Source organism: Conger conger, chromosome 6 (genome assembly GCF_963514075.1).
Source record: "Conger conger chromosome 6, fConCon1.1, whole genome shotgun sequence".
In the NCBI taxonomy this organism is placed as follows: Eukaryota; Metazoa; Chordata; class Actinopteri; order Anguilliformes; family Congridae; genus Conger; species Conger conger.
The window spans coordinates 30,187,865-30,259,953 of record NC_083765.1 but is presented as its reverse complement, the minus strand read 5'-3'; the positions used below and the strand labels follow the sequence as shown (position 1 = coordinate 30,259,953).

The window sequence follows — 72,089 nt, the reverse complement described above, 5'->3', positions numbered from 1 at the left end:
AGCATATGTTATGTTCCTTGTTATGAGCTCAGTGAAACATGACCAAGGTGAAATCCTTTTCTCTGTATGGCCCACAAGGCTGCTTGAGCAGGGTGTAGCACAAATGTGGTCTTCCTCTGAGCTCTTCTGTGTGCTTCCTCTTGCTCTCACACTGTTTTGATGACTAACAGCTCACAGACTACAGATGGTCGCTCTATTCTTGGGCCTGTGTTAAATACTATGTTCTCAGAGCAGGTCAGATGAGGTACAAAATCATATATTATTCAAATTCCACCTTGAAGCGATGTTTCATTGTTAAATATGCTACTGTGCTCATAAAACAGTGGGGGTGTTGGGGAGGGGACCTGGGCAGCAGTAGGCCATGCATTGTTTTGACACAGGAGAAGGGTATGAGGGGGGACGGGGCAGATCTGGTCTCACTTTCCTGTGAAGCTTAAACACACTTGTGTGATTGTGACGGTTTTGATGACCATTTGAACACGTGCAACTGTTTCCTTCTACTTCACTGAGATATTAATCTGGCATCAATTTTCGCTTTAAGGGCTTCAGCTCCCATCTGAAAACACCATGAGAAATGAACACACGGCAGGGAAACTGAAGCGGTTTTCATAATAGGAGCAGCATGTTGCTCGTCCTTGGATCAAAGAAAGGAAGGACAAGTTTCTTTTTTCCCTTAGGATCATCCTGGGCATGAGCTCTGTAGTAACTACATGCATAGCTTCTGTGATAATAATAGTCCAGTTGCATAAGTGAAATGTGTTGTCTTCACACGAGGCGTACAGTGCCGTGTCATTCCCCAATCACGGCCTTCCCTGCATCTGTCCCAAGATAACAAAGGTCACAACACCCATGTAGAGAACAGACTCTGAGATCCCCATCTTTGTTTGAAGCACCCAGACTCAATCTTTCGCTGCATCTGTTTGAAGCTCGCAGATTTCATTTTGATTTGCTACTTAGGATATGCTTGCGAAGCTGCCTTAACAAAGAAAGGATCAATGTGATGTGCTGGGCCCAGAGCTTTTGAGAGAGAGAGGATCCCTGCCAAAGAAAATAGATTTTGAAGAGTCATCTGCAATAACTCACTTATCTTATTAATCAAGGCAATCCTGTACATTTATCAAGATTTACATATTTGGTACATTGAGTAAGCAAAGTCATTTTCCAAGGGGCTGAAGCAGATTATCTATCACTTGGTATGAGGGTTTTTAGAGAAGGGGGGCACTGGACGAAAACAACAAAAATTGGATTAATACATCATGAATTCAGCAAAATACTATAAAATAGATTATATCTTTATTTGTGCCCTGACTTTAATTTAATTATTTAACATTATTTTGTAGTTTCCCCATTGTTGTACATGGTTTATAAATATCCAACTAATATAATATAAAATGCTATATAGCTAATCAAGTATCAAATGTTACCTGCAACATGAAAGGTGCACAAACCTTTTTCCTGAATTATTCTTCACAGGAACTGTATCAGTGCTGTTGTCATTGATCACAAATAAATAAGTAATTTTTATTCCCCATAAACTTATATTGTGTATTATGTTGTATAATGTATTTTCCGCGATTGTGGTGAACATCAGCTAATTTTTTTGGTCTTCTTCCAACAGGCTTATTTCCATAAGGGTTTACAGCTTAGCAATTATTTTATTTCTTAATATTGTATGTGTGTACATCATGTGACATCACAGACGTGAGGCCAGAACAGAAACAAACCCAGCAGCCCTTTGTGTCCTGACAGGAGGCTCCTCCCAGCTTTGAATTCCTCACCAGATGCTGAAGGCAAAACCTTTTCCTCCTCTGCATTCCTTTAAATTGTAGTTGTCTGCACGTGCACATCAGCTTCCTATCTCTGAGGGTTTGTGACCAGCTGGTCATTTTATTTTATTTTCTTCTTACTTTTTACGTCAGACCCCTCCCCTTCCCTGGCCATTGTGTTGTCAGGATTATTATCACTGAGCAATGCAACAGGAAAATGGACCATGGGTTACAGTGCATACCCTATAACTGACTGGAATTAGAGAAGAGGATTAAATAACATTGCAAAGCACACTAAGGCCCACTGCTGAAGAGCTGGACCCTGGGGCTTGCGTTACACTGACCTGTAGTCCCCACTTTGTTTCCATTTGCATTATCAAGGGTTATATTGCTCACCAGACCTGAACTTGACTTGAACTTGGTCAGATATCAAGGCATGTGTCTCTCAGAATTGAATGAATAAGCTGTTTAGGCTCCACAAGGCAGAATGAGGCAGAGAATTAAATAAGTTAACATATGTGAAAGCCTGAGGTACCACTTCACAACCAGTCTGTGGCTTTCACAGTAGACCCCATTTTGATATACCCGTTGATTATTCATAGTTCGCCATAGCTGTGAATTTGGTCTGTCTGATGTCATGTTACGTCAATACCAATGCTAAGGGATGCAGTTCATTTAAGCTTGCATTCAGAAAATCATTTAAAATTAGGCAGTGTCACCTCTGGAAAATAAAATGAAATTAACTTAAGCCTGTGTATACTAGTGAATTGATCTTTTCAGGAAATGTATACTCAATAACTAATGTTGGTACTGAATTGGCCACTCTATATGTGAAATTGGCCACCTCCAATTGGTCCAGAAGACCAATGAGATGTAAATTACCAATGGGTTCAATGTGTTGCTGGGAGCTATTTAAGCTCCTTACAGTCTCAAGGGACTCCTTGCTTGCTTTGCCTTTACAAGCTTGTTTCTAGCTTGTAAAACTTTCTTCTTCTTCTTCTTCTTCTTCTTCAAATTGTCTGAGTTTCTGGAGCCAATGCAATCACTGCCTTGGAGTGTTGCCAAAGACCCAAAAGGCTGGAACAGCATTTACATCGCATCAGAAGTTTGTGACTATTTATTCAATTTAATATGCAGATTACCACATTGTTGTTCCCACAGAGCCTGTTGGGCATGTCACATCTAGTTGTGTTTGATTGAGAATTCCACAACTGGTTGACCTTTTCTTTGTAACACTGATAACCCCAGTTGCATATTTTGCTAAAATAATAAATACGAGGATGATTAACAAAGAATAAAGCAGCAGGAAGAAGGTTCTCTCAGTTCTGGAGTTCTGACATATCCAGCAAATCAGTCACTCCTTCTCCGGCACACAAACAAAGTACATCCCTACTAGGTGATTCTGATCTTCCTGCAACAGCTTGTTTTTTCACATGGAAACAAGGTGCCCAGTTTCCGTGTTAGCAGTCTTACAGAGAGTCCCAATCCATACCGAATGAATGCAACAGGGCTGGAACTCAAAAAGTAAAATGGCCTGATAAATGTTCCTTCAAATGCAGGCATAGACACTGTTTGCAATTGGGGCTTCTACTACGGGTTGCCCAGAACTGCTTTTAATTCCCTTAATAGAATAAAGTAATAACTGTTTTAGTTCTTTGCCCTGACCTAACTGGATACATATTGTGCCAATTTGTATTACATTAGTATTTCTGTGAATATCTAGTTTCCCAATTAGTATTTCTCACGCTATTGAGCAGGAAATGACATACAAGCATTTGGAAAGATACCTAAAGCTTGGTAGTTATTTTGAAATACATTTCAGAGGGACTGAGGCAACATGACAAGTTAACCACACTGGGCACTGGACTTTGCAATGATATTTAAGCCTGAGTGGACACTTGGCAGACATGGCAAATGACACTGAATAATTGTGTTGATGTGTCATAAGTCTATGTTTTTGTCCTCCACACCTTTGCTCTGTCTGCTGCCAAGCCTACGCAGGTGATTTCACACTGCCTTGAGTTTGAACATGGGACATGTCTATCTATTATTATTTTGTGGTCCATATTATTTAGTATGTAATTTAGATTACAGCAGACCATTAGACCTACTCCACAAAATCTGCAAATTGAATGAAAATCCATTGACACAAATGTAGGCTACAATCAGAAAAACTGAAAGATCTAAAATTACATGTATGCTTGCTATCATGAATAGAAATAAAGTTGTATATACTTTATGATGACCAAAGGAAAGAAGGAGTTGCAATTGATCATGGCTACCCTGGAAACTACATGACTCCTTCCAGAAAATAAGCTTATTTATGCTTCAGACTAGTATGTGCTATATAGAGGCGTGTCAGCATATGGTTCACTTAGTCACCAAGTTGCCAAACTATTGCAAGAGGTTTCGGCATATCCTGTCAATGCATGTAAGAATGGCCCTTCTAACAAACTGTCTATTCATTTTAACAATGCTTCAGTGTCTTTCTGGGCATGGCCTGGTGTCACTGTGGTATTAAGAATGAGATGTTAGATGATGTAACATTTCTGCACTCTTACTACTGGGTATAGTTGAGCATAGCACTAAAACATTTGTCTGATTTTGTGCTCAAGTATTTCAGGAAAATTGAAATTTGGTGTCAGAGGTGGGAAGTCCAGGGGTCAGAAAGTAAAAGTTCTGCCATGTGGTTCTTCCACCCATGAATTCAGTTCTACCCCCTGGCTGAAGAATTAGGCTAATTTGCAAATCCAGTTGAATGGAACAAAATACTAGGGAAGACTTTAACTTTCTGGACCTGGATTTCTTCTCTCTGTTTGGCATGGAGGTAGCGACTAGACTCATCTATTATTTGTGCGAACCTACAGGGCTTCTGTCTGTCTGTCTGTCTGTCCATCCCAGAGATGTGGAGAAGCAGTACCTCTTGTTACCGAGTGCACTGTGGGAGTATACTGTCCTTATTGCTGCGCCCTTAGCCTCCTTCACCCCCAGCTTTTCTTCTCATTTGAAAGGATTGACAGAGATGAAAAGGAGTTCAATTCTCTACTCCTTTGGAAATACAGTACACGCACCACACAACATACATGCACACACAGCACATGACATGAACATGCGGCTACAGAAGCCTGTAAAGCAAACACTCCTGCATCTCTCCCCAGCAACATCCTCACTCATTGTACAGTAACACACGTGTGTAAAACTGCCAGCAAAGCAGAACCTACATGTCTCGAGTTGGTGCGAAAAACAAAAAACATCCAGTGAGCAGCAGTTCTGTGGGCAGGAATGTGTTGATAATGAGAGAGGTCAGAGAAGGTCCAGACTGGCCGAAGCTGACAGGAAGGTAACAGTAACAGAAATTTGTGGCCAGCTTGAGTGCACGTTGTCATGAAAGCAAAAGGGGTACATACCAAATACTAAGAAATTCTGGAATTCATGTACATTTTTCACAGATTCAACTTTTCACTCAAATTGTTATGCTGATAACATGATTTGTAATGAAAACAAATTGTATTAAATTAGAAAAGAGTGCAAAACATTAACATTTTCACTAGCGGTCTCAGACTTTTGGACCTCACTGTATATGTTTGTGTTTTGCTTATTTCTGGAGGCACTGCAGCTCTGCTTCTCATAAATGAGGACTCCAAAAATACCAATAAATCAATAAAAATAGCGTATTTTGGTGAAAACAGCGCTGTGCTTCCGCCTCGTGTCAAAGCCTGAAATTGGGGGTAGGAGAAGTGACTTTCCACAATGGCAGCAGCAGCATTAGCATTTGAATCCTGGACATGTGCCAGGCTGCAAAGTTCTTGTTTTGGCTTGCGTGCCTGTAATTACTGCACCCCCCCACCCTCCCCACACACACACACACCACCACTCCACTCCAACCCCGTCCCATGAAAACTAGGCTCGCGTGAGGACGTCATGTTGTTGAACATACGCCGAGGAGACCTCGGGGATGTGTGAGAGGGAGAGCACTGATGAATTTGCGTTGGGGTTCCAGCCCAATCTGTTTCTGAGAACCCTGCATGCATAAGAGTAGCACACCCTCACCTTCTCAGGGAATCTGCATTCAGGCTGCCTCTTTTAGGCTCTCATGTTTGACTTGTATCATAATTCGCAGTCCTGCTTGAGCATCAACTAAAATTTGACATGCTGTTTTTCTGTTTTCCAGCCTGGCGTAGAGTATTCAGAACCTCTTATCCCCTGAAGTCTTGGAGGAGAAGTGGAATGACACTCAGATAGAGAATTAAGGAATCGCACATGGTTCAGGTCCAAAAAAACAAAACAGAAAATGCAGTGTCCATGGCAACTGCCAGCCTGAATAGGTCTGCAGTAACAAACCCCCTCCAGTCCGCTGTGCTCATAAAGATGCAGACCCAGCCAAAGCAATACTCCGGGTGGGCAGTAGAGAGCGCGGGGGTGGCTGGGGTTTCACACAGCAGACCACCCACCAGTATTGTCTTATTTTGACAGAAGTGCTGTCGGATCCCTGTGGAGATTGCAGGGAGTGCATAAAGGGTCCCTGCATTTTACAAGCACCACTTTCACATGAAAAACTTTCCCTTTTCCTCACTTGTCACTCCACTGGCTAAAGCTCTCCGCATACATTCTCTGCCTCATAATTGTGCTAATTGTGCAAAAGATTTTCTTTCTTTGATAAGACCTGAATGTTGAAGACAGGACACATTTAGCGTTAGCTAAGTGCACATTGGATAAATTGCGCCCTGCGTTCTCAGGGCAGTGCATCATACATGCAGGTGTGTTCGGGGCCGGCCGGTGTTTGCACCACTTGTTTGTCATGGCAGGAAAGTCTTCCATCTAAAAAATGTATGAATGATAAAGGGGGCACAGCGAAGGCTAAAGCTAACCGGGGCGCAACCCTGTAATTATATCACTTCCTGTGAGAGGCCAGGTCTGTATGCTCGCATGTGTGAGCATGCGTGTGTGCGTGCTTGTGTTTGTGCGAGAGCGAGTGGGGCAGTCCGTTTGCTACCCTGTCTGGTGTTTTGGATACCCAGCTGCCAGGGGTAGGACTGGACTCATGGCTCCCTCTGGTCATTCTGGGATGGGAAGATAGAGAGGGTGGAGGGCTGGATGGGTGGAGGTGTGCCCGGGGAGCACCTCCTGTCTTTTACCGCTCTCCTCCGTCTCCACTTCACAGTGCTGTCAGCGGTGAGGTGTCTATAGCAACATGGACCACAGGAAGCTCCTGCATCATGTGACTCGGTGATGTGCCTGTCTCCCCCCTCCTAATAGACCACAGAAACAGGTGACGTCATAGGCCCAGATAACAAGACTGACAGCTCATTGCCTCCAGGTTTAAGGCTGAGAGGCCAGTCTAAGGCAATCTGAACTGGTTAGCGGTAGGGTGTCCCCAGAGCTCTGTAGTAACTTAATGCTGACCTGAAAGCATTAGCCAATTCATCACTGTCAAGCAACACAGCATTGTACTTGATTATCCAGCAACAGAGAGAAAAAAACTAAATGAAACATATGCAAGCATTTTGAAATGGAGTGATTTTTGGAGCTGAAAGCCCTGAGCTGAATTCAAACACAGATGTGACTTGGAAAAGAATAATCGTTGCAAAAATAACTTCCTGGGGTATTAATAGAAGGGAGGAAGAGAGACAAAAACACAGAAAGCAGAAGAGAAACCCGACAATGTATTTGTGCGTAAACACAAACGCGCTACGCTGAGCGTACTGGATTGGGAGAGGTTGAATGCTGAGACTGTGTCACTGACAGAGGAATGCAGATTATTTTGAACGTGCAGACATGGCACGAACAAAACAGGATGTTCAGAAAAACAAAAAAATGACCAGGGTCTTCATGCAGCCAGCGTATCAGTTTTCAGGCCAGAGCGAGGGAGTGGTCGAGCTCCCCCCCAGAAAAATAAGAAATACTCTCAATAGAACGTTATCTCATAATGGGACTGCAAGCCTCCCCCTGCAGTGGGCCAAACACACACAGCTGTTTCTGATTGGTGACTGAGTCGACGGCTGACCTACATTCAGCTGTGCATCTTTGAACCTGCAGCCCCGGCAGGCTGTGGCCCTGGAGAGGGGCGGCCCTCCGGTGCTGTTTCCTCTGGGGTAATATCCACGGCCCCACAAGGGCAGCTGCACTCCATGTTTCTCCTCCAGTTCTCTCCCTCCAGACTTATTTATTTATTTTTACATTGTTTTGTCTGCATTGTCAGTCTGTAAATTGCCCTCTGACTGAACGAACACACGGACATCTCTGTCAACAGGGAGTGAGCGACTGTGAGAGGAAGAACAGTTCCTATGGATCTTCTAACAATGCCCTGCTTCTCCTCTCTACCGTCAGGCTTTGGCCTCAGTCCAGTCACTTATTTTTCTCTTTTCTTTTTTCTTTTCCTTGCTCTTTTATCTACTCCTAGCTCCACCCACCCACCAGGAGAGGCTAGAAAAAGAGGAGAAAAATCAGCAATTGGAATGAGCCCTTTGTAAAAATTCTGTCTCCCCACCGGGCGTGGTCATATGGAAGGATCGAGAATTGGGTCACTGTGTCCCAGGTCTGCCCAACTAAAATAAGTGACAAAAAAAAGTGAGTGAACATGCAAGCAGGCCCAGGTCCTTGACTACACTGCCCAGGAATTCAGTCTGACGTGAGAGTCACACGAAAAAAACTTCTGCGGTGGGGTGGGTGGGGTTGAAGAAGTGGCGTGTTTCGGAAGTTTAGGAGGAGTAACAGTTGTGTGGAACGTGTTTTATCTTTGCATACACGGGTGTGACACCGTGGGCTCTGCGGTTACATGTTTCCTTTGCTACCTTTAATGGATAAGGGCAGAGCCCTCATTGGTATTACTAGTGAAAGGGGATTTCAGGACACGATTATATGAAGCGAATGGAGTCACAGTCTTCCATGTCCGTGCGTTCTTTCTGACCGCAGGATAGGACGCTTAAGGCAGCTGAACAAATGTAATTGGTGTAAAGCCATGAATCCGCCCTCGTGTACGAGCTGTAGCATTGTACACGTTGTAGCTATAATCAGGCTTCTCTGGATGCAGCTGACAGGCCCTCAGGTCTTTTGAGGGATAGTATGACGCTGAATGATGGCAACGTACAAACTGTTTGTCTAGAACAGTTCTGCAGTCACACTCGGGTTCTACAGGTTTAGCTCTCTGTGGACACACAAAAATGTTTTGCGTCAGCACTACTTTGGAAGGTGGAGATGAGGGTGGGGCTGACCCTCCAGCTCTGTGTCTCTGTGTACCCGCCTGCCCCCCCGTCACATTTCCACATTTTGAATCGGTTTGGAGTGCTGCTATACAGTAGCTTGACTGAACTCATAGCCCCTGTGCAAAACTCAGAGATGAGGTTTAATAAAAGAAACAGTCTCAGAACCTCCAACCCCCTTTTGAAATGGGGATTCTATCACCATTAGCCATTATTGTGCATATGGTACAGTGGGGTGTAAAAATTGGGACACCCCTGGTTTAAATGTCTGTTACAATGAATCTGTATGTGATCAAAAATAAAGCTGAAATCTAAACATGAGACCTTTCTGCTAATTGTACAGCAATTCTTTACTGTTTAGAAATGATAAAAAAGTAAAAGGGCCCTGTGCAAAAGTTTGGGACCCATTTTGGTTATTCTGTTACTTTTTAAAAAGATGAGTACTAATCCGGGTGATTTAAATGGTAAATGGTTGGCATTTAAAAAGCGCCTTTATCCAAAGTGCTGTACAATTGATGCTTCTCATTCACCCATTCATACACACACTCACACACCAACTGCGATTGGCTGCCATGCAAGGTGCCGACCAGCTCGTCAGGAGCATTTTGGGGGTTAGGTGTCTTGCTCAGGGACACTTCGACACAGCCCGGGCGGGAGACCGAACCGGCAACCCTCCGACTGTCAGACGACTGCTCTTACTGCCTGAGCCATGTCGCCCCCACAGCTTCAATGAATCGAGTATAATTATAATTTTTTATTCTGTAACTCCATGCCTTCTAAAGTATCCAACTGCAGTGGCATTTCTGACTGGTGTTAACAATCATGGGTTCCTCCAAACAGTTGTCAGAATCAAGAAGGTAAATTTCCACCAAGAAGGAGAAGGCTACAAAAAAACATTGTCAGAAAATGGAAGATAAATGGAACAGTTGAAGTCAAGGCAAGGTCTGGAAGACTAAGAAAAATTTGAGAGCTGGTGAGAAATGTTCAAATCACTGCAAATGAGCTACAAAAAAGAGAAGTAGGCACAGATCTAGCTGTTAACAGGACAACAATGCAACATATTTAAGCAACGAAGACCTACATGGCAGAGATGTCAGAAAGAAGCCTTTCCTACGACCTCAATACAAAATTAAGGGTCTGGAGTATGCAAAAGAAACCCTTGAGAAGTCTGAAGCCTTTTGGAACAATGTGCTGTGGACTGACAAAACCAAAATTAAACTTTTTGGCCACCACCGAAGAAGGTACAGTATGTTAGCAAAAAAAGGGTGAAGCCTTTGTAGAGGAAAACTCTGTGGCAACTGTTAAGCTTGGAGGTGGATCCATTATGCGTTGGGGTTGTGTGGCAGCTGGGCCACAGTAAATATTGTGTGAATGGAAGGAAGAATGGATTGCATGGAATTCTAGAGGTTAATGTTTGAATGTCAGTCGAGACATTGAAATTAAAGAGAGGTTGGGTATTGCAGCAAGATAATGATCCAAGGCATACCTCGAAATCAACAATGTAAAAGGCTTTTTGACCAGAGGTGTTCATATTTTTGCACACCACTGTATGTGTGTGTGTGTGTGTGTGTGTGTGATTAGGGGGAGCAGGGTCAGAGGTGAAATTTACGAGAGTGAGCATACTTCGGAATGTAATGGGGCAGCATAAGGAAGTGATTAAACCTCACATTTATAACTGAAAACACACACATGACTGCAGCGAGACAGCTGACAGCTGAGCAGTACCGTGAACTTATCCAAGGATTAGTTGGGGGAGGCTGTGCAGAGGAGAGCATGGACAGCCAGTATCTATTTTTCATCACTTCTGCAGGGTTTGAGTTGGGGTTTTATCTGAATCTAGCACAGGACGGCGCACACTGGCGGAAAAGCAACATGAACAACCCGCATGAGACTTCCACACGTCCTGCCAGAACTTGTCACAAGACCTGAGCCTGGCTCCAGGAGGCCAAGCTGTTTGCGTGTAGTTCAGTTCATAGGCAGGGGCTGTTATTGTAGCCCAGCAACTTGGGAGGAAATGATGGTGGTGGGGGCTGGGGGCGGGATTCTGGATCGTGTGTTACTCCCTTTGGAGATGCATGCTGTTAAGATCAGCCTTGCGTGTGTGTGTGTGTGTGTGTGTGTGTGTGTGTGTGTGTGTGTGTGTGAGTGTGTATATGCATGTGCCTGTGTATGTATGTGTGTGTGTTTCTGTGTGTGCATGCACCCGTGTGTGTGTGTGTGTATCTAAAATTTTGGACTGAGAATAGATAAACGCAAGGAGCAGAAGCAACTATGTGCAGTGGATTTCAAGCAGGGTAGGGATGGCCCTTTACCAAATAATCATCATGTACCACAACATTCAGATGTTGATCAGGAAATAATTATCAATTCAATTTCCAAAAATAGCCTGAATACTTGGATGATGGTCTCAAATGCCTGGCTTTCCAATTTTTGTTTCATAATCACAGCTCGACAAAGAATTTGCTTGATATGACCACTTTCCCATTTCCAGTGGAGAAAAATGAATTAGAAGTGAGTTTGTGGTCCAACATTTACCATTTTCTGATATTGCGAGTAATAGTCTACTATTATTAATAATGGTAGAGAATCATATACTCCATTATTTTCACATCCAATGGGTTCAAAGTGATGAAATGTTCAGAATAGTTTCCGAGGCAGAATTTCTATTATAAAGAGCAGAGTTTAATATTCAGTTACAATAGATCATCTGTGGCAGTCAGTACCCCAGCAGGAAGAGATGTGGAAGTTATAATAATTGCATATGGCGATAACCTTGCTGGTCAGGAAATGGCACTACTATGAGTGAAATGACAGGCGGCTTTAGGAGCAAACAGTGTTTCTTAATAAAGGAAACGATGAATGCTATGAATTTTTTTTTTTCATTCAACTGACATGGAAATGGGGTTATATGTTTTTTTTTACATTATTTTACATGTTTGTCAGTTTTGCATTCAAAACTCTTGAAAAAATAAGATAATCAGAAGAGGCTGTAAAAATAAATAACAGACCTTTATTTTTATGCACCAAAATATGGGGGAAACCATATTCTTGAAAAAGAGTCAAAACATCCAAAATCTCAACAGCTGTGAGCTGACAGAAAACAAATCATGATAGATGAAGTAGAGTCGAGCACTATTCTTTCTTGCTCAGGGAAGAAACTTAATGAAAGAATATAAACATATAGTTTAGTCCATATTTTGGAGCATGTAGTGTCACTCAATTTTAGGGTTGCAAAGATAGCAAATCCAGGTAACATTTGGTAATTTTCCAGAATCTCATGACAATATACAAATTGAATGACACATTGAGGAGGATTGTCCAGATTTTCCAGAAAAGATTAAGCTAGTTTGATTGAGATAATGAACCTACTCTAGGTCAAGCAAGTCAATTTAAAAGTCCCATGTATTTCAGTCAGAAGATGCTGTTAGTAATTTGATGTCTTAGATTGAGGGCACAGAGTGTTGCAGTGTCACTGTTACATAATTTGTGTAATTTATGTTTCCTTATTTAATATGCTTTTTGTTGAAGTGTATTTGAAAAAAACAAACAGACATACAAATGTGTTCACATTGTCTTAAACTAACATGATTGTGGCCATTACTTAAAACCCATGGTTTCTCCCTAACATTGTGCACAAAATATTTTCAGTGACTCCACAAATATGTCCAATACATAAAAAACGTACAATTTATGAAAAATATTGTTAACAGAATAAATTCCCAAAATTATCTCACAATTCCCCAAAATACTTAAAAGCTGTGACAATTGTTTGGGAAGAGGGACTGTTTGTTAATGGAGGGGCAGTGCCTTACTGGAGTGCCAAGGCTTTCCCTGCAGGCCCAGAGAGGAATGAAATATTGGATGATCGGAATCTGGTGGAAACTCTGCATACTGTACTGTGTACTGGGTGTGGCACTGCTGATGATACATGGGCAGCTTGTAGCGTAGTGGTTAAGGTAATAGCAATAACAACTGAACAATCCCCTTTCATCCCCCTTACAGCCCTACACTGAACACCCTCTCCCCAACACAGCTCTGAGATTAATCAACTGTTACAGCCTAATGTGAGCATGCATGCCTGTATATGCCTACAACCTAATTATTTGCTTACAGCCTAACTTACATTGTTGTAAGTCCGATTTAAGCATGATTATCTGGCTCCTTCTCTGATTTCCTCCATTCCAAATGATATCAAGCTGACAATAGTTGCCTGGCATTATTGTTAAATGGCTTAATCATAGAGATGGTTCTTCAGGCAGTTTCAGTGAGCAGCAGCTCTTCTGGTTGTAGTTTTAAAGTTAATGTCCCACTGTTACGGAACACTGACATCCCATAAATCTGATATGGCTCATAATGGATATGATACTGTCATGTTTAATGCTGATTCTCAAACAAAACACAGTGATGGTCCTTTTAAAGCACTGAGTGCTGTGCAGAGTGGGTTACTCAGACTGTGGTTCAGCACAGGCTAAAGTTCATGCAAGGTGATTGTGATAAATCAGATGTTGAAATGAGATCAACAGAATGTTACGTGCATTTAAAATTTGGCTCCCACATCCATTGTCATTGCTTATAATGCCCATAATTTATCATCCTTTTTGTGGTCCATTTTGTTTTTGACAAAATGTCTGTCTTGCAGATTGCATTTCTATGCTTTTGCACTAAGGCTAGTGTTTCTGAGGCCTATTAGAAACACTTGTAGTCCTCTGTCATTACGCCATCAATGTAAGTACTTTCTAACTCTGTTTGAAAGACAAAGCAAGGCTTTTCTTCTATTTCTGGTGCACAATAGGGAAGCTAAATTTCATGGGTAGGCTATACGCTGTCCTGGTTTGTAATGTTTCCTGATCTCACTGTGCTCTTTGCGCTGGTGCCCTTTGGTAAAGTCGCAGAGTAGCGGACGTGTTGTGAGGTCACGTAGATACACCAGATTGCTCGCATGTCCTGACTGGGTTACAGTCCCAGGACTTAAATGTGCTATGCTGTGTTAATCAACAGCTCGTGCTTTCCCCAAGTATCCACTCAGCACTTGGCGAACAGCGTACCTCACAGTCTACGACAACACACGGTCCACATGCCATCCAAAGCTCCTGCAAAACAGGTTTGTTGCAAATAGCCTCATTAATATCCGAGGGTGTGGCTCATTGTAGCGATTCACAGCGAGACGTCCTGCGTCTGGCGACGGCTTTTATTCACGTTTCATTAAAGAAAACAATGGATTACTTTTGTGTTTGCTGTGGCTTAAGTCGTCATGAGGTCTTTGCTGTGATTCACATACAAAGATCACCCCATACACAGGACCGCCTCATCATGTTATTTGGTCGGAGTTTCGACTACGAAGTTGTACTTTCCAGACGTTTGTTCTCGGAATGTTCAAGGGGCCCTCGTACTCCGCTGAGGCGGAAACAGCTGACGATAGTAGTGGTCGAACCACAGGCAGGTTTGGAAGCCACATTGAACACCAACAATAATCAGCAGGAAGGATAGAGAAAGGAGAGCATGGTATACCTCATTATTACCGCTCCTGCCTCAGACTACACTGCGCGGTGAGCCAGAGCACGGACAGGATAATACGGGTTTGGCTGATGTGCGTCACACTACCATAGACGATTCATGGCGTGCAAACGTTATACATTCACGAGACTCCACTGCCTGCCTCCGTTGGCAATAAAATCATTGTAACACAGGCGATAAAGTAATAAACCGTTAAGATGTTTTTTTGTGTGGCAATTTTAGGCCTATTTTATATGACAAAAGTTGCTTGTTATGCAAAGTTTTTTTCTCTCTGAACATGTATTTTAGTGAATATAATCTGTAACAAAACACAAACGTGCATTTATTATTTGCTTTAATTTTAATTGCAACACAGATTAAATTGCAAATAACAAGAAAACAATTAGCTACACAACACACACTGCATCCATGAATAAAATAAGTAGGCCTACCTCACGGTGATAGTCTAGATGTTAGCTAATTAAAATTATTGGCAATAAATGCAAACATATAACAAATAAAGAGTAAAATAAATAAATAATTAAGTGACATCTGAATATATAGAAAACGAATAATATCAAGGAATCTGTTCTATCAAAATTCTTTAGAAAACGTCTATACACTGTTGCAACAAGTCTCAAAGAGTCCATTAAATTTCATATCAAAGAAAGTCATTGAGTTTCTGTATATTCTTTTGGTTTTTTTGCTTGTGAATAATGGATTTAGCTAGAAGTACAATTCAAGTAGTAATTTTCTGAATTGTTTGATTACTCTGATGAAATTAGCAGACTATGTTTTTCAAATTTAATTGGATGGAGGGAAATACTGTGTACGAGGCATAGTCGTTCCAACAGTGCATTACATAGCCGCAGCTGTAGAACACCACCAAAGTGCCATCAATATCACAACATGTAGTTAATATAGTTAGATGGATATAAATGTATGTCATGAATAATCTTAAAGTGTATTTATTTGGAATACAAAGTGTGTAAGGTAATGCTAATCACCAGACAATTCCCCAGTCAATATTGGGAATAAAGTATTTTAAAAAAACCCCAAGAAAACCTTGGAGATATATATATATATATATATATATATATATATATATATATATATATATATATATATATTTTTTTTTTTTTTTTTCATAGCCTAGTGCCTAATGCAGCTATGTGCTTATTACATGACTTTGGATTTAAAAAATCTATCTGTTTTTAATTCCACTAGTTCCAATCTTTGTAGTCCTACGACATCGGAGGCTCAAACAACTTTTCCGACCGTCTAGTGACATCTTGCGTCCACAGTTTGCGTTGCAACATATCCTCAGATGAATCCAGTGAGACCGGTCCGCCGTGGAGAACATGCTGATGCTGCTGTAGAGAGAGCGATGCAGCAGGCTGCAGTCGAGTGTTACCCACACACCCCGCAGCAAAGAGGACAGGCTGGTGGCAAACATCTGAGCCAATAATAACTGAAAATATTTTGGTTTTATCGATTTTTTTTTTTTGTATTTAAAATATGTCCTGTGATTTTAAAATGCAATAAAATATTTTGTGAAACAGCACAGAAAATGTTTGAAACAAATCTATTTTTTAATAGTAACCTGAAAATAACAATATGAATTAGCCTAGTGCAGGTATCATACCATGTGCATGAAAAGTGCGTGTTAATGGATGACATTCAGAAGGAATTGTCTGTAACACATGCTGTATCGAGTGTATCGAGTGATAACCACTTCCCTATGTACAATTTTATTGACAAAAATAATCCAAATAAAATTTAATGGGGATTTGTTTAGATAAGTAGATACATTCGTGAGATAAGTATTCTTAAACGAAAATAAATATCCATAAACCAGTTTATTTAATTCTGTCACAGTTGCTGCAACAGAGGTGGTGCAACAATGTGCTTTCGCCATCATATTTCAATGTGGACATAAAAGCTGCGCAATTGCGATTTTTTTTGCCAGACAAAGTGCTGCGTTATTTCTTTAGACTACCTATTTATTTTAGTGTTACAAATTGATAGCACTGGTTCTAAAACAATGTCGCTTATTAAGAAAACTATTAACGGTCGCCTCCGCATGGTATCGGAACTTTAGATGTTTCCAGATACAGATCTCAGCATCCCATTTTCTTATGGGTAAAGCAAACCCGGTTCATATCTTGTTCACATCTACAGATTTTTTTTTCGTTTTTAAAATGATATTTAAGCGGTACGTTAAAATGCGCTAGAAATGTATAGGAAGTGCTCAAGCCAAGACGATGCTCCTAAAGCCTTGACCTCTGCCTACAGCATGACCTTGCTCGAGACTCTCCCTTTCCCCAGTCTCCTGGCCTTATGGATCAGGGGTATTTTCGGGCTGCGGGGGGGTTCATGCAATGAACAACAACAAAAAAAACCACACACATCTGAGTACACGTGAATTATATCTGTTTCCAAAGGGACACGATGAAATCTAGTCGTTAGGAGCACATTAATAAATTGCATATATCAACAAATCTCACTTCGAAGCATCTTATTGCCGTTTTTACGGCTGTTGCTAGGATGAGGCGCATCCAATCAGCAGCGGGGCTTTCATTTCGCTCCCAGTTAGGGGGCTGGAATAAATGACATCATTAATTCAACTCCCAACCCTCGGAGAAAAAATAACTATGATTGCTTATCTGTTATAACGATAAGCACTCTTTGGGCGAGAATGGTCAGACTCTCTTGAATTGGAATGGTTTCCTTCCCAATCAATATAACCTTTGCCATTTCTGGATTGGCCACGGTTCCTTCATCGGTGTGGGGTTCGGGGAGGGGCGTCCTGTCCTGACGGGAATGGCGGATGGGTTGGCCGAGCATCTGGGGCGATGGAGAGATGGGGGCTTAAGAGAATAATGTCGAATTATTACATTTACGTTCCGAGAAGTGTTCTGTTTATCGTCATGGATTTGGAAAATACTCTGGCGTTCTGCTTGGGACTAAAAGCGGAGGAGGTACGTATGTATATTTTCAATTTTCCATTAGCATGAACAATTAATATTGCCAATGAGTTATGATAACATCTTACCGGCATTTATCTCTTCAGAATAAGGCAACATGAAACCACTAGGGATATATACCTATAATAAGTTTATTCAGCATTATCTACGTCCATAGATCGTTTACTAGTGTATCCCACATATACAGTAGTTTCTCAGTTTAGACCTCTGTCATTAACAAAATGCATGCAACAAATGTAATTTGAAATTGAGGTATCAAACATCTGTTGCAAAGCTAGCTATATTGAATTCAAACGCGATTTACTAATACGTTCACGGTGGCATATACTCAAGCACGTGTGCAAAAGGATATGGTTGATTTTTACAGGTTACCTTTTTGGGCAATGCGAAAGGTTATATGTTGCATTTATGCAAAATTTTGGCTACAAATCTTGCTATTTAAGAATCCTGTTGCGTAATTTGGAAAGTTGCTGGCTTCTTCAAGCAAGTCGTTTTGGCAGTGGAATTGCACCAATGCAGCAAAGCTTAAATTGGTAGCCAACTATGACAAAGATGTTTCTCTGAATGTCCACACTTGAACTTTCAGAAGGGATTCTTAACCTCTGAATAAATCGACGTATTACTTGTTTACTGGAATAACTATTTTATGGTATGTGTCATATCAAGCAATATTTCAATATGGCCACAAATATACTTTGAATTATTGACATGCATGCATATGCTGAATAACAAGTAGCTCAAAATCTCAAAAGAATAAAAAATATTTTCATAGGACTTTTCCTATTAAATAAGATTATGTGCAGAGTAGAATTGAACAGTGGAACTATGACTGGGCTACAATACAATAAAAGAAGACATATCCAAAATGAACATTCCTTACAGTGTTGCAAAGCAGCGAAACACTGGGTATACTGCATGAATGACAGTATGGCTTTCAGAACAAGCTTCAACCCAGCCTGACCTCTCTTCTGCCTGTCACAGCTGTCTGTTTATGTGGGAATTATTGATTGCACCTGCTGAAGGAGTTCCGCTTCTCAAAACACGTCATTTTACTAAATTAAGTGATCGCTACTGTGAGCAGACAGGCAGATCGTCTACATGGGGATTCTTTAAGAAACTAAATCCATGCCTCATTCTACCCTGTGTACTCAGTTGACCGGCCAAGGACCTTATACTTTAGACATACAGTACCTGACCCTGACATCCTCAAAACCTTGAACCTTTGACAAACTGTAGCCGTCCTCCTCCCCAGAACTCAGTTTTGATTGCAGTTGGACCGATAGTGGCAGTGCAGTACTGTACATGTCTGCAGACACTCGGACAAGCTTGCTGTGAACTGAGTCAACATATTTTAATTGCGCAACTATAAAGTGTCTACAACTAGCATTGTAGTGGACAATGTGAGAAAGAGTAGTGGAGTCAAAAACAGAGCCTTTTCTCTGAAACTGGAGTGCTAACTCTCAAAACAAATGATTACATTATATTATATTGCATTACATTGCTTTTTATTTGGCAGGCGCTTTTATCCAAAGCGACAAACAAAGAGATGTTCTTCTGCTGGCAAAACAGATTTGTGTTTTACACCGCAAGGAATCTCTGAGCTGTGACAAGGACAAAGTCAGTCTTAGTAAAGTCAGTCTTATTGTTCCAGTACTTTCTCCCTGAATGTTGGTAGAATTGGGAGGGTGTGCAGTGAGGGAAAAAGCTGGGGAGCCCCTGTGTTTTTCTCCCCTGCCCTCCCAGCCAAGCCCTCCTCCGACAGGGGGCTTGACTGATTGATTGGACCTCTCAGGCTCTGCCTCTTTCTCATTTTTTCCCAGGCCATTAAGTGTTGCCCCATAATCAATAGTTGGCCACGTGAGCAGATGCTGGTCCTGGTGCACCACCAGTCGAGCAATGTAGGGGCCCTGGTGCCAACCCACAGTCATCTGCTGACAAAAAAAGCGAATTTGCATGGTGCAGGCCGTGGGAAAAAAAGATGTGCAATGTTGGCCCCTTTTTGTAGCCGTGATGCATACAGTAGTAACAGTTAAATATTATGGTTGGGTTTGATCACTGGTATATATGGGACTCGAGTTAGTCTGGAGAGCAAGATAGCAGGATAGTTTGACTTTGGTCTGTTGAGTGGCCTATCGTTGGGTTTCTGATAAGAATATTGTGGACTCATTATCACTGCTCTGGCTTAAATATATCATGAGCATAGTTTGAGTGGTTGGGGCCTGTGATTTAAAGGTTCCCTCATTTGACCCCTTCATCTGCTGGAAGAACAGAGCAGCCCTTGCCCTTTTGAACACAGAAACGCCTCAAAATGGAGCTGTGTGGCAACATTAACCAACAGCCTGTCATTTTCTGTCAGCTTGTTTTTTTTCTTCACCGTGGCTTTCTTCTGTTTTCAATTGGCAGCCTTCTTTCTCGTGCTAACCTCACACAGACCTCTGAGTTTCTCAGACCTGAAAAAAGAAAGCACCGCTGGGAAGGAAGACTGAATAATGAATGAATTGTGTAAGTGGCCCAGTGTATAATTACGATCAGGCCGTTATGAGAAGGTGGGGCGGTGGAGGGGCTAGTGCTGTCCCTGGTGAGTCTGGGCTTCTGACACTGTCTGTCTGGATGCAGTACAGAAACACAGTGAGCACTGAGTCTTCCTGTTTAAAACCCACTGCCACGTGAGCGTCAACCTCAACATGGAGGCAGGCGTGAGCAGTGCTGCTGTGTCTCTCCGCGAGGGCTGTGTGGTGGAGACGGAAACCATGGCACCTGCAGAAAACACATCCTTTGTGATAAGAGAGCTTATGCTGTTTGTAGATTACTGTCCCACAGAAAAGGAAGTCACGGCTGTGTACCGTGTGTATTCTGAATCTAGTCAAAAGCCAGCCTAGTCAACTAGCTCACAACAGGGCAGATAAAAACAATGAGAGGAACAATACCAAAACCAAAGTATGGTACACGATTCGGATGTACTCATGTTGAATTTATAATGAAAGGATTGATAGAAAATGATTACACAGCAGGGACGCAGTGTTTGGCAAAGTGTAACTCTGCTGCCAGAGGTTTTCCTCTTTTGTCCTCTCTCACTCCCTCCCTCCCTCCCTCCCTCTCTCTTCGCCATGCTGCAGTTCATCCTCCAGCCCAGATGCATTAACCCTATTAACCCTTTAAGGTGTAAGATCACAAATATGTGATGAGGATGTTCTTGACTGGACATTCTAATGCTGATGTAACAAGAACTACTGCGTTCCCCAACCTTTCGGCTTCTGTAGCACACGTTCCAAATGCACAGAACCGCAGGGCACACCACTCTCGAGCGACATACAGACATACAGTATTGAAGTTGATGTGATGTGTCAACAGTGTTCAATATTTTATTTTGGGGAATGCATTACGCAATATGCATTTCAATGACAATGTGACTTTTCAGAATTAAATGTGTTTATTTAAGTTTTAAATGGAATAAAACTTATTTTTCAATGTATTTCTCACATGGCATACCTGTCTTGTGTCATGGCACACCAGTGGGCTGTAATAGAGAACTGACTTACTGTAGAATTTAGAAAAAGCATTCTGAAAAAGCTTCTCTTCAAAGGGTGAAAGCTGGTACAGTAACTACTGTAACTGCCTCTCCCCTCAGATGACCATCTCTCTGCAGCAGGAAGCAGATGTGACCACGGTCAAGGTAAGGAGGGTTTGGCCACTTTAACCGCAGCAGTGAGCATACTTGGTTGGGTTCAGAGCATCCACAGAGGTATCTAGATGTAACATCAGTAAGGAACTGTGAACTTAGCCTAACTACAGCAAACTAACAAATTTTTACTCACAGATGAGAGTTTCTCAGAAGGATCCGGACATGGATGGCATTAGCAAGGTGAACAATGCTTTTATGATTTATTTTTTTAGTAACTTACAAGTCTTTGGAAATACAGGCAGATCTTGTAGATGTTGAAACAAGATGGGCTTCTCTTGCTATAGACAGCGATCAGAGCAATGTGGACCCAAATTTCCTCTCTCCAGGAATGCTAGAAACATTCTAGAATTCAGTTTTGCTTAAAATCAGTACATGGTCACCTAACCTAGCCTGTGCATTTTTCTCAGCAGGGTGTGCTTCTTTTTCAGTTGTGTTTTCTTTTTCATAATTCTTTGTTAGGGAATATTGGTTGGACCGAATTGAACGTAGATGCCCTGCTGTTCTGGGATCAGTGTGAGAACTGCCATGCTTTTCCCCAGGGTGTGGAGTACCAGGGAGCTGGCAGCCAGCCCATCATTGCCAGCCCCAAGTACTGCCCCGGCACCAACAACAACAGAGGCTACCTGTGTGAGAGTGGCCACTGCTGTGGAGAAAGTGGATGCTGCACCTACTACTATGAGCTGTGGTGTGAGTAACCTTACTACTACACCTACTGTACTACTATGAGCTGTGGTGTGAGTAACCTTACTACTACACCTACTGTACTACTATGAGCTGTGGTGTGAGTAACCTTACTACTACACCTACTGTACTACTGTGAGCTGTGGTGTGAGTAACCTTTACTACTACACCTACTGTACTACTGTGAGCTGTGGTGTGAGTAACCTTTACTACTACACCTACTGTACTACTGTGAGCTGTGGTGTGAGTAACCTTACTACTACACCTACTGTACTACTGTGAGCTGTGGTGTGAGTAACCTTACTACTACACCTACTGTACTACTCTGAGCTGTGGTGTGAGTAACCTTTACTACTACACCTACTGTACTACTCTGAGCTGTGGTGTGAGTAACCTTTACTACTACACCTACTGTACTACTCTGAGCTGTGGTGTTACTGCTACACATTCTACTACTCTAAACTGTGGTGTGGGTACATTTCACTACAGCTGAAAACTTGTGAGTATAGCACTTCTTAAACGTACTTGTGAATGCAGAATTCAGATTTTGTTTGGTTTTCCGTGAGGCTGCGAGCACTATCTGAGCTATCCGTTCTGGTTCTGCAGGGTTCTGGCTTCTCTGGACCGTCCTGATCCTGTTCAGCTGCTGCTGCGCATACCGCCACCGTCGGGCCAAGCTCCGGATCCAGCAGCAGCAGAGACAGAGGGAGATCAACCTCATTGCCTACCACGGGGCCTGCAACTACCCCACCTCCATGTTGGACCTCAGTATGACCATGCCTCTCTGCCTGTTTCCTGTATCTCCATTGTCCCATAGTTTCTTTTTACTTGTATTTTTAGCATGTGTTTTGAAACTTTTTTTACTTGGCGTCATCAGAACTACAGTTTGAATGCATACATGTATTTTGGTTAGAAAAGGCGCTAAAGCCCCTTTGTGACTGAGAAAATGTATACCGTATATTCAAGCTCAAGATAAGTCCTGCAAATATGTACAAGACTTAGAAGATTCCGTTGTATGTATTGGCTTTTCTCCTGTCCCAGTGTTACATTACTGTACATATGTACATGTGCCTGTTGGGAAAGTTTCCAAAATTCCTTCCTAACAGTTCTACTGGTAATTTTATCTACTGTTTTTAAATGTGTCTGGGGAATCCACCTGGTGTTTCTGGTTAGTTTTCAACAATATGTGCTTAATGTCCACTTGTTGAAGCTCCATCCATTCCATTCCCTTATGGATTTCCCATGTGGTTAATCAAGGAGATTGCTGACATCAGCATATCAGGTTCAGTGAATGTCATAAAAACATACTGTGCGGTTAGTTTTTCTAGATAGTGAAACCAGTGCCCTGACATTATGGTAAAGCCTGAGTTGCCTGCTTTCCAGGTTTCTTGGCCTCCCTCAAGCTCCCGTCCTATGAGGAGGTTGCCGCCCGGCCCAACACACCGCCTCCCCCGTACAGCACCGTGTTGGCCCTCCAGGGGGGCGGCCAGTACGCCCACGCGGGCCCCAGCGGCCTCGCCTCGTCCCCAAGCTCCGACAACTACACCAGCTGCTCCTGTGAGTCCTGTTCGGCCACCTCCCCCTGCAGCACCTCCTTCTCCGTGCAGGTAACCGACGAGACCGACACCAGTAACGCCACCACTCCCAGTGACTCCCGCCCCCCCAGCACCACCGACCCCCCGGAGCCCGCCTCCCCTCTCACCCCACCCCCTCCTCCTCTGCCTCCCCCTCCTGCTCCCCTGGCCCCCGTCCCTCTCACCAGCCCCATGGGGGTGCTGGTGGAGGAGAAGGAAGAAGAGGAGTCCCCCAGCGAAGAGCCAGCTGCGGAAACTGATGAGCCTCCCCCGAAATCCCTCCTCAAACAGACCCTCTTCTCCTCCAACGTGGACTTTCTGGAACCGGACGGGCACGTGACGGGGCCATCGGAAGGTGAGGACGACCTGGACGACGACCACTTCCGGCACCGGAGGCTGACCGGCGACTCGGGCATTGAGGTGTGCCGCTGCCAGGTGGAGAGTGAGGAGGAGGAGGAGGAGGAGGAGGAAGAGGAGCCAGCACCAGGGGCAGGGGCAGAGGAAGGGACCGGGGTAGGGGAGCGGAGCAAGGAGCCCGGGGAGAGGGAGGAGGCGGAGGGGCAGGAGGAAACCGGCTTCCTCCACGACAGCATGGACTGTTCCGCCCGGACCCAGGACGCCCAGGCTCAGACTCCGCCCGAGGACTGCGCCAGCCTGTGTGGCTCCGCCCCCACCCTGCCTCGGGCCGGGGAATCTGTCATCACTATGGAGACCGTCTGAGGGTCTCGCGCTGTCTGGCAAGGGCTGCAGTTGAGTGGCGTTAATTGCTGCAAAACCCCTGAGGATGCTGGGAACGTGACGGAACTGAGAGTTTCTGTCCGACGGAAACGGCAAATGTGCGCAACGGACTTTCAGCGCAATGTCGCTGGCATCCCGAGTACCGCCTCAGAGAGAAGGCGCCGGAGAAACACAGGCCAGGCGGGATACACCTGCGTGGATTCATCAAGAAATGACCTTTCTGGAGTTTTCTGAAAAAATGCAAACAAAAAATCTACTAAATAAATGAATGTGCAGACTCGTTTATCATCCATTTCCATCTGTGCGTGGAACCACGTTGGTTATGCAACCGAGAACAAAAGCGGGTGTTTTCGTCTTGTGTGAGAAGACAAGAACATATTGTGAAGACGGGGCTTGGAGTTCCTCCGTTCCGCGGAGCTACACACAGAACATTAGCGGCTGACACGGGCGGTGTGATGTCATCGCGTGGTACGGAACAGCCCGTGTGCTCGCGCTGCTGATCACATGACCCCGTCAACAAGAAATGTGTGCACTTATCCCTCCTCTGTTCGTCCTCAGCTGATCAACAGCTGCTGTTGTCATGGGGATAGAGAGAGGCCTCTCCAACCAGCCTACCTTAAAAGGACCCCTCCCATAGACTAGATTTTCTGTTGCTCTCATCGATCCTCTATGCTGCTTGGACTGCTTGTTGATTCAAAGGCAATAATGATAATTATTATTATAATAATTATAATAACTCTAGTAGTAATAATGTTTGATTGTTTCCTGCAAATTGAAACCTGGCGGAGAGTTCAGTGGGTTTGGGGGTATCCCTTTATAGATGAATGTTTCAAATAATACCAGTTGTGGTGTTGGTCTCTTAGCAAGGACTCTTTTACCTGATGCTGTTTGAGAGCAGCTTCTGTTCACTGAGTTAGCGAGACGTTAACAGCTGCCAGGATTCTGGATGCTTATGAACAGCTGTGTGGTGCCTGAACCACCAGCCTCTTTAGCAGCTCTCGCTATTTTCAGTCAGCTCTTAGCCCCCAGGCTAGCGGGCACTGTTCAGTTTGACAGGCCTATTGGATGCCCAGTCAGCGCCTGGCCCTAATTCTTATCACCACTGATATTGAATGTAGACTCCTCATTATTTTCGAAAACACCTCCATTTGCTCAGAGCAACGAATACTCTGGAACATTCTGGAACACTCCGGAACATAAGTTCCAGGGGAATTACTGGCTGCCACACACTTGCAAACATATGCCCAACAGGCGAAGCATTTCACCTTTACATTTTTACGGCCATTCCGTGTCGTTTTGTTTCATCGCTCTGATCTCATTAGTGCCCCCACCTCCCCATGTATGAGAATTCCCATGTGACTTTATAACCAAGTAGATTTTCTATTATTATTTAATTGGATAGTCAGTAGATACGCATATACTCTGTGAGAAGAGACAGCATGCAGCCACCATGTAGTTCTTTATTATGTGAAAATGGTACACATCTCTCAGATGCTGCATCAGTGCCCTTGGAAAATAGCTGCTGCTAGGAACACGTACATTCCTGAGCCCATCTTCTCATGAACATGTCGAATAAAGCACTGTGATACTGACAGCCTTTCATACTTCTTAGTCCTTTCTGAAATGGCTGGCTGCATTTAAAGATATGATACTGGTATAGTATTCTGGAAGTGCAGTATGCTGTGGTACTCTGGAAGAGAGACTATATTGGATGTTAACATTTTACATTTTGGTATTCTTTATACAGCAGTTTTGGATCAAATGAACCAATTGTCTTTTCATATTAATAAGTAAATCTCTGTGATGTGTGCTGAATGGGCTAACCTGATTTGAAGCCTGTCATGCAGGCTTATTTGCGGTTAGCAGAAGGGCCTGGCTCTAAGGCTATTATCTATTATGTTCCCCAATGACATGTCACTCCTAGCTTCAGTAAATACATATCTACTTAACAAGATGGCTGCTGTAATTTTGAAGCCTCTGCAATGGGATGGTGCTGAACATTGTCTTGTGTGCATTGCACTGTATTGCTGACTGACCAAACTTAATGTTTACCAAACATTATCAATTTATATCACCATACACCTACAGTCATTTCACATTTCATTTAATTCTTTATTGTTTTTTGTTTTTAAATTCATTCCACCAAATTGTTTCTAAGGCTCTCCGCATGGAGCTGAGGAAGGCTTGGACCCACTGTAAGGTCTGAGTCTGCTTAATATTATACAAGTATACCTAAAGTATATGCTGTGCGTGTTAAAATTCATACTTGGCAGCTTCTGTAAATTTGTCTAATTTTGGACCTTCCTTGTGAGGGTGTGAATCATTTGTATTGGAGCTTGTACTTAGTATTCAGTCAAAGGCAGACATGTTCTTTGTCAAAACACATACTTTTTTATTAACTCCAAAGACCTGGAATATTTAAAAATGATATTTAAAAAATTGAGGTGTCCTGTACTAGCATGAACATTTACACTAATTGTACATTGTCTTAGCTGTAGACTGTAGCTGTAACTTATTTTTGTCTGTAACTGGTGATTCCCCAAAGACCAGATTCATTCCACGCTAACTGTTCTTGTTTATGTGATCAAAAAGTCGTACAGCATTAAATCTGAGCTGCTACCAGAAATATTAATATTATTTATTTTATGAAATTTAGCTCCAACAATGCATGCTATTATCAGGCCTAATCAGCTAGCCTGTGTTAGTTGCCATAGTTATTTTTCAATAGATTCTCCATTGAACAGCATTTGCATTTCAGTTGCATTTGACTACATGTACAAGCTGTAAAATTCCACATCTTCCTCATTAACTAATGGAGTAAGACAAAAGAACATTTGGAGAAACAGAGCACTCTACTGAATTTGGGAGGTGAATGGAACAGACTGGGGACTGACATGGAGCGTGTAACCGGAGGTTCATGTACACAACGTGACCCTGGGGGAACAGTGTACGCCTCTCTGGTTTAGAGGCCTTACACACCGCATACCAACTGGAGCTCTATGCAGTCAGTGTCCACAGAGGCCGGCCCTTTCTGGGTATATCGTAGCAGAGAACTTAATTAGACACCAGCCAGAGTTCAGTAAAATAAATGTTCAAATAAATAAACACGAATGACTTCTTCAAGGGGGAAGCCCCCGCTGTTAACCTTGCCTTTAGTCATCTACTGAAGAATGTAACAAGATTCAGAATTTTTGGGGAGGGGGTATAGCAAAACATCTTTCAGTTTGGCTCAATTATTTTTCTAGAACATTTTCAGTTGCTTTGTTCTACAGGCTGTTACTCTGTAAAAAAAAACCTAGTGCCAATGTTGTTTTTGCTTTGTTGTTAATCATTTCAATATCTTTATACAAATAAAAAAAGACTTCATTTATGACCTAAGAAACGTACACAACAACTCAGCTTTGGTGCATAAGATTACAGGGGTGCAGTAGATATAGAGACACTCAGCTATAAAATGAAACGGTTTGCTTCCACTTAAACTTCAACATGACACCACCAAGCCTATATTATGTACCTCTGACCATTCACACATGGTCTAAGTGTATAATTGTGTTTAGGTAAATTAGTATTTAGGATGCAAAAGGAAAAAAGGAAGTGTGTTAAAAACCAATTCTGCCTGTGTCTCCTTACACTAGTTTTATGTATGTCTGAGCTGATGCTTGAAACAGTGCAAATCATGTCGCTATGTACTGTTGCAGTTAATGGATGCTAGAGGATATATGGAATGTGCAAAACCATGAGACTTATTTGTAAATGGAGCTATACAAAACCAAGGTGTGATTGATAGATTCATTGATAGACAGGTGCTGGGAACATGACAATAAAGACTGAGGCCAATGGCTTTATAATGTACACTTGCTTTTAATAAGACTTTTATTCTGTAGGAAACTTTGTAAGCCCCTCTCCCACCTTTTAATGCCCAGGGCCCACCACAGAAGACTGTTACATCACAGTCTATCCTACAGTGTATCTTCTGACTGTGATTGGTTTATTTGCACCTCATTTATTAAGCTACCAGAAACTATATATTCTCTATTTTTAATACTTTGTGAAGCCAAAAAAGGAAAAAAGTAAATCATAGTAAATCATATTTGCTCTAAGAGCCTAGTACCGGTTGAATCAGGATGTCTAAGACTGTTTGAGTTCTAATCCCCCCTGCCATTCAACTGCAACAGCTCCTATGAGCTGTAGGAAAAGCTAAGTGATTAAATGACGTAACATGCATTATTATGTAAAAATATTTTTTGTGTGTGACCCCTTAAGGTATGTTCCATTGTCCTGCATTCTCTAAAGTAATGTACCATGCATGTGAGAGAGACACAGCAAAACCCTTCTGCTAATGCCTTCAGCAGACGACTTTCCAATCATTCAGCATCGTTTTTAATGTTCGTTTTACTACGTTCCCCACTCTTCATGCCGATAATGTGTACAACATTACAATATTATTATGTTACAGTGTACAATCATGAAAATGAAAAACAACAGGCCCTTTGAAAGACAAAATAGCCACATCTTGAAAATGCTCCAAGAGAAGGTGGCACCGGTGTGCAGTACGTTATTGCTATTGCAAAAAAACTTTATGTGAAGTACTGTTGTTACTGTGCCGCTTAATGTGATGAATTACATGATTGTTTTTTTTTATCCATAATAAGACATCTTTGTACCATGCTCTCAGATATTATTTATCTTGATCAACTTTTACATTAAACATTGAGAGTTGGACTATTTCCATGCCTCTATCTGTGAGAGATATAGATTTTCTCATAAAGCCACTGCTCTGTTGGACCCTGCAGTCAGTGATTGTCATAAAACAACATGTGAATTTGTGAGAAAATAAACGTTACACAATGTTGCACATGGTGTACACATGTACACAAAGGTCTGCGTGTTTCTGTCTAAAGATTAATTCAAAGAAATATTAGAAATGTACAATATGAATAATAGTGATAATGATTCTTCTTCTTCTTCTTCTTCTTATTATTATTATTTGTAGTAGTAGTATTAGTAGCAGTATTACTACTACTGTTATTATTCTCTGTAATCACTGCATTACTGTGGAATTCACAGTAATGATTTTTCTGTCCTTTTCCTCTGGATGACATCAACAGGCAGTTATTAAGCCCAGGCTTTTCCTGCCAAACAGTACACGGTGTGTCTCACTGCTACTGTTAGCACTTCAGTAAAGACCATCTTCTAAAGAAAAGCCTCACATGGAAATAACCTGTTGCTCGAACAGTTTCATCAGACCCTCCATTGTCTCTCAAGATCTGTCTTCTGCACACCACACCAGTACAGACCCCTTCTGTGGGTGTAAATTGTGCGCTTGTAAGCCCCAGCTTAAATGTGGCTATAGCCTTTTCCCAAATGTAATGTTGTCATGTCTCTCCTTGAATAATCAGACATCAGCGGTTTATGAATAGTGCTGCTACTGCCCTGATGACTGATGTTAATGCAAGCCTCTCTGGACAAAAAATGTATTTACATAGTTATATGAGTTTTTTGCACATGGTTGGTTGATATTATTAACGCCTGGTATAGGACGAATGGATAGCTACATAACAGGCTGTGATACGCTTACTTGAGATCACTGATTCAACCCATAATACTCCTCTCCCTTATCACAAGCTTGGCCAGCTGATTATCTTGTGAATGTACTCTGAGAGCTTCAGATGCCATCTGTTCTTCTCAGTCTGATTTTAATGAACCTCTACTTCAAAATCAGACCATTGAGCAGTAAACCTAAACTCCTATGTAATCCACAAGATTCGGTTTTCCTTCTAGTCATGTGTGAGTGCATTTAAAAAATATAGTAAAAATACATATTGTGCAACACATGATGGAAATTGTACATATATATTCATATAGTGCCAATACATTTGCAATGAATGGTGTCTATGTTGTTGTATATGGGACAATTCATGTTAAAAAGCTTGAAAATAACCTAGCCCATAATTAATGATGTAGTTTAGGCTAAAACTTGAATTTTAGGCAGTCCTCTTTTCCAAAATTCATGTAATGCAAATGTGCAATGTTATTGACTGACCTTGAACACAGACTGCAGAGTATCAGAGGGAGACTTGCGTGGCTCTGGCACCATCTAGTGGCAAATCTAAGCAATTAATATTACTGTCAACCCACTTCAGAAAGAAAATAATCTGCAATCAAGAGAAGAAAATTTAAAAAGCACCATTTGCACACTTGCCTTTAAGGCAATCACTGGGTGCTTAGATCGTTAGATACTTTACAAGCGGAAGTGAATCTACTAGCTTATTGAAAAAAGTAAATGTTGTGTAAAAGCTGAGGGACAGTATGTGCAGTGGGGTGGGTGCCTGGGCCCAATATGCCCCTTTGATTTGATTAAAAATACATGTTTGCATTATTATTGCTGCTGTCATTCATTTTCATTCATTTAGATTTTTCATAGTGCTAGTTTAAGTGGTCAAAGGCTCTATCTCAAGTATAAGAGAAGGAAAATTTACTTCAACTGGACTGGCAACTACAGGTAATTATGGATCTAGCCAATTGTACCAGACTGTTGTTTGTTTTCTTAAACAATTATTCCAATCATTCTCCAAAGAACAAGTGTTTTTGCAGCGCTACCACAAATACACAGTCCTATAGTAAGCAAGTCTGCAGCTGTGTTAACATCAGCATACACCCACCAGCCGAAGCGGTGATTACAAAAGTGCTCTTGAAATCAAACACCCTCTTGTTCTCCCTCTTGCACATATGTTGCAGCCTTCTTGATTTTACCTGAGGGAATACTGTGCCTTTAGGTAGGTGGAAATAAAAAGTTAAGTTCAGAAACATTCACTTCTGCGCAAATGACATGGCAGAAAATTCCAGCTTCCACACATTGTAAATGGCAATACAAGTGCAGCCTGTTTGAAACAGTCGTCCATTCAGGACCAAACTCCCTCACACACGTGAAACTAATCATGAATACACTGTTACTTAATGAACCCCAGACAGACTTCTGAGTTTGCCCCACCTCTATGGCCATACACACTCAAATGCCCACCACAAGACCCAATGCTGGGTCTGATTCTGATGTCTACAGAACCTAAAAAACACAAGTAAATGAATATGCCATACTCTATATAACGGTAAGCTTGGTGCACTTGATTTCAAATGAAAGAGGCATCTGGACTTTCGGAAGTCAGCCCTTCATATGTACCATCTATCGATTTGCATCTGATATCCAAAACATCATCAGCAGTAGGCATGACAAAAATTTATATAGCTACCTAAACATAAATAAATGCCACAGAGTAGTAGTACAATGTGCCCCAGGGAAGATCATGGATTATGCATTACATTACATTATTGGCATTGGCATTGAAAGCACTTTTTACAACAACTTTTGTCAAAACACAACTCTTGCAGATTCAAGTCTTCTTTTAGCTACTGTTATATCTCTAGGCTTGTATTCAAGGTTGACCAGCTGTATAAACAAGGCCAACACCACAGCTTGTCTGACCTCTTTTCCATAATAAATGCCACTTTAACTTAAAGCAAGCGCATTGACTGGTATAAACCAGCGCAAAGCTACACAATATTAAAACATTAAAAAATATTAAAATATTAATTTTACTCATGCACACGTTGTGTATTTTCTGTACACGAATAAGGTCAAAATGTAAACAGCTATCAATGTGATACAGCAGCAATACAAATGGTAGGCGATGCACACTAGGGTGTATATGGTGCGCATGTATGAACATGCCATAATGGGTACACGATGTACCAAGCTGACGTTGCGGACAAATGTATATGAATATAAATATAACATCATTACGCTCACTAAAATAGCCCGAATTGATCATTTCGGTTGAAAAAAACTTTGTAAACATTGTTCTGTGACCGACCATATTAGGTTGTATTAGGTTACTGCACATAGGCAATTCATGTAAGGAAGCACATTAGGCATGGGGTAGCAGCTGAGATCCTTCAAAAAGTAGGAGAAATAGGGAAGGCTGTGAAAGTTACATTATAAGCAACTATAACCATTATAACCCAAAAATATTTGTTAGTCCAGTCGTAAAATGATCCCTTGAAAAATAAGACTTTCTGTACAGCCAGTCGATTTCCTCAATATCTAATGGGATATGATTGGCCGAAACAGAAAAGTTCCTGCCCCCATTTCAGCCACTCCTCTAGCGCGTTTTCACCATGTGATTCATCGAGTGTCCCAAAGTTAAAAACATTCTGTTTACGTTTCACAGAAATTCACACTTTGAGGGTGCATGAGCACATTTTCTGTGTTAGCCACATAACATTTTTCTCTGTTCAAAATTATTCTTACATGTGCAAAATTACTTTCCTTTAGTAACTAGCCAAAAATACGGGTGCATAATTTTAGCTGATTTCTATCTAGCTATTTGTTTTAGCTAGCTGGCTATTATCTGCTAAAAGCAGCGAGCTAGCTGGCTGCGCTGGAGAAAGGTGAGGTAATCTGCAAGCGAAAATTATTGTAAAGCAGTGGCTCATGCATACATTTTACAATATTAAAATGCACATATAGCAATATATATGTATATATATTTGCATTTGTCATGCCTCTGCGTTTTGTTTTCTTGTCAGAAAAAGGTCTTGGGGTAATAAAAAATTAAGGAACGGTGGACGAGAGAATGGCGACTGAAGTGGAATCTCTGAACGCACATGATGGTGAGTTTAACAATTGAGCACATTCTGGTGAACACATTCAAGTGTTGGAAAAATGCGAACGCTCGACGCTCAGTGTCAACTATTGTTTCTTGGGTGGGGGTGTAGTTTTTTGCAGGCTGGGTCCACCATGTGCTTGAACAGTGCGATTTCCAACTACCGTGAAAATTAATTCGCCGAGGTGCGATTTTATTTAGCATTTCGCAGCATTTAGGCATATATTGTCTTGCTTTAAAGATACTTTTCTTATGTAGGGACACGTCTAGGAACAGGGTTCAGTGTAACTCTTTCGAGACCAGGGTAACGTTATGTTGTGCTCTTCCATTCAGTTACTTCTGCTTTTGCACGAACTCGTGTTGTGTTGCACAACTTTTAGGCCCGTTGAAGGACGTAGATGGAAATGAATCCTCAATTATCCTTCTGCATTAACGCTGCAACATATTGTCACGGCTTTGTGACTGACAGTGTTGGTGCCATTTCCTTGTTATTACGCTTCCTCTGCCGCTCTCCAACGTCGACTACTTGTGTTTATATGCACCGACACCAGTTTAACAATAAATACGATTGTTTCTGTTCTATCGATCTTTCTAGTTTTCGGTTGGATCAGTTAAAATGCCTTTGTCCAAAGACATATCTGTGACGTAGCCACTAAATTTTGTATTGAGCGGCCACGCCTCCTCAATGCAGAGATGCAGTTGTCACCGAAGGTATGGAAATTCAGCTAATATCTGGGCGGAAACGTTGGTTTGTTAGATTCCTGTTTCTGAATTCGAAACCGATTCTGCCTGCGACCAGCTTTGCATTCTAAACATATGCATTCGTCATACATTGCTCTATTTGAACACGGAACACTCATTGTCGCCTAGTAAGATTAACTTGTTTAGGACATTTCTTTAGGTACGTTCTGTTTATTATACGGGTTGTGTCTTGTTGTTTTGCCTTATGAGTGACATTGGCATGTATAACCAAGTAAGGTATGTGTTGCCTACAAAACCAATAGTGATCTCTTATATAACCAATGGCTTTGTTGTGCTTGATGTTACATAACTGATGTGTATGTAGCTTCTTATGCCAGTGTATGCTTTGGACAGATTCATTCAGGTTCTTTATAAAAATGCACTGTGGAGACCTCGCTGTACATTTTGTCCTCTATATTCCTAATGGCTTCCCTGCAGTCTAAAATTGGATTAAGCCATAGAGAAATATGAGAAATATTGAGACATGCTGTCCCACAATTCCACTCATTTCCCTCAGGTTTGACATGAGTGTGTAAAAGAGTCAAGCTGTGTGAACCTGTATTCTGTGTGAACCTGTATTCTCCCCACCCCTGTTTTGTCACATTGCATGAGTTTGAATCTTTGGTCACTGTAGTAGTGGGCATGTGTGAACTCTGTTGGCCTTGCTTTGATTAAACGGCACCCTTGCCCTCCCCAATATGTTCATGCAGTCAAAGGCTCTTTTATATGCACAGGGGAGAAAAAATAACTGCCAAAAAACCAGCAGAACTTGGTTTTGCAAGTTCGGCTGAATGGCCAAAATAATTTAACCCTTGCAATGCCATAAATTGTGGTTATTCATTTCATTGTAAAAGGAGCACTGTGAATCGAATGGACTTCCCAGCTGCTGTAGCTTCCTTTGTGGAACTACAGCACCATTATGTGATGAGTGAGGGGAAATAACCTCTCTTGGTAGGAGAGGGTAAAGCGGGATGCAGACCTTCGGGGGTATCCCTTTCCTTCCAACTGTACTTTCCCATTGCTGGTTCATCTGGCCTCTGTGCACTAGTCTTATTTTCCCTGTACAATTTGCCGCATGTGTAATTCATAATGCAGTTACATCTCAGTTCAAAGTTAGTAAGAACCAAAATTAGTGTATGTACTTTCTATTGCAATGTGTGGGTTACAGTTCACAGGGATGAATTAATCCTGTTGGTGAGATGTTGGCCGCCTGCCATGGAATTGGAAGATAAAGTCAGATTTGTATTTTCTCTGTTCTGCCTCATGCAGTACAGGCAGGCTCACTTTTACTTTTGTGGGTTGTGGGTTGCATATAGCAGGCGTGTCCTCTGTGGCACTAGGTCAGTCCTACGAGCCCAGTGAGAACTTTGCTTTACTTCCCTGCAGTGCAAACCTATCCCCTTTCTGAAATGCCCCCAAGTGTTAGCTCCAGTTGACCACTGTCAGCCAGTCTCTGGAATGGTTATTGAGTGCATTATTCATGGTTACACTTTTAGTGTTGGGGAGGAAAATCCTGTCTGTCAACCTAGTTGTTCTTTGTTTAGTTTGTGTTCTCCACCATGGTTGCCATGTCAAGTGTTAAAGTGGAATTAAGATGAGTATAATCTTTCTCCTGGGTGCCGCTGGGTTACCTGTCTGCGGGGGGGATTATAGACAGAACAGAAGGGCATACGTCTATGACTACTGCAGTAACAAGGAAATTGTGAAACAAAATTTAATCCTGTTCTGCACTCTGTATTCTGTTTTCTGCTCATTGGAAATCTTTAAGACATTCTACAGTTTGCCTGCTGTTTTGGTGTATTTTGCTTTGCTGGCTAATGCTTGTTTTGGTTGGTCTGAAAGTTTTATTTTCTTTGGGTAAAGCCAGGCGTTTTGGTCCCTGCGTGATTAAGTGGTTTTTGGAGGTATCTGTAGGCGGAGGGGAGGATTCTGTCGGAGCTGTGTGTCGGGGGAGTGGATAATGCTGATTACAGATTTGGGCTGATGACAGACTCAAGGACTGGGCTCATGCGACTAAAATGAGTGACATTTTGTGTGGTCCTGTCAGAAGGGACTAGCGATGGTTGTTTGTGCCTGTGTGTCTGCAGCAATGTTGCCCTCTTCCTCTGTTACACATTGGCTGCATATATTTTAAAAGTGTAAACAGTAGATTGGGGGAGGGAAGCGCAAGTCATTTGTTGAGTCAGGCTATTGTTTGAACTTCCTCCTCAGAGCTCGAGTCTTGAGGCCCGGTGTTGTTTTTCCTGTTCCATTAAAACCACGTGCTCACAGGTGGAAATAGAAGGCCATTTAACTGTCAGTTGTTGTTTTTTTGTTTTTTTTTGCCTATCATGTGACACGGTCAGGGCATTTTCACAGTTCATGCTGGCTGGTCTTGAAATGCAGCTATGATTATTTTCCATTTGTGGACTGACTTAAAGTGAATAACCACAGCCTAATTGTGGCAAACGCAACTGAGCTTGTTCTGAGCTCCATGTTAGCACAAGACTAAAAATATCTTCCTTAATATGAGGCTACGAAAAATATGTCTACATGATTACAAAGCTGAATTGTAAAAAGTTGCTTTAAAAAAAAGGTTGTGGTTTAAGATCCGCCAGTCCAGTGCTGATCACTAGCTCATTCCTTACTCATGTATGTTTGGGTTTCAGTTTGTCAGGGAATGTTGCCAGGTGGTATGGGGGTATAGGTCACTCAGTATCTTAAGAGTCCTTGCACCAGTTAAAAGCTATCCTTTATATTTGTGAAGTTGTACCACTTTAGAAATGAAGACATGTATAGTAGGCTGCAGGCGATCCATTGCATACTTCTAAGTGTATTCTGCATTTTTTGGCATCTCTGACCAATGACTGATATCCATTGTCGCTAGTTCCCTAGACATACATTTTTTTCGTACGGGGGGTTTATCTTATCTGTTTCCTTATGTTTTTTCATTTTTAAGCCATTGTTTTCTTATGACTTATGATAGTTATGTTACCATCTCTCAGTAAAACGGTGTACTGACATAAATATGCATGGACTGTAGGTAAGGTCATTGGTTTTTACTTGTTACATCTATTATGTCAGTAGCTTGCAAACTATGGCTTTGGATCCAAATAAGGTTTCAGCGGTGGCACATGACAAAAATATTCTACGTTTTGAATAGCAGAAATGATGGTTTATTAGTACACTTGTTATTCACACCAGTAAAATTAAACAATGCACCTGTGACACAGAGTGCAGAATGCAGTTGGGTTTGTGTGTCAAATACATTTTATTTCCATATTTGGGTATATGTCAGGCAGCATTAATAAGCTGGGAGGCACAGGCATGGTATTAATTCATTAGGTGGGTTGGGGCCTCACCTTATGTAAGGAGACATGCCTACTGCTTGCCAACTAAATAGGGGAAAAAAGGGCCTTGTTGGGAACAGCTTCAAGCGTTGCATGTTGAGGACAGCTTGTTGGTTTAAAAAAAAAAATAGTAATAATAATAATTCTATGACTTCTCATTTTCCCCTTACGGCACCGTCACCCAGGTTGTGCAGATTTGATTCCTAATCCTAATCCCAGACACAGTTTATGAAAAGAGCTGTGAATGATCCAGGCCAGGTGCATAGGGGCAGGGTGAGTGTGAACCGTGGTTAAAGCAGTGGAGCGTGGTTCCCCAAAGGGACCACGGATTCTTGGGAATGTCGTGGCTGTAATTCCTGGAACCTGCGTTGGCAGGCCAGAGGTGGAGGGAGATGTATATTATGGTCAAAGTCATTCCTGCATGTGACTGCCAAAACAAATGAAACACCAATTATAGCATCCCTCTTTGTGAAGTTCTCAACGGACTGAACTTCACAACAGCACATATCCGAGCTTGATAGCTATTTGTAGTTTGCTGATTCAGTTACTGCCTTGCATCTCAAACCAATGCATGGATTATGGTTGAGGAGTAAGCAATTTCAATCACAGTTGCCTCTAGTTTATATCTTTCCCTCAGAGGTCCATGCCAACATCTACAAGCCAGGGTTGCTTAAAACTTTGACATGTTTTTGTCAGTGAAGCTCCTTCCAAACCTTCGCCAAGAGCCACCGCTCTTTCAGAGTCGCTGAGATCTCTTCTATATATGTTAACCGAAATAATGGGCAGCTGGGCCTGCCCACCGTTTCTGCACACAACCGTGAGCATGCTGGGATGTTAATTGCTTAGCAACTCGGGAATCACACAAACGTGGGAGTATCTGCTTTCTGAATATTTTGTATCCCTCATTTATTCAAGTAATTTCTTTATTTTAGCAGTTAGCTGTACCTTGGGCAATGGTAATATGGATACGACAGTTGCTGTCATCTTCAGCGGTCCGATGTGGTGAGACTGTAGCCCCTCATACTTGTTCCATACTTATAATGCCATTTCAGATTCATGTGGAACACAACACTGGTTTTAATGAGTTTCTTTTCTCTTTGATATAGAAACGGTCAACTCCCTTGCAGCAACGTATTTATTTTGCTGTTGGCGACTTAGCCAGGAATGTTTGTCCAACCCTTGACAATTTCATTGGAAGTATTCCCCTGGGGGGCTTCAGGTGCAGAATTGTACTATTTGAATTTCCTCTTAGACTTAGGTTTCCAATTCCCTTTGGTTTTCAAATTCCAAGACTGTTGACAGACTGCACAACTGATGAAATGTCAATCAGGTATTTGATACATATTGTGGTTAGTAATCCCTCATGTGTTCAGAATTGGCAAGCCCCTGAAATGAACTGGAGAGGAAGAAAGAGTCATGGCTGGGTCCCTGTTCTCCTGACTAGTTGAGTCCCTGTTCTCCTGTTTTTGAAAATGAACAGGAGCATGAGGTGATTCTGCTGGGTGAGGCGGGCAGTGCCATGCTCCACTGGGTGTGACTGGTCTGATGAGCGCGTTCGTTGTGAGAAATTGAACAGCGTGTTGCTGCTTTAGTTGAAAGCAGCACAGGAATGTTACCTGTACGGTGCGATGTGTCAGACTGACTGACTTTTCTCAGTGTTATCATGACAATGCAGTAGTCTCAACCTGGTTAGCGTTTCACGACTGGTTACTGTATGTTATTTGGGCTCAATGTAAATCTACCATAATGCTTCAGGCTAATATTAATGCATTTTAATTTTTGCATGAATATTAACATATCACTCACTGCTAATCCAAAACCTGTTGGAACACCTCAAGCTACTCCTCCGGATATCTGATTAAATGTTTCTCATGTGCAATTATATATGTCTCGGTAAATGGTTTTAACCTTTTCTTTTCTTTTTCTCCATTGACGTGATCGGCACTGAGACATTTTCATAATGGCTGGAAAAAATGGAAAAAGTTTGAATATTCAAATTGCTTCCTCCCTTCTTCTCAACCCATCTTACAAGCAGACAGAGGAGTGCATGAGCAGTTTATCTGAAGTAGGGAAAGACAAGATGTTCATAATGTCAGTTTGACAGGCTTAATCTCATGGGCGCCTCTCGTAAGACCAGCCTGAGCAGGAGTTATCACAGAGAGGCAACTTTAGAGCAGCTAAAGGGTTATAAAGGAGTGGAGTGCTTTTGCGTCTGTGTCAACATTATTGGCTTGATAATGGTTTGAGCCAGTAAAAGGGTGGGTCCTAGAGACAAGAGTTCCATTTGTTTGTTTTAGATAAGGGACCTGCTATCTTGAAAAAGTAGATTCAGGTCAAAAGATGCAAGCTGACCTTACAAAGCCTAATAAAGCCTATATTCTTCAGGCTGCATACTCAGGTATGCAGTGCAGACTTGAAACACACGCAAACACACACACACACACACACACACACACACACACACACACACACACACACACACACACAAACCTGACCATTTTTCAGTGATTGCAGATGTTGTATAACTAACAGGCCCTGGTCATTGTCCAGGCTCCTCTCACGGCTCTGGATCTATAACAACAAATGCCTTTCTACTGTTCGCTGCAATGTTTGCTGTGTGTTAACATTGCGGCGAATATGAGGACGGAATGAGGATGTCTGAGAACAGGAAAGATCAGAATGAACACGTTTTGGTTTTCACCTAGAGCCCCTGGAAAGTTTTGCGTTTCGGATGAGAGCGTCTGCTTGCTGCGTGATTGTACTGTTATGTGCTGTTCTGTTTTGAGTCATTGACCGGGTTTCCCTGCTTGTGGTTATGATGCAACATCATACAAATCACTCTCATTGTGTTTTGTCTCAATGTTTCCTTGTCTGTATATTTTTTTTGCATGATCTGAACACTTCATAGTATGTACATCCCTTTATCTTTACGTTTAGTGCCTTTTACACACTGGCCACTCAGCACTTCAAAATGGACATAATTCTGAGATAATTTCAAAAAGAAAAGAAAATATGCTGTTGTTGGGGAAAACATTATACGTGATTCTATTATGATAATAGCCTAGCACATTTTCGCAGTTGACACAGACATGGGGAAAACTGTCAGGGATGTTAATGGTTGCAGGCCATCTCAGGTCTTTTGACCAGCTGTATGTATAAACTATTAGATGGAGACCCATAAAGGCCATTAACATGCAGTCTATTCAGGGACATGGTGGGACACCTGTACAAAATAAGTACTGTACAAATTCTTTAAGACATTTCAGGCTTAAGCGCCCTCCATGGAATCCATGCACTGCAAATGTTTATAGTTTAGTAGTTTTTCATGTTTATTCCACAAAATAACTGGCTGTGCTAATTCAGAACATCCACACCTACGTGAATTGGTGCGTTTACCCTGTTTTAGCGATGTCATGGGTTAACCTGGCTGTCCGTTTGTGACAGGCGTGTTCCTGTTTGAGGGAAACCTGCGGGACGCAGACGTGGACGAGGCCTACGTGGAGGACTGTGAGGGGCTGGGTGAGGCGGAGGCCAATGGGAACTGGACGCCGCAGGAGAAGGCTCTTCACGAGGCCAGGCTCAAGGCCAAGGCCAAGCGCCGGCTACGCAGGACCTCGTCCCGGGACTCAGCCCGCGAGTCTCTGTCCGACACGCCCGGCGAGCCCGGCTCCGACCCCCACAGCCCCAAGGGCAAGCTCAACGGCAACGACCGCAAGTCCCGCATGGGCAAGGGCCGGGGCCTGCCCAAGAAAGGTGCGCTGCCTCCGCATTAACTGTGGATTTCTTTTAGTCGGAAATGGAAAATACGCATTTTGTTTCATATCAGTTGTAAGGCCAAACTCATCAGTTTGTTTTGTCATTGTTTTTTTCTTGATATACTATGCCATTACTTCGACACATTCTCTTAAAATGACCTTTCGGAATAATTAGTTTAAGCCCTTTTGAGAAGACCTTTTCTTCTCAACACTGAGTTGTGTGTTTTGGCGCAGGTGGCGCTGGTGGTAAAGGGGTATGGGGGGTGGCAGGGATGGTCTATGAGATGGATGAGCCTGACGCCAGGGACCCCAACTACGACGAGGCTGCACAGGTGAGCCTCAACTCCTTGATGTCATCAGACCAAAAATTATATGTACATAATAGTAACACCCAGGCAAACGTCAAGTTTTGGTTATTGATGAATTATTGACGCACAATGTGCAACATAAGAGATTATTATTCTTCTGTGTTCCATCTTCTTGTAAAACTGTCCTTGTTTCTTGAAGGCAGTGTTGTGGTGTTTGGAATGAGAGGGGTTAGTGCGTCTCGCTGAGGAGGAGTGGTATTGTGTTGAAAGAGTTGTGTCTTGGCCAGCCTAAAGGTTGTTTTTCTTCCCCTGAGATGGGTTGCTCAACAAAGTAAAAAAGGAAAACAGGAAAATGAGAGCAGTGAGTCCCAGCTTCGCTAATGGACGGACCCTCTCTCGCTCTCCCCATTTTTCTTTAAAAACCTCCCTTTCATTTGGAAGAAGGTCAAAGCATTAAAGGTTCTGCTTCCCCTCCCATTTCCTGCAGACATTTGCATCGTTGGTCGTGTTGGCTCAAGCATTTCTTAGTGAAAGGACTTACATGCTACATGCTATTCTGTGGATTCCTGCATTGATAGACTCTTTGGTTTCAAACATTTTACTCCATCACCAGTGCTGGTTTAATGTGTTTAAATAATGATAAGATCCTTCTGTGTATCTGAAGCTGTAGGAAAATGAATTGAAAGTCATGAGTGTCTGGAAGAAAAGGCCCACCTTTGTGCAGAAGTGGTCTGTTTCTGCAAGGGATTCTTGTGCGGCTGGCCAGTTAAACTGAGCGAATGACCGCTGTTTGGACGGTGACCGTGATTATGCTCTCTGAAGGGGGACACGGTCTACGCCACTGTGGTGCCAGAGCTGGACGAGCGTGACCTGGAGAAGACGGTCAACCCCATTGTGCAGGAGTACTTTGAGCATGGAGACACCAGAGAGGTGCAGGTGGGTCCTCTTCCCAAAAACCCAAAAGCTTTAGCAATTAAAGCAAAGCTTTACTCTGTGTCCTGCATTTACTGCCCTGTGTGCTGAAGGTTGCTGGTTCTTTACTGTTTGTGTGCGTGTGTGCGCCTGTGTGCGCCTGTGTGCCTGTGCATGTGTTTATGTCTGTGTGTGTGCACGTGGGAGTGTGAATGTGTTTCATTGTGTGTTCGTGTGCTTGTGTGTTCAGATGCTACTGAAAGAGCTGAACCTGGGATCCAACAAGTACGAGTTCTCCTCTCTCGCGGTGTCTCTGTCCCTGGAGGGAAAGGCCAGTCACCGGGAGCTGACCTCACGCCTGCTCTCTGACCTGGTGGGAAAGGGGCTGTCTGAGGATGACATGGCGCGGGCCTTTGACAAAATGCTGCAGGACCTGCCAGACCTCATCCTGGACACACCAGAGGCCCCTCAGGTACAGGGAGACGGCCATGTGGTGTATGTTAAAAAAGTACACCTGCGCTCTGCATCATTCACTAATTCTTCTCCCCCTGTTGCCAGCTGTAGCTTTGTAAATTAATGCTGACGGCCCACACACTAGACAAAGTCAGCAGTCACTACGTTTGAGTCGGGAATCCACTGAATTGACTTTGTAGCTGAGAAAGATGGCACACTGACTGCAAGCACTCAACTGACCAGAGGGGTCACTGTTGAGCAACTTGGCAGAAATTCTCCCATGATTAACAATTATGTTGTCCTGTTCGATTCACAGCCATAGAAACTCTGGAAAGTGTCATAACAATATGCACCCCATGGTTTCTTTATATAATGTTAATAGAACCGTGGAAAATTAAACTAGTTGGAAATGTTTATTACAGCAGGGATTCTAAGTTCTTCTTACCTGTTGAATCTTGATGTGATGAGCTTTCTATCTATTTCTACTGAGTGGGCAGCAGCACTATGGTTCAGGGAATCTGACTCCTCTGACTCCTCTCCTGTTGGTTTCAGGTGAGCAGTTTGGCTCTGTCTCTCTGTTCCTGTTCGGGCAGCCGACCCCTCGTTGGTGCAGTGCAAGCTAATAACACAAAACTGTAGTCAAACCGGATTTTCAGTCAGCGGTGAAGTTTTACAAAAATAGAATTTGCCCAGTTCTGAGCTATGCAGATAATGTGAGATCATGTTTCCTAGCTGGTAGGCCTTGTATTGGCCAAATGGCGCCGATTATATAAAGTACAAAAGACTAGTTTCTCCCTGTATTACACAAAACAGTCAACATTTTTTGAAGAAATAGAATTTCAATTCGATGTTGTAAAATGCCCACTGTATTGAGAAGGCCTCTGTGGTATGCATCAGACATGTTCACTGTCAGATGGCTTGCTTTCTGCTCATCCATGAAGTCAGTGTACATGGTAACCGGCTTGGAAAAACACAGCGGCAAGCTTTATTTTTAGCTTCATTTTCAAATAAAGGAAAATGACTGTACAAGGTCTTTTGGTATTGGTGTCTTCCACAGTGATGGAGGTAGAGGGCGGGGTCGGGACTCCCATCTCTTCTCACCTTCGTCTCCACGGAGACTGAGTGACGGTGTTTTCTCACAGTAACTGTGAGTCAGTTCCAGCATAATTTAAGAGCATGGATGGGGGGAAAGCGAGTTTCACCTCGTTCTCCACCAACGCTTGTCAGCTACAACCAAGTGCTCTCACCACTGTACTGCTGTAAGCCATTTATTGGTAGAACGACAGCGAGCAGGTACATGGTGAAGCGTCCATCTTGTATTATGCAATGATAAAGAATAGTAATAATGATAATAAGCCACTTACAAAGAATTATAAATTGTATACGTTGTAGAAAAGAAAATACAGAAATAATATGATAAGCTCTGTGATTGTAGAAATGTATACAAACGACAAACAAATAAGACAAACACTTAGTGAGATGATGCTGATTGTGGGAATATGTCATTCCCAACAACCAACCAACAAATGACAACACTGTATACAACATAAAAACAGTGCTGCTTGACAAATTTAAAAGCAAGAAATAAAAATAAGCTGCTAGATATAGCTAAAAAAATAAAAACAAGACAACAAGGAGAAAATAACAAGAACAGTACTAATAGTGCTGTTACAGGAATAAAAACTAACAATAAGGAGAGAATTTTAAAAAGCAGTGCTGATATAAGAAAAAAAGGTTTTCAGTTGCTGTTTAAAAATGTCCACTGAGCTAGCCGTTCTGATAGTAATTGGCAGGGTGTTCCATAATTTAGGGGCATAAAGATTAAAAGTGGCATACCCAATTTTCTTTTGTGACCTGTGGGGAACAATTAATAAACCAGTGGCCTCGTGATGGAACATAAAACAACAGCGGGTCTGAAATGTAAGGAGGGGCTAAACCATTCAGAGCTTCGTAGACAAGTAGACAATTGTAAAAGATACTGGGAGCCATGCAGCTAGAAGTCTGCCGTTGTGAAATCAGGGAGCGGTTGCGTTATAATGGCTTGCGTCTGACCTGGTCTCCGCCTTACCTGCAGATGCTGGGCCAGTTCATTGCCAGGGCGGTCGCCGACCACGCCCTTCCCATGGAATTCTTGGGGCGCTATAAAGGCCGGGTGGACTGTGACCACGCTAGGTGAGGTGCGGTCTGCACGAGACCGAACGTGAAAGCCGGCAGCTCTAACCACATAAACGCTCTTCAGGCGCTCAAACACCATGAGCCAGCAAGCTGTCGCTAGGAGATTGTTGCTAAAGAAATTGTGGTTCGGAGGCGAGATTAGTGAATGTTTACATGCTATCTAAATAACCCCAGCATATGCTCAGTGAAATATAATGTGTTATTACTTGTGCAAGACTGTACTACTCCCTTCAAACCAATCAAATTAAAGTGCTGGGTGTACTGTATAATAAATAATAGATAATTAGACACGAGAGATAATGGTTGCAACAGCTTGCCAGGTCATGTTGTTGAAGCAGAAACCTTTGGTTTGTTCAAGACCAGTGCACGATACACAGTCAGTAGGGAAAAAAATAAATCAGAATAACTGTTGTAATCAAACTCCCTTATGCACTTTTTATTGCTCTTTTTATTACAGTTTTGACCTGTTTAAGTGCTGTAATATTAGAGTATGTTAGAGGTAGTACAGTAATGCTGAGGATGTCTGTCTCATGACCTTTGAACTGTGCTCTCTCTCAGGGTGGCGTTGGACCGGGCAGCTGTGCTGCTGTCCATGAAAAGAGAGATGGTGCGATTGGACAACGTATGGGGAGTGGGCGGCGGCCAGAGACCTGTCAAACACCTCATAAAAGAGGTAGGAGGGGGTGGAGTAAGGTTCCAAATGGGTGGAGACTGTATTAAATGGGCACATTCTGAATTGGTGCTGAAAATGGTTTTACCCTCATTTTGTCATGAATCCGGTGACCTGTCAACCGAAGGGGGTCAATAGGGAACAGTGAGGTGCAGATTCCAGTCGATTGAATCCTCCCTAACCCCGTGCGATGCCATCACCCTGATAGGCTGTCGGGCTTCCATACTGGAGAATGGTAATGAGAATAATGCCTGAACACGATGAGCCACCCAGCAGCGCCACCAAAACCATCTTAACGTCACCCCTCGATTCACTACTCCCAGCATTTTCTACACATTAGACAAATGTGTTTTGCCCGTATCCTACATGTGATGTCTGCCACTGTGTAGATAAGTGCCTGTTGTGATGATGGGGTGATCTGAGTGGTTGATGTAGGATTAGGTGAAAGGACTGACACTATCTCCGGCTCTCTGAGGGTCTGTTCCGCTCGTATGAAGTACGACCAGGAGCTGGCACATCGCAGCGGGAAGCGAGCCAGCTGTCAGGCTTGTGCCAAACAGCCATGTCAGCTGCTCACTCTCCGCTCATTCTGGACCTGTAGGGCCTGGAGCTCAAACTCTGAGACAAAGAGCTGTCAGATCGTATAAAGAGTAGCAGCACACGCAATCCTTCAGACCTGTAAGACCAGCCCTCCCTCCCACTGCCTGACTGCTTGAATAATACCTGTCTGCACGTGCATGCACACGTGTGTGTCTGTGTGTGTCTGTGTGTGTCTGTGTGTGTCTGTGTGTGTCTGTGTGTGTCTGTGTGTGTGTGTGTGTGTGTGTGTGTCTGTGCGCGTGCACATGCGTCTGCGTGCATGCGTGTGTGCGGTTTAGCGTGTAGATACTGGATGCATGTATACTAATATAATACTAAATCTCTTTGCATTTGTATGGATCTCTATGCGAATTTGGGGGTGGGACGAGATTTAGCTGCAAATTAAGTCATCAAGGGTTCAAGGTATCAAATGAGCCTCAAACAGCTGTGCTGCTGTCAGATATGCAGTGGATGCTGAAAGAATTGATTACTTAAAGCCATTTAGCCAAGAAATGTGTTCCATTCCATACTGTATCAGCTGTACATTACAGCTGTAATTTACTATTGCTTGTCGGACAACCGGAAAATCAGATATCCAGACTCTGATGTTGATAGGCAACAGACATCAGGAAGTCATGGCATGCAAAGGATATGCAACCAAATGCAAACAAAACATGACTCTTATTTGACATTATGGTAATATGTCTCAAACATTGAAAAGGCGGACTACATATAAAAAGTCCTTTTGTTACTACACGGTGAAAGTAAAATGTATAAAATACCCTGTAGTGAAAGCTCCGAGTCTGCACTTTCACCATGTATGAATTGTTTGATTACAAACAGAAAATGAAATATTAAATCAGAAAAAGCAGTTTTCGGTATGTGTGTCTGTGCTTGCTCTTGTGTGTGTGTGTGTGTGTGTGTGTGTGAGTGTTTCTTCAGTGTGTGTGTGTGTGTATGTGTGAGTGTTTCTTCAGTGTGTGAGTATGTGTGAGTGTTTCTTCAGTGTGTGTGTGTGTATGTGTATGTGTGAGTGTTTCTTCAGTGTGTGTGTGTGTGTGTGTGAGTGTTTCTTCAGTGTGTGTGTGTGTGTGTGTGTGTGTGTATGTGTGAGTGTTTCTTCAGTGTGTGTGTGTGTGTGTGTGTGTGTGTGTGTGTGTGTGTGTATGTGTATGTGTATGTGTGAGTGCTTCTTCAGTGTGTGTGTATGTGTTTGTATCCATACACTCAGGGCAGAGCTGGCAGTACACGCTGTTACATAAGCACTTGTTTGTCTGCAGCAGATGACCTGGCAGGGCGTATGACCTGGCAGGGTGGCGTTCCTGTCCGGCTGTTACGCTGCAGGGGAAAGGCGGCCGCTCCTTCAGATCCATGCTCTGGCATTGATTAAAGTCCCTGCCTCTGACATTGATTAAAGTTCCTGCCTTATGGTCTGAGCCTAAAGCTTTGCTACTTTGAGTTGGTCTGTGCTGCCCGTCTTCTCCAATTTCCCCTCATGTTTATTACTTTGGTTGGAGAAAGGCTTGTGCAGAACAGGTGATATGTATGTCTGCTACTGTTGTGTGCTGCACTGTGAGGGCAGTGGAGAGGCCAGGAGAGCTGCAGAAAGTCTTGGTGTACTTTGGGTGTTACGAGAATTTTTGCTGTTGGTGCTGGGAGTTAATCTCTTTCTCTTATCCTGCTATCAAAGCCGTCTGGGAGTTCATACTTAGTCTGTAAAAACTGTCTAGAGAAGCCAGCGGATCACTCCACAACCCCCCTCACCCCCAGGACCCTACACCCTGTGCCAGGAGAGCCTAGACCTGTCTGTCTAAACCGTCCTTGAGTTACAGTTCCTTGAGGTGTTACAGATTCCAAACTGCCCTCGTGCGACATGAATGCTGGAGACAAAACGGTCCAGTTTCATTATTCAGTGTCAAATTGGGCTGCACGTTGTGATTGGTTTATAGCTATGCCACACTGTATGGGGGAAAGTACAGCATAATTTTAGGCTGTGAAATGGTCAGGATGCTGAGTGTGAATTGTGCACGTACCTTGAACCTATTTGCATGTATTTTTTTGGCTGGTGCCAGGAAGAGAGACCCTGGTGTGATACAGTGACTTCCTGCCTCTTGCCACACAACCTGTACTGATGATTTATTGAAAAAACAGTGTAGCAGAGGAAGGAAATGTCTCCTCTGTATAGTGATGTTCATTTGTGTGTGTCTGTGTGTGTCTGTGTCTGGGTGTGTGTGTGTGTGTGTGTGTGTGTGTGTGTGTGTGTGTCTGTGTGTTTCAGATGAATCTGCTGCTTAAAGAGTACCTCGTCTCAGGAGAGGTGTCCGAGGCAGAGCACTGCCTGCGGGATCTTGAGGTGCCTCACTTCCACCACGAGCTCGTTTACGAGGTACAGACACCCCCTCAAAATATAACACGGGTATTTTAGAGCCAACCACCCAGACATTGGGTTTAACAGTACATCTGGTGTCAGCCATGTTCTACACTGATATACATACGCGAAAGCAAAACTCAAAAACAGCAGGTGTTCAATCTGCAGGCGGTAAAAGTATCGTCTCTCATTACAAAAGGAACAAGTGGCTATTGTAGAGTAATGTATGGTTGTCACCAGACCTGTCTAAGGTAACTACAGTTGTCAAAATGCTTTGGGTAAGCTCATGGGTGGATTGTCTTGGCTCATAGGCTGTGGTCATGGTTCTGGAGTCCAAAGGGGAGACAGCTGTCCAAATGATGGTGAAGCTACTCAAGGCCTTTTGGAAAACTGGGCTCATCACCCTGGACCAGATGAACAGGGTATGTGCAGTATGGCCAGTCTTGCGTAAACAGCCAATCTGTGCCACTGCATTGCCAGTGTGTCACTGATGCTATGTCACTGTCACTGACCAGTGTGTTTGTCACTCACTATATTTAACTGTATCTGTCACTGTGTTACTGTGTCTCTCAGTGTAGGTGTCACTGTGTCAGAATGGATGCTGGCTGTAATTAAATTGAGTAAATAAACTTCCATCTTTTCTCAGATGTGCATATGCTTATTTCAGGTCTGGGTATGCAAGCTGTTTCAGTCAGGGGGAAAGGGAATATGAAAAGTTATTTTATTCTGTTAATCTTTCGGTTTCATTCTTGTTGTTTGGTAACCCCAGGGCTTCCATCGTGTGTACGTGGAGCTGCCAGATATCACTCTAGATGTGCCCCATGCCCACACCATCCTCGAAACATTCGTAGACCTGTGTTACCAGGAGTCAGTCATCACAAAACATCTGCGGGACGCCTGTCCATCAAGGTTAGTGAGTCTGCAGTACAAAGCCAGGTGCAATGCTTCTGGAGCTTTTGTACAGTCTCTGATGCTGTGTCCAATAATGATTTAATGGCATTGTTTCCTGCGTGCATGTCTTGGGTTTTCTAATACACTCACGGAGCACTTTATAAGGTACACCAGCTTGTTAATGCAAATATTTAATCAGCCAATCATGTGGGAGCAACTAAATGCATAAAAGCATGGTCAAGAGGTTCAGCTGTTTTTCGGACCAAACGTCAGAATGGGGAAGAAATGTGATCTAAGTGACTTTGACTGTGGAATGATTGTTGCTGCCAGACAGGGTGGTTTGAATATCTCAGAAACTCTTGAGATTTTCACAAACAACTCTCTAGAATTTGCAGAGAATGGTGCGAAATACAAAAAACATCTAGTTAGCAGAAAAAGTGACTTGTTACTGAGAGTGGTCAGTGGAGTAGACACAAATTTGGCAGGAAGGTGACAGTAATGCAAATAACCACACATTTCAACAGTGGTATGCAGAAGAGCATCTCTGAACTCACAACGTAGATAGGCTACAACAGCAGAAAAAAATGTCTAATAAATGCCTAAAAGGCTCACTGAGTGTATATACTTCATTATTACCTGATCATTACTGACTATTATGAATAATTTCATATAGAATATCTTGTTTAGAGAGCACAACACTAATTCTCAGTCTGAGATTTGAACAAGGTTTGATTTTTTAAATTAATTTTTTCCTGTTACACTACAGTGAATATGATTTATTCTGTTATGTGTAACTGTAGGATAAGTTGTAGGCTCCGCTTTGTAGTTATCACCCATTCAGAAGCATTCATCATCCAAAATATGCAGTTAATGGTTACTACGTAGCTGTAAATTCCTGCTGTGGTGATTGTGGTTTGTCCACCAGGGGGCGCAAGCGCTTTGTGAGCGAGGGTGACGGAGGCAAGATCAAGAACTAGAGAAGAGAAGCAACGCCCCCCCCCCCCCCCCCACCTGTGCTGCAGGTGCTCAAAACCCACATATCCACGGCAGTTCACGAGGAGGGGCTACAGTGCAGGAGGGGGGCTAGCTCTCTGGATACTTGTTTTCGTTCCAAATGTTTTCTGGTTTACGTTCAGTTGTCTCCTGAATTTTTTTTTCTTGAGTTCAAACAGGAAAGGGTGTTTGTACAAAGTGGGGGTGAGGGGAAGGATTTTGGGGGGGTTGGGCGGTAGGAGGGCATGGGGGTTTTTGTTTGTTCATGCTGCTTTCCTGCACAGGTGTCTGTCTTTGTGTATTTTTTTTGCATGTACCTTGCTTGTAAGATTATGAAGTTCTTATGTTTAAAAAAAAAAAAAAAAAAAAAAAAACAGAATCGCAAGCACTTTGTGTCACTTCCTCTCCCTTCAATAATTTGACTCAGATATGTTTTTATTGGGTGACAATATTAGTGTCGCTTCATTACAGAGTACAGGGCGATATCCCCATGCCGGTGTGCTGCTGTGGGACCAGCAATGTGCTTCTGTGCGTTGTGCTTTCTGTAGGGCATTTCCTTTGTGCTGTGCGCATTTCTGTGGCCCATTCTTTGTTTGCCATTCTCAGGCCTTTGTGCGCACACTGTCTCCACACACCCGTACTTCCAGAGAGATGCCGCCTCTTAAACACAGCACTGCTGAAGGGCTGTGTATAACCCATACAAGAACGTCTGCTACACACGCCCAAGTGGAATTAGGTGCTGACTAATTAGTGCATATTTACACAAAACATATATTTAAAAACATATATATAAAGAATTGCACATTCCTCTTGTCTAGCCCTGCTTCTTATTTTACGGATGTTTGAACATTACATGTCTTCATCAGGGTTTGGGTGCGGGTGAGCATAATCGACACGGAGAAGAAACATATCCTTGTATAAAGCTGCTGTTCATGACCTGCTTTTGCTGAACATTTACTGAACATGTTTTCTACTAGCTCAACGATATTACTATGTGATAAAATCAAGCCAAGATGCCTTTATTTTGAATTGGGACATTTCACAAGCTCAACACCTATTTAAAAAAAGAAAAGAAAATCTGTTTAAAAAATAATTTTCTAATTCAAGTATAATGACAAAAGCCACTGGTTATTGGATTTTAGTCTCAGCCCTTCATTATTGGAGTGATGTATAAACTCTTGCTGGCCTCGTTGGGAAACTAGGGTTTTCTTAAGAGTACTGTTATATGAGTAACACTCATGCTTTTGATAATAATTTTCATTGTTAAAGATGGTAGCCAATGATTTTTCATCAGATTAGGTCATCAAAAGCAATTTAAATGAGGAAATGTTGACACCGCAGAAGTGGTGTTGGTATTTGTTCATGGTGATGATGGTTTCCCCAGCCAGTAGATTGGTGTCCCATAAGTGACTGAGACGTTGGTGAGTCTTCACTGCGTGGCTTATGCTCACTGCCATTCTCAGTGGATCTGATCTTTTTCCTGTTGTCCATTTCTTACATTGATTTGTCATTTTCCACCGTCAGTAGGATCGGGTGGGGAAAATCCGATTTATATTTGTGCGTGCGTACACCAATACCCTTAATATGCAAGTGAAAAGCCACAAATCTTAAAACTTTGTGAGGACAAGGTTTTTGTAACCCCTAATAAATAAATGAACAAGCTTGTCACACATTACTGTTAAAGATTTAAGAGATCTGAATGGTTTGATTAAGGTACCTGTTGTAACTGTTGGTGATAACACTTGGCATATGGCTAATTTGGTGGTGGTGTTGGTTTTAAACCAAACTTAAATACCTAAAATCTGAATGTCTTAATGGCAGGTTTTGCATGTTTGTAGCGTGTTTTAAACCTGTCAACTTCATTGTTTGAAGGCTTTTTTGGGGATTCTTGTTCAGATGCAGTATGTCTATGATGGTGACTCATGTGGTAGCCAAAAATCTCTTAAAACCCTGAAAGCCATTGTCATATCTCTGTAATGGAATGGAAAAATAGCTTTATTTTGTTGCCATTTTTCTGTAACTTTTACCCATGCAAATACAGTACATTTGGACATTGTAATTATTTCAATAAAAGTTCTTTTTTCACTTGTTTGTGTTCTTTTTGGTTACCTGGTGGAAAAAAAATAAGCATTGTTATTTCCCTGTAGTTCACTTAGAGTTATTGCTGTATACATAATGTAATTTATTTAGGCTATTGCTTTGTTGAATTGCATAGATTTTTTCCAGATGCGATGACCAGACATCGAGAGATCTGAGACGCTTCCAAAACGGAGGCTACGGATTGCTTCTCTATGGTTCAGGCAATGTGGCTGTCACGTGATTTTAAAATGGCCTCATTCATAAACGCCAGTATGACGCGCGGATTATTTCTGCGAAATTTGTGCCGCATATATACGAATGTAAACTCCGTCATCGATCACAAAACATAATATCCTCAAAACAATATTGAGCAATTGTCCTGCCAAATATATTTTACATTATGCCATAACTATTGTGGCTGTGATGACGTGATATTCGTGCACCGTGTGTAGTTCGAACACGTCTGTACCAGATGGAAGCGAGGCGAGCAGGAAGTAGCACAACTGATAATGTACACCTGGAGTTTGATACATTTTTAAGGTACATTTGACGAAAAATCCGATGGAACTTTTATCATTTAATTTCAAAACTATATAAAATTCAATGTATGTTTGTATTTCGCCCATCTGTTTTGTTGACTCGGTTGCTGGTTTCGATATATTCATACAGTGTCTGTAGTGGCTAGACCGAGTGAGTGTGCCTTCACCAGCTTCCTATCTGGAAACCATTAATTACCCAAACAAAACGCAATGTTTTTTTGCTCAATGTCAACAGTAATATCGTTATAATATGAAAGTAATCATCTATCGTAAAGTAGTTGTTAACTTCACATTTAAATATGTGTATGTCCTTGCTTTTAGCTAGCTGGCTAGCTGTTTGTAGTCCAGCAGTAACATGAGCTTCCTTAGTAAAAGCCTTAACGTTACCTCGCCAGCAATATATTTTTTATTGGTAGTTAGCTGGCTATCTACATCGATATGTATGCAGTCCGGTGGCTTAGATTTTTTCGGTATGTCCTCTGAAGATTTCGATGAATTAAAGAATATGACTACCTAGCTAAACAAGCTTAAGTTTAACGTAACGTGAACTGTAGTTTTATTGGCTTCGGTTCAAATAAAGCTGACCCAGGTGAAGGGCAGAACCTCACTTCTGAAAACTGGTTGGCTACAGTGCCGTGGTGTTAGGACTTGGACTTCTGGTGGTCTTAGATGCGTCCAGTGATAAGCTACTAGTTCTTGGACCTATTTTAAATTGCAGATGAATGAGGGTTTCGTCCTCGGCTCACAGGTTGTCAAGGGAATGATGGGCAGACAGAGGCATGGGAAGAGGGTGCTGCCGAGCGACCCCGTCCCACACAGAAAGGAGGAGAAAAATGCTGCTCCCCATCGGAAGGAGAAAAAGAAGAAGCTCGACATCGGAAAGCTCTTCATCAATATATCCATAGGCCTCTGCATCTTCAGTCTCACCTGGTTCTTCTACGCCCTCTATATGCGAAACTCTCTGGCCAAGAGGGTGGTCACGCTTCACCACTCACCCCGGGTTCTGGACGACAACAGCACTAGTCCTGCCGTGTCCCCTGAACGGTTCTGGGGAACCTATCGCCCCCAGGTTTATTTCGGGATGAAAACGAGGAGCCCTAGATCTGTCGTGACAGGTAGCATCTTCCTGGCTGGCCCTGAGATGCAGATGTGCTATTTGATATTTGGGGACCATGGCTGGGATTCAGTCACAATAATAATTTAATAATAATATTTTAGTTTCAAAATATTATTTCAGGTGTAATGTATGTGTAGCTAGCAGGTCGTCAGAAACGTCTGCGTGTACCTGCTGTATCTTTTATTGCATATAAAACTGTCTGAGCAAACACATAAACTAAAACTTAAATAACAATACTACTACTACGACTACTACTACTAGTACTACTACTAATAATAATAATAACAGTTAAAAGCCAAGATTTTCTATCAGTTTTATATGTTAAGAAATTAATAAGACTCACAACATTTATTTGTGAAGAAATAGCATAATGTTTGCCTTTACTGGCAATTCAAAGATAAATGTTGACTGACGGGTAGGTTGACTGCAGGCCCATGTTTCTTCTGTAAATTATAATATTTATGTTTTCATAATTTTGAAAGTAAGTATGTAGCTTAGTCTTTCAGATCAATTAACATATTTGGAGGGTTTTTATGGTTAACTCAAAAATCAGCAGATTCTTTGATTAAACTCTTGGCTCTTCTCACCCTGGGTTGCCTCTCTGGGCCTCCGCAGGGCTCATGTGGTTGCGGCAGTTCTCCGAGATGGACGTGAACCTCAGGCACACCTGCGAACAGGGCGACCGGCTGCAGAGCTACGGCTGGCTCATGCACGATGGCCTGGGCTTCGGCGTGCAGGAGATCCGCGACAGTGACTTCACCCTCACCACCGAGTTCGTCAAGAGGGCGGGCGGTGAGCATGGGGGAGACTGGACCTGGAGGGTCACCGCCAAACAGCACGTGAGGCCCTGTCCAATCCCACCCACTGTACACCCCCTGTCTGAGCAAGAGGCCGTGCCCAATCCCACCCTGCCCAATCCCACCCTGTCCCTGCCTGCACCCACTGTATACCCCCTGTCTGATAGGCATGGAGTTGAGGTCTCCACATGTGCTACGTCCCGCAAATGTGCTAGCCTCTGCTCCTGTGACATGAATCAGACCCTGGCATCAAATTCTGACTATAGCAGTGCTGCCTGTAGCCGGCGGCCCAGAGAGGACATTCCTCTGTTTCACCCCAAGAGCGCCTCCTATGGGTCTGTGTTGCTCTGCAATGCTTTCATATACTTGGGGGACAGGTGTACTAATTGACATTGCTTATATTGCTGTTATGGGAAGGCCCTTCAAATATTGCCTTGCACTCCAATTTATGAGCAAAATAAGAAGAAAAAGGGCACTTGTGTGAAAAATAAAAGAAAATCAGGAGTGAGTCAGGGCAGGATGAGTTTTATTTTTTTATTTTTTTCCCTTTGTTCGCACCAGATGTAGTTGCCTCATGTTGTCATGACTAAGGTTGCGCTCTCTAAAACTGAGTGGAAATGTTATGAAATGCACACTGCTGTTGCAAATGGGCTGTTCGGGTTTTACATGATTCATTAATGTGTTTCATTTTGATGACACAGTTGTTTGAGTGACCTCTTGTGTGTGTCATGGCATTGTGTGCCTGAATGTTCTGTACCAGTTTTGCCTACATGGCACGCTTGCTTTGATGCCTTCCCACCTGTTGTCCTCGCTCAGAGCTCGGCCCCACAGCCGCCTGTCATCTCGCTGATGTTCTACGTTGCCACGGACACCCAGGGGTCCCTGCTGGCCCATGCTGAGGAGAAGAACCGGCTGGGCTCAATAACGGGCTACTCCGAGGAGCTTGGGAACTTCAAGATCACCTTTCGGAAGCCATCCTCTGGGGAAGCTGCTGGTGCCAAGTATGCCAGGTACACTCTTAAGCACACTTATGGACACTTACGCACAGTTAAGTGCACTCATAAATGAGCTCCACTGAGAAAACATCTGACCCAAAGGAACCAAAGAAACCTCAAACTGCATTAATTTATTCCTGAGCAACAATGTTTTCTTCCCATTTCTCAAAATCTGTTGTTCGATGAAGACTTTTGTATCCTTTCAAAAAAAGTAGTAAAAGAATGAGAAAATGTAATAAGATGGTTCTTAATGAATCTCGAATAGCTAGAAGTATACATTTATATATTCTTTTTCAAGGTAAATATTCTGAAAATACAAAAACAAAAAAAATGTTTTTGAATGTTATTTTTGTTGTTTTATAATATCACCTTTATGATTTTCAGCTACAATTACTTGAAGACCGTGACCCAAGGCCTGGAGAAGCTGACGGACATTGTGCGGAACAGCTTGAACCGGAGGTTTGTATTCAGCCTGCCTTCTGGCGAGAAGAGGCCCTACATCGCCGTGGAAACCTACAAGCCCCCGCACCAGCACCAGCAGAAGCACCCTGACACCCGGAAGGAGAGCGACTTCGTGGTGCACCAGGTAACCGTCCAGACCCCATTCCAGATGGAGGTCCTCTTTGAGTCCGGAAGCTTCCGGGACAGGCCCGACCAGCTGGCGGGCACTGCCATGACGGAGGAGCTGGAGAAGAGGAAGGCTGCCTTTGATCTGAAGTTCGAGAGGACCTTCGGCCTCCAGGAGAGGGCCTTCTCCCTAAGCCAGGTGAGGTTCAGCAAGGCAGCCCTCAGCAACATGCTGGGTGGGATGGGCTACTTCCACGGCCAGTCGGTGGTGCAGTCGGCCTACAACGAGTACCCGCTGCTCTACCCCGAGGGAGCCCTGTTCACCGCCGTCCCGTCCCGCTCCTTCTTCCCCCGGGGCTTCCTGTGGGACGAGGGCTTCCACCAGCTGCTCCTCTCCAAGTGGGACCCCCAGGTGACGCGGGAGGCCACGGGTCACTGGCTGGACCTCATCAACGTGGAGGGCTGGATCCCGCGGGAGCAGATCCTGGGCGACGAGGCGCGGAGCAAGGTGCCCGGTGAGTTTGTGGTGCAGAGGAACGAGAACGCCAACCCGCCAACGCTCTTCCTGGCCCTGCAGGAGCTGGTGGCTCAGCTGGAGGCCAGACCCCAGGCCTCGGCCCCCACCAAGCCCTTCCTCCGGAGGCTGTTCCCGCGCCTCCAGACCTGGTTCGAGTGGTACAACACCACCCAGGCGGGGCCCCTGCCCAACTCTTACCGCTGGCGGGGCCGTGACAAGGACACAAACCTCTTCCTCAACCCCAAGACGCTGACGTCCGGCCTGGACGACTACCCCCGGGCCTCGCACCCCTCGGCGGAGGAGAGGCATGTGGACCTGCACTGCTGGATGACGCTGGCGTCGGGGATCATGGCGCGGGTGGCGAGGCTCCTGGGCGAGCCGCACGAGGAGTACGAGCGGACCCACCAGACGCTGAGCGACAACAGCCTCCTGGATGAGCTGCACTGGTCCGACCACTTGCGGGCCTTCGCCGACTTCGGGAACCACACCCAGGCGGTGTCCCTGCAGCAGGAGAAGGTGTACGTGCCCCCCGGCCAGCCCCGGCACCAGTTCCCCGTGGCGCGCCTGGTGCGCGCTGTCCGAAGGGCGCCCAGGCCGCAGTACGTAAACGCGCTGGGCTACGTCAGCCTCTTCCCCTTCCTGCTGCACGTGCTGACCCCCGACTCGCCCCGCCTCGAGCACGTCCTCCGTGACCTGAGGGACCCCGACAAGCTGTGGACCACCTACGGCCTGCGCTCCCTGTCCAAGGCTGACCCCATGTACATGAAGCGCAACACGGAGCACGACGCCCCCTACTGGCGGGGGCCCATATGGATCAACATCAACTACCTGGCGGTCAGGGCCCTTCATCACTACGGCAACGCCGAGGGGCCGTACCGGGAGACCGCGGCAGCCCTGTACCAGGAGCTCAGGACTAACGTAGTGAGCAATGTTTACAGACAGTACATGGAGACGGGTTATATCTGGGAACAGTACAATGACAGTACAGGCAGGGGGCAGGGGAGCCACCCCTTCACCGGCTGGTCCGCTCTGACTGTGTTGATGATGTCCGAACAGTTCTGAAGCCACGCCTGGTATCCTGCTTTTGTTTCCGAATTCAGTCTCGGTCTCATGAAATGTGCCATTGCGTACCCCCCCAACCCCCACCCCCAATCATCCTTTCTTGAATCGTCATACTGATTTGTTATTGAAGCAAAACAAAAAAGTTTTCCTCCTTAAACTGTTCCCCGTGTGTTTTATACAGAAATGTTTTTAATGATTCGGTGAACTTTGCTAATTCTACCGAAGGCCGGGGGGAGGGGAATATCTACTGGATATGCTGTCAGAGCAGTCCACTGAGGATCACAGTCTCTCAAACTCTCGTGTTGTACTTTTTCTTACTACGGAGAATTAAAGTACTGTTGACCCTGTTCTTTGTGTGGATGGTTTTGTGATGGGTGAAATACTCATAGACAATAGTTTATTTAATTAATTATTATTCTTCTGCTGCTGTAGCCCATCCACTTGAAGTTTATGTTGTGTGTTCAGAAATGCCCTTCTGCATACCACTGTTGTAACGTGTGGTTATTTGAGTTACTGTTGCCTTCCTGTCAGCTTGAACCAGTCTGGCCAATCTCCACTCACCTCTTTCATTAACAAGCCATTTTCACCCTCAGAACTGCCACTTTCATGCATTTAGTTGCTTCTACATGATTGGCTGATTGGATATTTGCATTAATAAGCTGGTGTTCAGGTCTACCTAATAAATTCAAGTGGTCACTGTGTGTATTTAAAAAAAATCCCGAACAAACACAGATTTACAGATAAAAATGTCTGTGGCAGGAAGGACAAAGTCTCTTGGGTAAATATGTTGTAGATAAAAGAAGCCATTTTGGTTGGGGTACATACTATGTTGACAATGATGAGATGCAAATGTATTTTTTTTGGGTTCACATATTTTAAGGCTTGCATTGTTCTTTATTTGATAAATGGTTTGGCATGCCAGGTGTGAACGTGATATCATTTTTTTCCGGCTTCAGTTAGTATGGAAGGGAACCAAGAGAATCTTTTGAATGTTTGCTCATTTTATTTTAGTATTTCTTTGGTAACGACAGATGCATATTGATACTGACACACTGTATAAAACAATAATCCATAGCATTTGAAGCATACACTAATTTCCATCGCTTATGGGAAAGCCACACTTCCAAGGTTTTTATTTGTATAGAAGAGGATTTGTTTGCTTGTGTGATTTATTTGCGTTAGAAAGATATTTATTCATCCAAATCGGTTACAGAAATATCTGCTGTGCCTTCCTACTTCCAGCCCACAAAATCAGGAACAGTACTTGATAATCTTCACATAGCCCTGCTGAAGGCAGTGTAGAAAAGAATGGCACTTCCAATACTATTTTTGAAATAAGTCTGAAGTCTTCTGTGTATTATCCACTGCTGAATGCTTACAGCCTCCAGGCCTATACTTTAATGCTACTCTGGGCACCATGGGGCTGATTTTTAAAGAATGGAATTATTATTTCAAAGTAAGTGGCTTGTGCGTCAAACCCATTATTTTAGTCTGGGGAGTGACATTATTCCCTTCGGACTGCCATGAACAGCGATATGTTGAGTCTTACATAAGAGCATGGTAATGTTTGATGATGAGGATAGGCCAGTCTGTTGTCTAGATAAGAGTGTCCAACACATTTTTGTTCATGTCCATGGTCTATTCTAGACATTACGTCCTGTAAAGAACATTTTCTAGGATAATTTCGCCTTTGTGTTGGGGGCACAGGTTGGAAAAAAAAAATTGGTCTGAAATTTCAGCCACAATGGCACCCCTTGAGCGAGTGCATTTGACCTGATTTCCTCTAGGACGAGTTCATCTGCACAAATGGTTGCGGAACACCATGGTCAGTTAGCCTTGCTCGTGAGGCTCTGATGAGCACAGGCACCGCGCCCTTGGGTGAAGCTAGCGTTAGCGTATCTGGCGCTCGGTACAGGGCCGAGGCAATAGGAAGCTGAATCAGAGGTGCGGAACGCAGGCTGGTCTCAGTCCGTCTCACTTCGGGCTTTGTCTTTCCTGCGCACATGAAGGACAGCGCCTGACGTCAATCAGCCGTGGCCCATTGTTTCTACCAGGCCTCGTTACCATGGCAAGACGTTGTGAGGCCCCACTGATAAATTGGACAAAAACTGCACACACCCCCTCCCCCCCCAAACACACACACACACACACACACACGCACACACACACACGCACACGCTGACAGTTTTTTACATCAGTGGCATTCTCAGAAGCCTGATGACACTAACGTCAGTTACCATGTGACCTGGAAGCATGGATTTTTGTATTTTCTGAAATGCTGTGTTTTGAAACATGCCTTTTCAAGGTGAAGCTTCACATACTTGGGTTACAGGGCTAAAAATAGACATGTTTTCCAGAAGCAAAGCTGCAATCGCATTCAAGAGAATCGCGGTGGAGGCGATTAAACTGTATTTCTGCCGTTGAGGTGCTGCTGCATCTTATTTCCCACTTAAACGTTTTATTCTTTGTTTGCTATGCATTTTATAATACATATGACTGCTGTGTATAGTATATGATCTGAAGAACTTGATGCAACATGAAGCAATGTATGCCAGTTGAAAAGCTCTATGCTGTACAGTTCCATTTATTTATACAGTGCAGTGCAAGTATTTGGACAGTGACACACTTTTTCTTGTGTTAGCTCTGTACTCCAGCAAATTGAATTTGAAATAAAATAATTATGTTATATGAGGTTAATATATGAGGCTGTCAGCTTTAATTTGAGGGTTTTTCCATAAACTTAAATCTGTGTAGGTACATCCCTTGTTATACACAGTCCCCCATTTTAGGGGAGAAAGACAAATGAACATAATCTGTGTATATGCTGTATATATGCAAGCAGTGGTACAGTAGACATGTTTACATGCGTACAGCAGAAGCTTCTTTGAAATAAACATAAAGATACAGATCTTACATTGATACAGATACTTAAATGTGGGCAGCACGGGTGGTGCAATGGGTAGCACTGCTGCCTCACAGCAAGGAGGTCCTGGGTTCGAATCCCTGTCGGCCGGGGCCTCTCTGTGTGGAGTTTCTCCCCGTGTTTGCGTGGGTTTCCTCCAGGTACCCTGGTTTCCTCTCAGTCTAAAGACATGCAGGTTAGGCTGATTGGAGAGTCTAAATTGCCCGTAGGTATGAGTGTGTGAGTGAATTGTGTGTGTGCCCTGCGATGGACTGGCGACCTGTCCAGGGTGTATTCCTGCCTTTCGCCCAATGTATGCTGGGATAGGCCATGCATGTAAGAGCAGTCATCTGGCAGTCGGAGGGTTGCCGGTTCGATCCCCCGCCCGGGCTGTGTCGAAGTGTCCCTGAGCAAGACACCTAACCCCCGAAATGCTCCTGACGAGCTGGTCGGTGCCTTGCTTGGCAGCCAATCACCGTTGGTGTGTGAGTGTGTGTATGAATGGGTGAATGAGAAGCATCAATTGTACTGCGCTTTGGATAAAGGCGCTATATAAATGCCAACCATAGGCTCCAGCCCCCCTGTGACCCTGTTCAGGATAAGCGGGTTAAGATGATGGATGGACGGATAATTAAATGCATATTTTCAATACCACTGGTAAACTGATTGGCCACGGTAAATCAGGTGACAGTTCAGGCCCTTGATCTGGAAAAGTTGTATGTTGTATGTATACTTGTCATGGTGAAAAAAACTGAACGGACATTTTAAAGTGGTGGTTGGCTCCCTTGGGAGCAGTAAGGCTTTATGACCACTAGAGGGCGAAGGGCCAGTACAGGTTGCAGAAGTTTCAATCTCCATGAAGGCCGATCTCTGCCCTCCCAAATAAAAGAAAACATTGTTTTCCTCATGCCCCCCATGTTGTATATTTCACTGTAGAGTTCCCTGGTCTCTTTAAGGTGTGATGCACTCCCCCAGTTGAAGTCAGCCTCCCAATCAATGGAGACTCTGATCTGTGCAGCTGTCTGAGAACGTTCTCCCACTAACTTCCGTACATACTGTATATACACTGAAACCTGCCCTGTGTGTTTTGCACACGCTCCTACAGTTGAGGAGAGTAAACCCCCCCCCCCCCCATTTGGTAACCCTGGTCCTGCGTAATTTGCTGTGTTACATTTCTCTCTGCAGCTGAAGTGATGCTGTAATTTTTTCAGCTTAAAACCACGTCATTGTATGTAGTGACTATACTGCATCATTATGACAGTGAGCCCTCAGGGCCAGTGTGGGGAACAGAATTTGACCTGTTTACAAGCTTTTGGGAGGCATGATGCCTGGGGTAGTGTGTGGTGCCATCCGATGCATGTGTAATTCGCACTGATCCCCACCAACACAGTGCAATCTGTATCCCCTTCACCCGCACGCTGTCAGAAATGAGCTCACGTCTTTTGAAGAGCGGCACCGATCTTTGTGACTAAGTCACGCGCTACGCAATTCATCCCATCCTAAAGACCTGTTTTTCACCGCAGAACGGCATAATGGCCCGACAACATTAGAGCTAACAGCGAGCGCATAAACAGATGAGTCAGGGGACATCCATTTGCGCATTTATGAAATGGTCTGGGGTACATGTGTTTCCTCTGGTCAAAGATGTAGGCTAGGAGTGAGTCATGGACCTGTGCCAATATCTGCCTTCTAAAAGGCAGCCAGGATCATACATTCATATTTTACCAATTTCACAAAGAGGCCAAAAAACATATTAAAAGATATTTTGTTTTCTTTCTTTTGTAAAAAAGAATTACATAGTAGAGAAACAATAGTTTTCTTTTGATCAGAACATCTCTCCCAAATCCAATGAGCCTGGTCATAATTAGGCTATAATATTTATTAAATTAACAAGTTCACCATGATATCTGAGTATAATTTAATCTCTGTAATTTTTCTTTTTTACTTTACTTCATTGTAAGGATGTGAGCACAGGCCTTTTTTTCGTAATACTGGTTTGTGTGCTTTTTCTAAAACATGACATTGCTTTAGTTCTCTTTGTTTCGGTGAAAATCAATGAACTGCTGAGCCAGATGAATGTGGGCATCTGTCTTTATAGTACTTTGAACTTGACCACATTAGCATTCTTGATAAAGATACAGTAAGTCCAGCCAGCCTCTTTGGATGGTCATAAATGGACGGTTAGCTGCTTCTTCTGAGCAACTGTTCTCATGGTTAAGCCGACCAGAAATTGGTTTCAGTAAACTCACTGGCCAACTAACTCGAGCCTGGCTAAAACCTGCTAGAATAATCAGATTGAAAGATTTTTAGGGCAAGCCAGTTTTACCAATCGGCCAGGTAGAAGATATCAAGCTCCTGGCCAGAGCAGGGAGGGATCCAGTGGTAATGGTCCACGTACGGACCAATGAGGTTCTGCAAAACAAATTTGAGGAATTATCAGAAAAGATTAGAGCAGAACCTCTAACGTAGTCTTCTCTGGAAATCTACCTGTACCACGTGCAAGCAGAGGTTTAACACTTGGCTATGAAATGTTTGTAGGGGAAAGGGGTATAGGCTTATGGGGCATTGAGACTCCTGTTGGGACCGGGGTGAGCTGTACGTGCGTGATGGGCTGCACCTGAAACGGAGGGTTACTTTCACACTGCATATGCTTAGGGTAGCACAGGATTATTTAAACTCGTGATTTAGGGGCAGGGTGAGGGAGGATAGAGAGGGTAATGGGCAGGGAGACACAGACTGCCCAGGCAGAAACGGTATAGGCTATGTGTAATGGAGAGGACTAATAAAATCTTTTTAAAGCAAAGTTTTAGTAATGGTGGTTTGGGACAGCAGGGAGTGAGGGAACAGGAGAGGATGTGTAGAGAGACAGACTGAAATTTGTTGTGTGGTAGCAGTAAAAAAGGCCAGCAGGATGCTAGGATACATAGCCAAGAGTATAAATCTAAGGAAATTATACTCACAATACCCTTGGTGAGTTTGAGAGGGCACAAATGGAAATTGGCAAAGGATAAATTCTGCACAGATATTAGGAAGTCTTTTTTCATACAGAGAGTGGTCACTGTGTGGAATAGCTTGCCAGGACATAGTAGTGGAGGCAGAAACACTTGTGGGTTTTCAAGACCAGGCTTGATACGGCACTAGATACCATTGAGCTTTTAGGCAAACTAAGCATTTACAGGTACACTTAGTGGTAGGAACAGGCGAGCATTGCTGGGTGAATGGCCTGTTCTCGTCATTATGTTATGTTATGTTAAGTGAAGTGCAAGACAAAACAAGAACCAAGCTGTCAAAGTCCAGACTGCATCAGTCAGACGGTTGAAGGTGTCAACAGCTCGTATTTAATATTTCATATTTATACTGTAATAAATTAGTGATAGTGTGCCCCATATGAAGGGAATGCAACCTTTGGTCACTGCTAGGCAAAGCTTAAGGGTAGATATTTAATTCTTATTAGCTGCATGAAAGCTTCTGTTGAATGCTTGGAAGCCACCCGAATGATTGACTAGGCCTCCCAATCATTTAAAACGTTTTAGTTGCAAAATAAATATCTTTGAATTTCTTAACCAGTATACACTTTTTATGAATTGCATTCATTTTATCAAAACATTTAGGATGGGGGGAAAGTGAAAGAATAGAGGAAAGATTCTGCCAGATTCTTTAAGTTAAGATTCAGGTTCAGTGGTTCAGTCAGTGATTTAGTTTAGTTTGTCTTGGTGTGCTCCGCAGCAGATTAAAAATTATATTCAATAATGGAACTCGAGTTGGTTGAATTTTAATTCCCAAATATGTAAATCCAGGTGGTGGCATTAGGACCAGGAATGAGCGGTGGGGAGCCATGAGCAGAAATAGACTGTTACTGTTTGATTTTGTAATCAGAAAAACAGCTGATTTTTAATTCAAGATAACGTTTTTTTTTTTTCTAGGTATCATACCACTGCAGCATCTGCATAGGTCTGCTGTTGCATGGGTTACTGTCTGGTGGAGTTTTATATATTGCATGAGCAGATAAGTTATTTGAAAACACAAAATAGGTGGTTGTTGAAATCACTATTCACTCACAGCTCCAGGATCCAGTGGTGAGATCTTAATTATGATTTATTTACTTTCACTTAACCAGGTAGGTCAATTTAGAACACAATTCAGCAATGGCCTGGGTAATGCCAGCATCCCTCTGCATGGATGAGCTGAGCTAGATAATAATAACTACAGCAGGGATCACCAACTCTGGCCCTCCAATCCAAATCCAGCCCTGCTTGTCTTTTCTCCCTGGTAATTAGTGCTTCTGATTGGCCAGACTGCCTTCATACAGTTCCTGACTCCCAGGTAAAGGGCGGGTGGAAAAGCTGCAGTTATTGACCTTCGAGGACTGTGAGTTGCTGATCCCTGAACTAGGGTAATACAAAGTATATTACAATTGAAAAATATGATTAACCTGAAAGACGATTGATTCTAGAACATGCTTTAGTTGTGCCTTATGTAACTATGTACCTACACTGAATCATTCAAATCATTTAAAGGTAGGCTCCCTTTGCCTACCTTCCTGTGAAAGCACAGTCCCGCATGATGTGTGTACTAGTGGAGCCCCCTAGAGGTCTCAGAGTGTTGCACGCTCATATTCCTTGACCACTATTTATTTCGAAAAGTTTCTCAGTGGAGATTTAGTCAGGTGACTGCATTTGTCATTTCAGAGCTATAATTCTCTCCTAAAACCATGCTATCACACTGGTGGCATAGGAAACATAATATGATCCTATACCTCTTTTATTCTTACATCAGCCTCAGGAAATCAATTCTGGAGATCCTGAAATGCTGTACTGTATGTTTAAACCTTCATCCTCCATTGAATATTGAATGCAGTTACAAGTTGCAAGGAATGAAATCAGATGCTGTCAGGTCTAATGGCAGCTGAGTGCTTTTGTTCCACCAACCACGGTGCTCTCCTTAGCCTTTGATCTTAGCTTATGTTGCTCACTCCATCAATGGCAATTAGTTACCCCAAAGCATGGTATACAACGTGAGAATGTTGACGCTCATTATGTTCCCTGGTGGTTTGCGGTACTGTCATCAAACATCCCAAGGGAGCTTGGATGTTGACACATACAGTTAGCGTAATACTTACGGTCCATTCATCCACCATTTTTCAATAGTAGGTTCCACACACACACACACACACATATACACACATGCATGTGCATGCACAGACACACACACATCCCATGCTTCTTGGTTTTAGCTCCTTGCTAAGTGCTGAGCTCTGTGGCCCAGTACCCCAGCTATCTGCAGTTCACATTCCAGCACCCTGTTAGCATGTGCTTGCAGTGCCCTCTGTGGAAGTTATATAACTGCAGCACTATAAATAGGCTGGCTCTGGATCTTTTGTCTTTACCTGCTTGCTGTTATTCTAACAGTTATATTTCTGGAAAGCACTGGAAGCTATGCCATGTAGCCAACCGTTACCATAGTAACTTGTATTAGTGGAAGGCACCCAGTGCAAATACTGTTTCTTCTGAGATGCAGAAGATTATTTGAATAGATTTATTTAAGAAACAAATAGCATTGGTTTCCTGCACACTGCTGATGCATTTTGAACAGTACTAGACAGTTACATCTACCTGGAATGTTTAGCTTGAAAGCAGTACAATGTACTAGTTTGAATAGTGTTTTCTATGGGACAAATTCTAAGGGCAAACCATATACAGTGCATCCGGAAAGTATTCACAGCGCTTCACTTTTCCCACATTTTGTTATGTTACAGCCTTATTCCATAATGGAATAAATTCATTTTTTTCCCTCAAAATTCTACACACAACACCCCATAATGACAACATGAAAGAAGTTTTTTTGTCATTTTTGCAAATTTTATTAAAAATAAAAAACTAAGAAATCACATGTACATAAGTATTCACAGCCTTTCCTCAATACTTTGTTGATGCACCTTTGGCAGCAATTACAGCCTCAAGTCTTTTTGAATATGATGCCACAAGCTTGGCACACCTATCTTTGGGCAGTTTCGCCCATTCCTCTTTGCAGCACCTCTCAAGCTCCATCAGGTTGGATGGGGAGCGGTGCACAGCCATTTTCAGATCTCTCCAGAGATGTTCAATCGGATTCAAGTCTGGGCTCTGGCTGGGCCACTCAAGGACATTCACAGAGTTGTCCTGAAGCCACTCCTTTGATATCTTGGCTGTGTGCTTAGGGTCGTTGTCCTGCTGAAAGATGAACCATCGCCCCAGTCTGAGGTCAAGAGCGCTCTGGAGCAGGTTTTCATCCAGGATGTCTCTGTACATTGCTGCATTCATCTTTCCCTCAATCCTGACTAGTCTCCCAGTTCCTGCTGCTGAAAAACATCCCCACAGCATGATGCTGCCACCACCATGCTTCACTGTAGGGATGGTATTGGCCAGGTGATGAGCGGTGCCTGGTTTCCTCCAAACATAATGCCTGGCATTCATGCCAAAGACCAGAGAATTTTGTTTCTCATGGTCTGAGAGTCCTTCAGGTGCCTTTTGGCAAACTCCTGGTGGACTGCTATGTGCCTTTTACTAAGGAGTGGCTCCGTCTGGCCACTCTACCATACAGGCCTGATTGGTGGATTGCTGCAGAGATGGTTGTCCTTCTGGAAGGTTCGCCTCTCTCCACAGAGGAATGCTGGAGCTCTGACAGAGTGACCATCGGGTTCTTGGTCACCTCCCTGACTAAGGCCCTTCTCCCCCGATTGCTCAGTTTAGATGGGCGGCCAGCTCTAGGAAGAGTCCTGGTGGTTCCGAACGTCTTCCATTTACGGATGATACAAATTTTTCTGTACCCTTCCCCAGATTTGTGCCTCGAGACAATCCTGTCTCGGAGGTCTACAGACAATTCCTTTGACTTCATGCTTGGTTTGTGCTCCGACATGCACTGTCAACTGTGGGACCTTATATAGACAGGTGTGTGCCTTTCCAAATCATGTCCAATCAACTGAATTTACCACAGGTGGACTCCAATTAAGCTGTAGAAACATCTCAAGGTTGATCAGTGGAAACAGGATGCACCTGAGCTCAATTTTGAGCTAAAACTTTAAAGAAGCACAAGCAAGTGTAATTGTGATTGTAATTGTACAGTGGCTTCAGAAAGTATACAGACCCCTTCACAGTAATCTCAATAACCCATAATGACCAAGTGAATACATGTTTTTAGAAATTTTTGCAAATGTATGAAACATCAAAAACTGAAATCGCTCATTTACATAAGTATTCAGATCCTTTGCTGTGCCACTCCAAATTGTGGTCTGGTGCATCCTGTTTGCTTTCATTATCCTTAAGATGTGTCTGATTGGAGTCCACCTGTGGCAAATTGAATTGACTGGACATAGTTTAGGAAGGGTCCCACAATTCAGACTGCATGTCAGGACAAAAACCTAGCCATGAGGCCCAAGGAACTCACTGTAGACCTCTGCAATAAAATTGTGGTAAGGCATAAATCAGGGCATGGGTATGAAATAATTTCTAAAGCTTTTAGTATTCCCAGGAGCACAGTGGCCTCAAAAATTGTGAAACGTAAGAAGTTTGGAACCATCAGGACTCTTCCAAGAGTTGGCTGTCTGGCCAAACTGAGTAACCGGGCAAGAAGGGCCTTGGTCAGGGAGGTGCCCAAGAACACAACGGTCACTCTAACAGAGCTTCAGAAGTCCTGGGAGAACCTGCCTGAAGGACGATCATCTCAGCAACATTCCATCAATCAGGGCTCTATGGAAGAGTGGCGAGATGGAAGTTTGGAGTTTGGAGTTTGCCAAACGGCATTTATGATGATGAGAAAGATTCTCTGGTCTGATGACCAGAACTCCAAGCACTATGTCTGGCAAACACCAGGCAGTGCTCATCACCTTGCTAATACCATCCCTACGGTGAAGCATGGTGGTGACAGCATCATGCTGTGGGATGCTTCTCAGCAGCAGGGACAGGGAGACCGGTCAGAATTGAGGAAAAGATGAATGCAACCAAATACAGAGAGGTCCTTGAAGAACATTTGTTCCAGAGTGCACGCAACCTCAGACTGGGGCGACGGTTCACCTTTCAGCACAACAATGACCTGAAGCATACAGGCAAGACAACACAGGAGTGACTTCGGGATAAGTCTCTGACTGTCCTTCAGTGGCCCTGGCAAAGCCGAGACTTAAACCCCATACAACAGACGCTTCCCATCCAGTCTGACAGAGTTTGAGAGGATCTGCCAGGATGAATGTGATAAACTGCCCAAATCCAGGTGTGGAAAGCTTGTAGAGACCTTCTCAAGAAGACTCAAAGCTGTAATTTCTGCCAAAGAGGCTTCTACAAAGTACTGAATTAAGGGTCTGAATACTTATGTACTTATGTAAATGAGAGACACTTTTAGATTTTCACTTTGACATTATGGGTTATTGAGTGTAGATTAGTGAGAAAAAATTGTATTTTAATCAATTAATATATCTTAATAAATCTACAACACAATAGCACAAAGAGCACAAAAGTGTGCCAAACGTGATGGAGCTTGAATACTTTCTGAAGCCGCTGTAGGTAGACAGTGTATGCACCAATGAAGACAAAAACAATGTGCGAAACACCATTTTTATTACATACATGAAGCAGCATGTAATGAGAGCAAGAGATACAGTACATAAGCTAAGGTCTGTTGAGGAAATTCAGATCAAAGCATCCACTGCAATCTGGTGATTAGGAATGATAGGGGGAGCGGTGAAAGTTGTCACTGTTCATTCCTCCAACATTACAGTCACTTCTCTAACTACTTATTTAATTGCTATTTTGTGTGACTTGAGGTCAATATCTGTTTACATCTGATGAAAGTCAAGGTGATTTCTTATATTACACCTTCAAAAGTAAAAAATGGCACTTCATGTAACTCTTTTAGGAATTAATTTTCAAATGTATATAGAGGAGAGCATAAAGTTTTTTTTGATACTTTAGCTACAGTCCTATGTTTGGGGAAAGTTGTCTCAATGCGTTTGGGTGAAGTTGTCACATTGTGATATTGCATTATATTGACAACTAGGTTTCTTATAATAGTACTAATGTTATTGTAAATGGATTAGTATATAAACATATAGTTTAGAGCAGCAGACATATGCCTACACAATGGACTGCACGAGACAGGATTTTAGCTGAGTCTAACTATGAAATGGATGCTTGTACCCAAGGCCAGGCAAAGGCCTGACTCTGGAGTGTTTGATTACTCAGATATACAGTAACTGCCATATGCCACAGCGTTCTGATGTTGTTCATTTTGGATATTGTGGGCACGCATTCCGATGTTCGCGGGGGGCTAAAGGGGGTTGTTCTATAGTTGTTGATGGTCGTGGAGTTTCACCGCTGACATTAGCAGGGGTACCAGCAGCTGTGTTTGGGGGGCAAAGCTGCTCCTCACAGGCCCCTTTGGTCCTTTGATGGAGTTATATTGACTTTTGAACTTTCAATGAAAAACATATTCATAATGACTTGGTTGTGTGGACAAGTTACCAGGCGCAGTGTGACAGACAAATTATCATAAGTGCATACCCTCGACTTAATGGTCTATAAATCTGTTATGAAATAAGATATGAAGATGTAATGAATACAAAACACGTGCTTGAAATGTCATTATTTCATTTGATGTGACATATATTCCACTGTGATATATTGTGCCCAATAAATGTAAGAAAGAGTAAAAAGTTGACAATATGCCCCACTCTCCCCTACTTTCTAGTCTAGTTTCAGAATAGCCCTTTCTATTGACAAGTTATTTACATCTAATACAAAAAAACAAAAAAACAAAAATAAATTCTGCCAGGTCTCTGGAGGATAAGTCTCAACATCTTTAACATGGTAATGTTAAGAAATAAACCGTCATTTTATGTCAAATTATTTGTAATTGTCAGGGAATTAAATGTAAAAATGTAATGGTGCTTTGCATGGGATATTATGCACTGAAACAAGCCCACTAAGTCCCCAGCCATTCACATGTGGAAGAGTTACATTAGGCAATGAATCTGTAAAACCTTGAGCCAAAATGAAGGATCCGGCTAATCCTGATACAGGAGAGATGAGCATGGGTGGCTGGGGACAGAGGTGGGCAAGCCGTTATTTTTGGTGCATGAGAGGAAGCCTGCCATCAACAGCGGCCCCAGTACAAGGGCTTCCCTAATTCACTCCTACACCCCTAGATAGAGGGATAGCTCCTCAAAGAACTGTGCTTCCGTTCCCTCCGAACGGCATTCAGATGATGCATAACCATGCGTGAAAACCTGGCATCGGAGACGTACGCCTAGCACTCTTAGCGAGTGGTGTTTCCGGCTGTGGTGTTCCCAGTGTTATTGCTCTCAATCCGTTGTCGGTTCTTAGAAGCTCCATTGTTTCGTCAGTGAGATAGAGAGCGTGCTTTATCCTTTGCCTGAGGGATCCTAATGTTGGAAAGGTGGCACAAATATGCTTTGGAGGTGTATAAATTTACGCTCCCTGTACAACCCTGTTAATCTGATCGATTCAAAGCTACTGTTATCTCAGCTGTGTGTATGTGTGGACATGTGGAAAATACCACAGGATCATTCAGTTTGTGTAACTTCACTGTCAAGTCTTGAGAGTTTCTGATCCAAAAGCCAGTTGATTCTGTGGTTTGTGACATTGTGTGGTATACAGTATTTACAGAAGAGTGCACTAGTTATTCAAGGCACATGCTTGTTTTAAATAGATACTTATTTTACCTAAACAATTGCAATGACTGTGTAACAAATGCAAGTAGTGCACTGTTGCACAAAGACTAAAGGGGCTGTGTGCAGTAAGAAGTGCTATAATCAATCCATTTTCCTGGGCCCTGTTATATTTGCCATCGGAACAACATACACACAGATGTTCAACATCATTCTGAGCAGAGAGGGGTTGAACTCATGCTATACAAGAGCCCCAGTGGAGTCTCGGGGTTCACTAGAGAAATGAAGGTTCAACAAGGTTCATCAGGAAAAGAACACTCTAATATTCAAACCCATGACCTTCCAGTAAAGTGTCCCTATCATCACCGCACAGAGCTGTTTGACAGCCTATTCACTGCATTTGGTTCAAGCTGTAAGGAGGGCGCCAGCTCTCTCCATCAAAGAGAAATGTGCAGCTGTGTGGGGTGAGCTGTCAATCATTTCTGGCGACAGAAGCGGCAGCTCAACTTGAACAATGCGCTTCCTGTTTTTACTGTGAAATCCTTCCAGTCTGTTCCTGGGTGTATATGATGGCTGTCAGGAAGAGGGAGAAATAGTCTATGGTAAGCATTGCTGTGGCATTTGCAAACACTAATCATACCATGACCAATTTAAAGGCTAGCTAGCTGTGATACTTCCTTTTTAGACCTCAGTACCAGTAATTTGCCAATATTTTCCTTAAAGATTAAGGTATTTTCAGGTACCCAGGTATTCATTTGACAAAAATATATGTTTTAATGATAATTATGAATCATATTTAAATATTCAATATTCAAAACAAGTCATTTCAAACACCACACAAGGAGTTCCAGAATGGCAGCTGACGAAAGTAACGTGACCAAGCTATTGGTTTTCTAGAGCCAAGCA

General features: G+C 43.0%; 2 protein-coding genes across 3 annotated transcripts; both read left to right on the top strand.

Moving 5' to 3' along the window:
• Positions 1 to 32,324: 32,324 nt before the first annotated feature.
• Positions 32,325 to 52,039, top strand: pdcd4a (programmed cell death 4a). Its single transcript, XM_061245573.1, has 12 exons — positions 32,325 to 32,565; positions 32,704 to 32,787; positions 40,295 to 40,603; positions 40,840 to 40,937; positions 41,736 to 41,849; positions 42,076 to 42,297; positions 44,353 to 44,450; positions 45,012 to 45,126; positions 47,981 to 48,088; positions 48,382 to 48,492; positions 48,840 to 48,979; positions 49,887 to 52,039. The coding sequence occupies exons 2-12, from the start codon at positions 32,751 to 32,753 to the stop codon at positions 49,936 to 49,938; spliced, it is 1,404 nt and encodes a 467-aa protein (XP_061101557.1). The 5' UTR covers positions 32,325 to 32,565; positions 32,704 to 32,750; the 3' UTR covers positions 49,939 to 52,039.
• A 263-nt stretch (positions 52,040 to 52,302) lies between these two features.
• On the top strand, positions 52,303 to 60,324 carry mogs (mannosyl-oligosaccharide glucosidase). 2 transcript variants are annotated; one of them, XM_061247110.1, is made up of 5 exons: positions 52,303 to 52,573; positions 53,321 to 53,687; positions 54,305 to 54,528; positions 55,303 to 55,496; positions 55,866 to 60,324. In XM_061247110.1, the coding sequence occupies exons 2-5, from the start codon at positions 53,333 to 53,335 to the stop codon at positions 57,625 to 57,627; spliced, it is 2,535 nt and encodes an 844-aa protein (XP_061103094.1). In that variant the 5' UTR covers positions 52,303 to 52,573; positions 53,321 to 53,332; the 3' UTR covers positions 57,628 to 60,324. The 2 variants fall into 2 exon arrangements, with proteins under 2 accessions (XP_061103094.1, XP_061103093.1); XM_061247109.1 differs by having other exon boundaries at positions 53,291 to 53,687.
• Positions 60,325 to 72,089: the final 11,765 nt, after the last annotated feature.

What these genes read in the sequence shown, in the direction of transcription:
- pdcd4a (XM_061245573.1), top strand. Translation starts at nt 32,751, where the DNA reads ATGGCGACTGAAGTGGAATCTCTGAACGCACATGATG. An exon ending in TCAAACACCTCATAAAAGAG is followed by an intron (nt 45,127 to 47,980) that starts GTAGGAGGGGGT and finishes TGTGTGTTTCAG; the next exon opens with ATGAATCTGCTGCTTAAAGA. An exon ending in CGGGACGCCTGTCCATCAAG is followed by an intron (nt 48,980 to 49,886) that starts GTTAGTGAGTCT and finishes TTTGTCCACCAG; the next exon opens with GGGGCGCAAGCGCTTTGTGA.
- mogs (XM_061247109.1), top strand. Translation starts at nt 53,291, where the DNA reads ATGAATGAGGGTTTCGTCCTCGGCTCACAGGTTGTCAAGGGAATGATG. An exon ending in CCCTAGATCTGTCGTGACAG is followed by an intron (nt 53,688 to 54,304) that starts GTAGCATCTTCC and finishes GGGCCTCCGCAG; the next exon opens with GGCTCATGTGGTTGCGGCAG. An exon ending in GCTGGTGCCAAGTATGCCAG is followed by an intron (nt 55,497 to 55,865) that starts GTACACTCTTAA and finishes TATGATTTTCAG; the next exon opens with CTACAATTACTTGAAGACCG.